This window comes from Beta vulgaris, chromosome 7 (assembly GCF_026745355.1).
Source record: "Beta vulgaris subsp. vulgaris cultivar EL10 chromosome 7, EL10.2, whole genome shotgun sequence".
NCBI lineage: Eukaryota > Viridiplantae > Streptophyta > Magnoliopsida > Caryophyllales > Amaranthaceae > Beta > Beta vulgaris.
In genome coordinates this window covers 39,627,562-39,699,650 of record NC_079208.1, presented here as the reverse complement: position 1 = coordinate 39,699,650, position 72,089 = coordinate 39,627,562, and the positions used below count along the sequence as shown (strand labels likewise).

The following is a 72,089-nucleotide window of genomic DNA, read 5'->3' as shown; positions in this document are numbered from 1 at the left end:
TGCTACATCCTTGATATTATTAACACATAACACCTGACTAACTATATCAACTTAATATTTTGGAGTATAAAAAGAACTAATCTTGTTGTTTATTAACTTTCTTTTCTTTCATAACTCTATTTAACTTAACGTATTTTAAGAACCAATAACAGTGAGCAAAGCTGATTTTAGTTAGTTTAATAACATAATACCTTTACCAACTCCATTTAAATCCTTATATCCAATACAACTAAAATCAGATTTGAATAACAAGGCTATTATAACATTCTAACTATAAATAATAATCTGATTTCTTAACTTTACACCTTACTTACCTACAAAACCCTAAATCAGATTTACAACTTAAATCAATTTTACAACTTAACCAATTAATAATTTACTCTGATTACAACTTAAATAAATTAAACTTAATTATAAGAAAACAGATTATACAATATTAAGTACTAAAATAAAATCATATTATATAAATATTTTTTTTTTTTCATACCACTTAGTATTGCCGGCGTCAAACACCGGCAATCGAACTCCGACGGCGACTAACCACGCACCACCACACTCGCGCACCGCACGCACGCATAACACACCACTCCCACACGCACCACGAGCCTCGACGTGCTTGCGCGACTCGCACACCACACTCGAGGTCTCGCCCTCACGCCTTCGAAGGCTTCGCACCCCTTCTCGCACCACCCCAATTTCACGAACTCGCCAGCACTCAAACCCTTTCCTTGGTTCGTACACACAACAGCAATCGCCACAGGTCTTGCTCGCTTACACAACACTCCTGTCGCACAACCCTCGGTTTCGTAGGCGCGACTTCGCACCCACAACCCTCGTCGCACGAATCGCTCGTACAACACGCACAACCTCGAACCGCGACCCTCGCACTCGACGCTCACACTCGCTCGCCTCGACCCTCACACTCGCTCGCACGCCTTCGACGAGGTTCATAGAAAGGAAACGACAAGGGAGAAGGAGAGAGAGAAGAGAGGATTGGAGAGAAAAATGACTGAGAGAGAGAGAAATTGAGAGAGACGGCTGAGAGGGAGAGAGAGAGAAATTGAGAGAGACGGCTGAGAGGGAGAGAGAGATATTAGGATTTCAGATGTTTTTTATTCTTTTCTTTTTCTCCTTTCCTATTTATAGTGTGGCCTTACTAAGTCTAATAGGATTTATTTTATTTTATTTATTCGAAAATTAAAATAAACTAAACCATAATATGATTGTAAGCTTAATTCAGTTATAATCGTAAGCTTACCCCAAACTATATTATTTTTTTTGTAAGTAATATCAAAATACTTTTAGATTCTAGTCTTTATATTTTCTTATTTATACAAAATAATCTCCAAAAATACGGAGTATTACAATTTATGTCCTTCCATGTAGATGCTACCTAACAGTTCTCCAATATATCTTTGAATCTTTCCTCTTAGAAGATGGTGAGAACAGAGAGAAGGGGTAAAGAGAAAAACCTAGGGTTTCGTCACCAATTTGCCATAGTGCTTAATGAAGATGGTGATTTGAAAGAGAAACCTACGGATAGAATGAAAAAAATTACATGAATCAGTGGCGGATCTTGACCAACGAACTATTTCACAAGGTCCGATTCCACAAATTAAAAGTTAAACGGCAAAATTTAAATGAGGAATAAAAACACTGATAGATATACATCAAAGTTTAAATATATTATTACTAGTTGCATATGCACGCGATGCGTGCGTCGACAACCTTATGTAGTTATATATAAATGGACATGTTTTTTTATTTAAAATTATTTTGGTAGTGATATAACTTATTGAGGTTCTTTTAAATTAAAGGTGAATGATTTGTAACTGTTCAATACCGTCACTGTAAAATTTGGTCAATAAATTAATAAAAAAATTTCAACGACTTTAGTAAAGTTCTTTAACAATTATAAATGTTAATAAATCATATTGTTTGAACTTTTTAAATATGAAATATATGTTATCACGGTATATTGCTAACTTTTTTTGGTTGAAGATTCTAATTGATTTCGTGAATTGATTGTGTCAATCTAGTTTGTCAAGTTATTAATGTTATTGCATATTCCATTTTTGGCGTACTCATATGGCAAGTTTCATTGATTCTTATTTTTCAATTTTTTATAAAAAGAAAAACATTGTTTCAAATTATTAGAGGGTATTTTAGTTACTTCAAAAAAGGACACCACACCTCATCTATTGGCTTATATAATAGAGATCAACGGCTACAAAGAAGTTATAGCTAATTTAGTTGTTCTAAATCACAATTTTTTTAGAAACTAAAGTTATAGTTAATTCATTAGTATTATTAATAACTAACTAAGATCAATTAACAAATTGCTTTCTTAAGTCAAGGCAAAAGAAGATACTTCTATCATTTATCATTGTTAACAACGATTTGAGGAAAAAAATTGATTACATATAAAAACTAAAAGAAGATACTAACAATAATAAAAAATATTTTACAAAATTAGGAACATAATAAGCCAAAGAGGCAAGATATAAGGAAAAAAAAAAGATACTAACAATGAACAGAAAATATTTTTCAAAATTAGGAACATGGTAACCCAAAGATAAAGGCAAAAAAGAAATAGACAAAGGCAAAAAGACATAAGCATGTTATGAGTCATGGATCGAACATCAGACCTTTACTTTACAAACATAAGAGGGGCCAGGCCCCTGACTGTCCGTCTTATAATCCGCCACTGACATGAATAATCGCAACTTTCAATTGTATTTTCAAAATAATCCCAATTGGGTTATTCCATAATAACCCTAACTTTGATGAATTATTCTCATATAAACCAAAGTATCACTTTTCTTGCATACACTAATCCGTTTTAGATCTATAGTATATAGAAAAATAATTGTTCAGATTATTTTGAAAAGGTACTCCTTGAAGTTGGGATTATTCTAAAATAATCCAAAATTGTGATTATTTGTTTAAAAAATGTGAAAGTTATAATTATTCATGTCAATTATTCATAGTAAGTATCACACAAGGAACAAAAAGGAAGAGCTCGACGGCCACCAGGTATAAGCTCCAAGGCACTTTTACCTCTTTTGCCCCAGTTGACGACCGTTTTCATGATCTATGATACACTAATAGGTGGCAACGAAACTATTGAGGGATAACGTAATTAAGAATGGCGTGGGCAGGATTGCTATAAATGGCCTAAAATGTTGGTATATAGAAATGCCAAATTGATTATGAATTGTGATCAAGAAAATTCAACAACTATTTCTTCAGGAACAGTATTCGTACTATAAAAAATGTGCAAGAATAGGCTTTTCATCGATGCTCATCTCTACCTAAACATCTAGACAAGCATTCATAATTTTGAAAACTTGAGATAAAAGAAAGGTCATTTGCTCGAGACTGAAATACTTGTGAATTATGATGTTTCTACGATTGTTGTTTTAGTAAAATAAAAATCATGTCATACATGTTTACAACGTTAATCGCATGTGTATCAAAGTAAAATATAAAATTTTATCGTTCTTAAGTCGCGTTATGTTTCGGATTAAATACTGTATAGCTAGTTTATAAACATGATTAAGATAATACTTCATTTGTTCTTTAATATTTCTATTATATCTAAATGCATGAAATCGAAGAGTTGTTAATTAACAAGAGAGAAAAGTTGCATATGTGATACTTAATAGTCCGTCTTGTGTGGACCCGGTTCACATTAAAAATACGGTGGACCATGCCCAGGCACGTGTCCCACTACAAACTAGTCACTCCCACTTTCCAATCTTCAATAAGATTCTCTCTCTCTAAAATTTTAACAAAAACAGTCGTGTAGAAAAAACATACACTATGTCATGTCAAAACGTACTATATCATGTCAAAATACGTCATCATGTCAACACTATAACGATCGATTATGATAATTTTGTGTAATATACAAATAAACTACACTATATCATTTCAAAATACACTATATCATTTCAAAAATAATCATATGAGATCTTGTTAAATTCGTCTTAATGTATATTTTTTTAATATTAACTTTTTATCATTTTTACTCATTGATAATTGAAGATATTAATCTTCGAAACCATGCATCGACAAGTGCAACTATTTCTAAACGGAGGAAGTATATAAATAAAGGGTTGGTCAATAGGCGACTCGAGTTGAAATTGGTTAAAGAAAAGAGTACAATGTAGTTTCTTTTAGTTAAGTACGTGGATCCTACCGAGCTGATACCTCTCGAAAGTATAACTGGTAGGGGAATAATGGTAGTTTGTCTAAGGTGTTTTTTTTTATGATTTAATAAAATTATGTATTTTTTTTGTAAGTACTCCCTATGTCTCAAAATATAGTTCCCATTTCTTTTTTTTCACGGTAATTTATGGAAGTAGAATCTAAGAGGGATAGTAAAGAGTTTTTGTTTATTTAAATAAATGTTGTATGGGAAAATATGATTTTAGGAGAGAGAATGGAGAAAAATTGGTGAAAGGGCATTAATTGTAACATTTTGGTTGAATAAAAAATGGAAAAAACAAAATTCAAGAAGCAAATAAATGATGGGACACGGTTTTTCTAGACAAATTACGATAAAATATGAAACTAAATATGAAAATGATAACTATTTTGGGACACCTAGAATGAAAATGGGAACTATACTTTGGGACTGAGAGAGTAAAAAACAACCTAGGACGAACCTCTAAAATAGGACCAGCCTACATCATCCTTTCGGATGATAGAAGAAAAAACAATGTTAGAAGAAGAAAACCAATACATAAAAGCGAATCAGCCTCATGACCATGATGTGCCATAAAATCATTTATTAAACTAAAATTTACTAACTAAAGCAAATTTTTGCTAGTGCAAATTGATTTTTATCTAATATCATGTTTTTAAATTGAAGAGAACAAATGCCTTATGTATAAAGCATTTGTAGTACTTTATCCATGTTGATAACTTTCCATCCTTCAATAAACATCTTAACAAGTATGTTGATATATATACTTCCTTCATTTTTTTACTTTCAATGTTTTGACTTTCACACTTATCAATATATATCTTTAATTATATATTTGTGAAAATTATAAAAATTGTCTTGTAAATATTCCCTCTGTATCATCCTATTATTCATGTTTTAATTGTGCGTGTTTGCCAATGCACTTCTTTGACCTTAAATATCTTTTACTACATATTATTAAAAATGATAACGATTAAATATTAAAAAAGTATTTATTGAGACAAATCAATAAGAGTCCGTACATGACTAGCTATATTTTTCTTATTTATTAAGAATAACTTCGGATATTCTCTGTAATTGAGTAGTGTCAAGATTATAAGTGAGAGAGATGAAAAGATACCAAAAGGAGTATATATTATTGAAATAAATCCAACAACACATTGCATACTAAAATTTTAATTATACTATTCACAAATTTATGGACAAAATAAGTACATGACTAGTGCCAAAATCAAGACGTTGCAAGTAAAAAAAACAGGTGAAATCTATATGTTCATCCTTGTTGTACTATCCCTTTTTTAAAAAAAGTTGTTAAGATAAAAGACCCTACTGAACTGGCATGTCGCACAGGTACAACCAGTCAGATTTGCAGGTCAGACTCCTTGAGGGGGGGGGGGAGTAGTAAGGGAAACCTCACCCCTAAAAAGCCCATAGTGGAATTTGATCCCATATATTGGTAGAATATCCCGTTGTATTTCACAATGTACATCTATGTAGGTAAACTTCCTTCCTGTATTTTACATGTGTACACAATAAATTAATGTTAGCATATGTTTATCATAGAGTATGTGAGATACCCTTGTGACAAGAGTTCAATTCTTGCTCATTGCAGTGGGATCTTCAAATTCTCCTAACTTGTACAAGTTATTGAATCTTACTTTTTAGAAACAAAAAGTGAAATAGGAGATCAGAATAGTTGGCTAGCTCTCCGACATCCAAATAACGAATCAAGAGTCAAATTTCACCAAACTCATTTAAAGAATGATTTCTCTTACTCTCCTTTTGTAGAATGGGCCTTCTTATAAAAAAATGTTCTATCATATAGTAATATGATTCATATTGGTAAAATGTTTATCCTATATTTCCGTAGCTTAAACATATACTAATCTTGTAATCAACATAGTTGGCTTAAAAAAAAAAAAAAAAAACATACTTGGCTAAAAATTTGGAAGCCAAACTCATTTCTATTGCCTACATTTTTCGGCTATTTATGCTAGTCATCACACTTTTACAGCTACCAATGTTGTACATCCAACTCTTATTGTTAATAGATCGGGAGAAACATGGTCATATGTCATCGCTGGCCTTGCAAGGACAGTACTGTTCATCTCCATCTTTGATCTTGTGGTCTTATATAGACTTTATTTCATTTCAATTCGCTGTATCAACCAACTTCTTTGTGATGCTTGTCCTCATTCGGTTAAATATATCTTGCCAACGAATAAATTTTTGACATCTGTTATGTGTTATACTTATCCCCTAAAACAAGAAAAGGAAGAAAAACCACTATAAATGAGGTGTATCATACTTATTGGTGTCAAAAGAGGTTCTCAAACAGGTTTTGGGTATACCCACGATGAGCCAGGTCAGACCCGGACATGTCAGGATTTTGATTGTTAGTGCCCCAGGTCATGATTGGTCAGGTTTTGTTCAACTGGGTCGAACACATTTGAATCGTTGGATTCCTGGGTGCCAAATAGGTCTGAGCGTTTCATTTACAAATCGATCCATTCCCGGATATGATCACCTATTGACATATTTTTTGCCGGGTTTGCGCAGGTCGTATTTAAGTTTCATGTATGGTTGCGTTAAGTCAAATGTACTCGGGGTGAATTAGTAATGACCTTAATCCGATCATTGTGAAACATCGGGTCCATTCGATATTGAACGTCAGTTCAACTTCGGGTAACTCCCACTCGGGCCATCTTGATTTTGTTATGGATTTTGTAAACGAATCATATTAATAAAAGTATTAAGATCGACATATGTATACATATGTGTGTGTTCGATAAATATATGGATGACAACGAAAAACCAATAAAAACACTATATTGATTACCGTGATGTTCAATGTATTTTCTTAGTCAACTCTTATTTCGAATAATCAATTGCGTAAAATCACTCTAATGAGTAAAGGAGTAGAATGACTCTTCATATGTTTTAATATTATATATTATTACCAATGACAATAGTAACGAGTAGACGACCAATTCCAAACTTTATATAAATGATTTATTATTATAAGCATTATGATTGATATATATAAGTCTGTAAATAGCTATGATGGTAATGAGAATAATTGTACTAATAAACATAAATTGACAATAATAATAGGTAAAAATACAAATAATAACAGTAATATCAACAAGGCTAATAATAGCAATAGTAATACAAATAAGAGCAGGAATAACAATAACAATATAAATACTAATATGTTGAATCATTTTAATATAAGATTGATATCAAAATAATTGTAAAACTAATCTAATACTCTATTGATTATAAATTAGTATAACAACTCTTAATATGCTAATACTATAACAAATAACAATCATACATTCATATATTTACAACGACGGTTCATATGAGGCCTGAGTAGTGATTATAACGAGGGTTCATATGTTGCACAATAATAATAATAAATTATACCTCAAAATCATTATCCCAATAAAAGCTAACCATAACTTATTAAAATAAGTTAACTGTTGAAAAATAACAACCATAAGTTAAGTAAAATAGTTAACAAGTATATATTTGTGATTATAAAGAAACTATTTATCAGTATGCTTATATATATGTAACTATAAAGAAACTATTTTATCAGTAGGCTTATATATATGTAACTATAAAGAAACAATTTTATCAGTAGGCTTATATATGTTAGTACGATATAACAATAACAAACATATATAACACGGTAGACATGTATTATGTTATGACTATATATGATAAAGTATAAACAAACTATTTAATCAATATGTTTAATCATTTTAGTAGTACTATACATTGGTATTAAAATAATTGTAAAACCATTATAATATTGTATTGATTATAAATTAGTACAACGACTCTTGATATATTATAATATTATAACAAATGACAATCATATGTTTACAACAATGACTCATATGAGGCTTAAGTGATCATAACAAGAGTTCATATGTTATACGATAATAAGATTAATGAACGTATCAATATAGATTATAAGGTAATTCAAGAGAATAGTACACTATTTTATCTAATTCAAGATAATAGTACACTATTTTAGATAGTAGTCTTCATGTTAAATGCATTTTGAAACTAAAACATGTATTTGGATTAAAACAAATTGTTACCGTACGAGATCAACGAATGTATCAAGTCGATAATCAAATTCAATGTAACATTACATATAAGTTCACTTTAATAAATATAATTATACTATTACTTAATTGAGTAATAGACTGATGACAGTTGTATAAGTAACGCCATAAGCATGGAGTCTAATTAAAATTTAGAAACTCAATTCATAATTTAATTAAATAATAATAATAATAATAATAATAATAATAATAATATGCTAATTAATAAATGATAGTTATGGGCTAAATAGTAATAATAATAATAATTTCAATAAAAATAACCAAAATTTCAATTTAAAGTTGGTAAGTTACTAAACCAAGATAATAATTAGTAAGATTATAACTTATAAGAATATAAGATTATCAATCATGTGTGCTAGGTCACCAATCCATGTGTTAGCATTGCATCTCTTCCTATTCAAGAAATAATATAATGGATCATGAATTAAAACCCTTTGATTTAAGAGGGATCAAAATCTAACAATCAATCTCTCAAACCCATTTTCATATCCCTAGTCTCTCTTCCATCTATCCTCTCTAAAACCCTAATCGGCTAATCCCCACCCCTCCCAACATCTCATCTGCCCACCACCATTTCCTTCTCTCATTCTCTAAAACTCTTATCCTTCAATTAGGTATACGTCTTTTTTTCATCAATTCTTTTTCTACTCTTTACATTGGTTAAGACATACTTTCACTTATTTGAACTTGTGCGAACTTATTAGATCTTAGTGTTGATTTGTATCTTCTCCATGGGTTCATTTTTCCAAGAATTTCAGAGTAAGATAATTTCTTTCATGCCTTCACCTTACGCTAAACGAACTTAAATCTAGTTTTGAATGGAAAAAATTGATAAAGTTTATGAGAGAGTAGTGACTTCTTAGTTCTTAATTCTTATGACTAGTTTTGTCATCCCGGGGTTGGTAGTGACTTCATCTCAAATTTTGATTTGAACAAGCGAAGAACTCGATGAAGGTTTGCAGACCGAAGATCTCACCGAAGTCAGTGGTGGTTGCAGTCCACACGAGAGTTTTCCCTTTTTGATTTGTAATTTCATTTGTTGATTTTTATATACTTATGTTATGTTGAATTAGTTTTTTGTGTTGAATTAGTTTTTTGTGAGATCTAGGATAGGGTTTTTTTGCTCAATTTTGTATCAATTATTCTGGAAATTCTTTTTTTTCTTTTCAATTGTACCTTTGTCATTCTTTCTATTTTCTAATGAAAAAAATATTCAAGTTTGTATTACTCAATATATCACAATCAAGATCTTCATATCCTTTAAACTATGATTTCATATCCTTCAAATTTAATAATAAAGATACAATTATCTTTATAAAAAAATTGTATGATTTGCAGCAGTTTCTACTGGTGATTTACCAATGATATTACTCACTACTACTAGTGATATCATGTTATCAAAAAATATAATTCTAAATAATACCAACTTATAAATAGTGATATAAGGAAAGATATATTATATATTTAGTAAAAGATAAAAATAATATATTTAAATAATTTTGTAGATATAAAAAAATCATTGAATTTGAGTAAAATCTGGTTGAGTACGGTCGGGTTTAAGTTTGAATTCAGGTCTGTCTGGGTAATCCCATGTCAGGTTTCGGTCAGGTCTGAGGACTGACCCGCACAGGTCGAACCAGGTTGAAGTCAAGTCAGAATCAGGTTGACCCAGCGATCAGATATGTTTCTGACACCACCAATCATACTGTCATATGTCCAAGGTTATTTTTTTTTTGCTCATTCCTTATTTTGATTTATTTGGAGCTCTATAAATGAAAAATGAGCATAAAAAAAAACACTCAGTTGGTTGTATTATATAAATCACAAAAGGAACGAGTAGTGTAATCAAGGACCCTTACGACAACTTTTAAAAGGAGAAAAACAAAATTTAACTCTAAGATTTGGGTAATGTTAGAGAAGTCTAGCTTGTTGGAATCAAGTCTTGAAAAACCTCCTTTTTTAAAAGTCCCACATTGTTTATGAGAGGGAATACTCCCTTGTTTATATATTCTCTCACGTTTTATTATTATTGAGTTGGTACTTGAGATTTTTTTGTGATTGGTTATCATGTTTGGACTTAGGCTTGCTAAAACACACACGCGAGCACATCGTTCGCCACGGTCATGGGGCATGGGCCTTGACGAATAAACTTAACTTAACTATCTTTTCGGACGTGGACTGAGTGTGTGTGTAACAGTTTTAAATGTTACAATATTTATGTAACGGTTTTGAACATTACAGTTTTTATGACAATCCCTTAGTATCCTCCCCGGATTTTTCTCTTCCGTTTTTGGTTTGATTTCTTCCTATAAATTAGTGCCTCCCTTACCAATTGAAGACACAAAAAAGAACATTATCTTCTCTTCCTTTTCTTCATAGGCACGTGCTAATCTCCATAACCTACTCTGTTAGTGGTGACAAATGGGAAGCATCCCGACCACTACCGATTACAACCGTTGTCGGGCCGTAATTGCTTTCAAATCAGTGGTCTCCTACCACGACACAACCTTGAAATCATTTCTTCCTCGCCATTGCAATTGTCAGTTTCTAACAATTTGAAAGCAATTATCTTATTTGCAATGGTTGACGTTCCAAACAAATCCATAGCTCACCTTTCTAAACTTAACTTAACTATCTTTTTGGACCAAGGCTGAGTGTGTATGTGTAACAGTTTTAAACGTTACAAATATATAACGGTTTTGAACGTTACCGTTTTAATGGCAAACCCTTGTATTCTACCCGGATTTCTCTCTTCCTTTTTTGGTCTGTTCTCTTCTTAAAAAATCAGTCCCTCCCTTGTCAGTGAAGACACAAAAAAGAATATTCTCTTCTCTTCACTTTCTTCTTGGGTACGTGTTAATAGCCTACTCTATTAGTGGTGATAGTTTAGGTTGTTGTGTTAAACATGCGAAGCTTTCCGGCCAGTGTCGATTACCACCGTTGTCGGGCCGTAATTGCTTTCAAGTCAGTGGTCTCTTACCACGGCACAACCTTGAAATCAGTTTCTTCCCCGCCATTGCAATTGTCAGTTTCTAACAATTTGAAAGAAATCATCTTATTTGCAATGGCTGACGTTCCAAACAAATCCATAGCTCACCTTTCTAGGCTTGATTTTCTTGACGGAACTAACTACAAACGCTACGCTCAAAAGATGTTGATGTTTTTTGAACAATTAGACATCGACTACGTCCTTCAAGGACTGTCCTGCTACTATTACTGGTTTAGGTGATTTCTCTTCTTCTCCTTTTGCTTCTGTTATTAAGAAGACTGAGGACGAAATTCAAAAATATTAAAAGGATAATAAAACTTTTCGATTCCACATCTTAATATGATGACAAACAATCTGTTCGATTTATTTATGGTGCATAAGAATCGTCTAAACTGATTTGGGAGGCCCTTGAGAAAAAACATGGGGCTGATGATGCTAGGAAACAAAAGTATGTTGTCGGAAAGTGGTTGGCTTTCCATATGGTTGATGACAAACCTATCATGGACCAAGTTCATGTCTACAAAAATCTGTGTGCGGATGTTTTAAATGAAGACATGAAAATTTGCCGAGTTTTTTTCAAGCTAATGTATTGTTGGAAAAATCTCCCCCTTCTTGGAGAGAGTTCCATAATAATCTGAAGCACATGAAAAAGTTTATGTCTCTTCAGAAACTCACTAGTCACAAGAGGATTGAAGAGGCAAACCACATCAAGGATAATCAGGATTCTATTGTTGTCAATGTTACCAAAGCTAACTTGGTGGAATCTGCTGCTGCTTCATCAAAATGTGATAAGTTTAAGGGTAAAGGTAAGAAGGTCAACAGTAAAGGTAAGAAGCAAGGAAACTTTAACAAACCTGATGGTAAGATTCAGAAGAAGTTTATCCTTTGTTATGTATGTGGCAAGCCTGATCATAAGGCTTACCAGTGTCCTCAACGCCAAGGCTCTGTTCAAAAACCAGCACCTCGGGCTAACTTTGCTGAATATGATGACAGTGTTGCTACTGTGGTTGTTGAAGCATATCTGGCCGAGAATAGTTCTTATTGGATTTTGGACGCTAGGGCTTCGAGGCATTTCTGTGTATACAAGGAGCTTCTCCATGAATTCCAGGATGCTATTGAAGGCAAGTGTGTCTACTTGGGCAACTCGTCAACTACTAGAGTGCTTGGACAAGGAAAGGTCAGTCCAAAACTTACGTCTGGAAAAACCCTCTCCCTTTCAAATGTATTGTATGTTCCTACTATGCGTCGCAACCTAGTGTCTGGTGCCTTGTTAAACAAAGCTGGTTTGAAAATTGTTTTTGAGGCTGACAAGGTTGTAATGAATCGTGGTGGGAGTTTGTGGTGAAAGGATATTTAAGTGTGGGTTTATTTGTTTTGAATTTTGCTTCTTTTGTTTGTCTTGCTATTAATGAAAATATTTTTGGTTTTGCTTATATTGCCGAGTCTTAAATTTTTTGGCATGGTAGGTTAGGGAATGTGAATGTTGCTTTCATTAAGAGACTAAGGACCTTAGAATTCCAAATATGTCCACAATAGAGTTTTCTAAGTGTCTAGTTTAGAAACCTTGCAAAATCGTGACTTAAAGGACCTCACAACTTCTAGAATTGGTTCATATGAACTTAGCTGACTTCCAGAACATTAGAAGTAGAGGAGGAAAATTTTAGTACATTTTCTTTATTGATGATTACTCGAGATACACTAAGTTATACCTTCTTAAAGCCAAAAGTGATCATGCAGAGGAAGCTTTTATAAAGTATAAGGCTGAAGTAGAAAACCAACTTGATAGACTAATCAAGAGGGTTAGGGCTGATAGGGGTAGACAGTATGAGAATAACTCTTTGAATTACCATTGTAAGAAATTGGGTATCGTTCATGAACTTAGTGCCCCCCTATGTACCTCAACAAAATGGTATAGCTGAACGGAAAAACAGGTCTTTGAAAAATATGATGAATGATATGCTTGTAATTTCTGGGTTGCCTGATGATATGGGTGGGGGGGGGGGAAGTAGTCCTTTCAGCTTGCCATGTTCTTAACCTAGTACCTCACAAAATGTTAGATTATACTCCTTATGAACTATGGAAGAAGTATCCCCCAAACTTGAGTTTTCTTAGAGTGTGGGGGTGTCTAGCTAAAGTTAGGCTGCCTGATTATAAGAAGTCAAACATTGGACCCAAGACTTTTGATGTTGTTTTCATTGGTTATGCTCATGCAGCTTATAGATTCATGACTTTGAGCAATAGGTCTATTTGTGAATACATAGATGCTGAGTTTTTTGAGCACGTTTTCCCTTTAAAAAAAAGGGTGATATTGCATCGATGCCTTCTTGTTCTTCTTCTGCTGTTGATTTATCTACTTGTTTTATGCATGATGTTGTTTTACCTACTAGTGATATTCTTGTGATTTGACTTTAAGTAGTGCTTCAGTTGACATGCATGCTAGTAGTTCTTTTGCTGTAGATGAGCCTAGGAGAAGTAAAAGACCTAGAGTAGTGAAAGACTTTGGTTTTGATTTTGTCACTGCTTTTCTGTCTGAGAGTTCTTGTGTTGACTTGTTAAGTGATGAACTAGTCTATGCTTTCATGATAGAAGAGGACCCAAAGACTTTTGAAGAGGCAATGAGATTTGTGGATGCTAGTTTTTGGAAAGAGGCCATTAAGAACGAGTTAGCTTCCATAGCGTCTAACTCTACTTGGGAGTTAACTGACTTACCTAAGGGGTCAAGACCATAGATAATAAATGATGTTTAAAAAGAAGTTGAGACCTGATGGGACTACTGAGAAGTTTAAAGCCAGACTTGTCATTAGGGGCTTTACTTCACTAGTAGAATAAATGCTTATTGCTGCTGTCAAAAAGTGGCATATTGCTGCGGTTTTGGGCGCGCAGCAATTAAGGGGGCAGCAATAGGTATTTAATATATTGCCGCGGTTTTAAACTGCAGCAATATTTGAACATATTGCTGTGGTTTTTGGGAAAAACCGCAGCAATATTAGTATTTAATATCATAATAGTACACCATATTGCTGCGGTTTCTGAGAAAAACCGCAGCAATATACTGTATTTAATAATAAAAAATACACAAATTACTGCAGTTTCTACCTAAAACTGCAGCAATACACCGGTAAATTTTTTTTTTTTTTTTTTTTGCATTTCATAATTAAATTTGAAAGAGTTAAACCATACTCAACCCCCAAATATATTGCAAATGAGCCTGATATTGATAAATATAACTAAATGATTAGTTACAAAAAAATATCATTACAAATCTAACAAAAAGTAATAAAAAGTAACAGTTATACAGATCTAAAAATGAATCAAAAAAATAACAAACGAAAAATAAAAAAAATCCTAAAAGATAAAATTTACAGATCTAAAAAAAATCCTAAAATAAAAACTGAAAATAAAAAGAATCCTAAAACATAAATTTTACAGATCTACAAAACGTAAAAACGAAAAGAACGAAAAAAAAAGGAAACACTAAAGAATCTGGTCGGAAGGGTCACACGCCTCTTCGCTCTCGTCAAGTGAACGCCGCCTCCGATTTCGATGAAAGAACGAATGGCCGACGTAGTGGGTCGGGATTAAACCGCCTCTGATTTCGACGAGATAGACGATGACCGATGAAACTTGCGATGAACGAAAGGATTATGGGTTTCGAGTTTCAGGATAAAAGAATTGGTTCAGATTAAGGGCCGACGAAAGTTGCGAGGAGCGAAGGGATTAAGAGCTGACCGACGAACGAACGGTTAGAAGGTTGGTGGAACAAACGGCCGATGAAGGCTGTTGGAACGAAAAGGAAGAGAGAGATAGGGAGATTTCCGGGAGTGAGAGAGAGGGATAACGACCGGAGTTCTTCACGCAGGCAGATTTCCACGAGAGATAGGGAGAAATGAGAGAGAGGGAAGAGAGAGAGGGGCTGGCAATATTTTTTTTAGGGTTTACACGTTTGAGAGGGAGATTTGAGAGGGAGAGAGGCTCCCCCCTAACTTATATATAGGGTTTTTTTTAGATATATTGCTGCGGTTTTCTGAAAAGAGCCGCAGCAATATGTCTGGTCAAATGTCAACTTTTTTTTTAAACTTTTTTTCCGTTCAAACAATATTGCTGCGGTTTCTATCGAGAACCGCAACAATATGGTTATTTTATATTTTATCTTTTCTTTTAATGTGATGTATTGTTGCGTATGGGTAAAACCGCACCAATACTACCGCAGCAATAAGCAATAATTCTACTAGTGCTTAGAGGAAAGGACTAGACTACTTTGACCCTTATTCTCCTGTGATTACTAAGATAGCCGCCATTAGGACCCTGCTAGCTCTCGCTGCTATTCATGACTTAGTTATACATCAAATGAATGTTAAAACTGCTTTCCTAAATGGTGACTTAGAGGAGGACATTTACATGTCTCAACCTGAGGGTTTCGTGGTGCAAGGTCAAAAAGATAAAGTGTGTAGGTTGAGAAAGTCGTTATATGGTCTCAAACAAGCACCAAAAAAATGGTATGAAAAATTTGACAGCACTATTTTGTCAAATGGCTTCATTGTTAACAACTTTGATTCTTGTGTTCATTCTAAATTGATAGGATCAGTTTGTGTTATTATATGTCTTTAATTATATGGATGACATGCTGATTTTTGGCAGTGATTTAAAGGTTGTTAATGATACTAAACTTTTCTTGGCATCAAAATTTGAGATGAAGGATTTGGGAGAGGGCGATGTGATTTTGGGAGTAAAACTTAACAAAACATCCGGTCGCATTTCCCTTAGTCGGTCTCATTATGTGGAAAGGGTGCTTAAAAAGTTCAACTCCTTTGATGTTGCTCCAGTGAGCACGCCCTATGACCCTATTCATTTGACTAAGAACTTAAGTGAAAGTGTCTCTGAAATTGAATACGCGAAAGTCATAGGTAGTTTGATGTACCTCATGAATTGTACTAAACCTCACATAGCTTATGCAATGAGTAGACTGAGGCGATATACTCATAATCCTAGTGATGAGAATTGGAATGCTCTCAATCGTCTTCTCAATTACCTAAAAGGAACTGCTGATTTTTGTTTGCATTACTGTAAATTTTCTGTTGTACTTGAAGGATTTTGTGATGCAAACTAAATTGGGTTTCACGTAATAATGAGATTAGTTCTACTACAGGTTATGTGTTTACCCTTGGTGGTGGTGCTATATCATGGAAGTCTTTGAAGCAGACTTGTATAGCACGTTCCACCATGGAGTCAGAGTTTATTGCCCTCGAGTTGGCAGGGCAAGAAGCTGAATGGTTGAGAAATCTGTTGTCTGATGTTCCATTATGGGGAGGACAGGGTGCACCTGTCTCTCTTTATTGTGATTCTCAAGCAACGATTGGTGTTGCTAAGAACAATGTCTACAATAGTAAGAAGAGACGCATACGGATCAGATATGAAGTCGTCAAACAACTCCTAAAAAATGGGGTGATTTTTTTGGACTATGTGAGGTCGGAAAGAAATCTTGTTGATTCCTTTACTAAGGGATTATCTAGGAGAGTTGTCCTAAACTCATCGAGGGGGATGGGGCTAAATCCCATTAGTTGAAATTTTATTGTGGATACCCGTTTGTGGTCAAACGAAGCCATATAATCTTGATTTGCACTACATTTCTCATCCCTATGGCCAATGGAAGTGCCTTTAAATCCATAGCATATTGGTCGTGCTATTGAGATGCACTTGATGGATTTATATTGTGAGGTTGAGTTTTTGCTCTTAATGGTTCCATATCCCTTCGGGGTGGTGTTGTTTAGAAACACTTGATGGACTACATATGTAAGTGTAGAGGTTAAGTCGCCTTCTATGAAAGACTGGGTTGTCTTTCTAGAGCACTTATGAGACTCAAGGTATGCGCATGCCTATAAAGCGCTTGTGATGTATCGCGGAGACTGCACGATCTGAAGGTAGATATATGTTGTGGGGTCTCAACGGAACTCTGGTGAGTTCAAGAGAAATTCACTCACTAGAAAGTAAGTTGTTGCCTCATTTCACTATGTATCAATACAAATCGAAAGATTTTGATGCTTAAGTACTTTTCTTTCCTTACCCAGGAATTTATTTTTGCTTTCTAGAGCCTTTGTGGGGGATTGTTTGAATCAAGACTTGAAAAGTCTCCTTTCTTGAAAGTCCCACATTGCTTGTGAGCGGGTATACTCCCTTGTTTATATGTTCCCTCCTTTCTTATTTTTACTGAGTTGGTACTTGAGATGCTTTTGTGGTTGGTTATCATGTTTGGACTTGGGCTTGCTAACACACATACACACACATGCGCCGTCCGGCACGGCCATGGGTCATGGACCTTGGGGAATAAACTTAACTATCTTTTTGGACCCGAGCTGAGTGTGTGTCTAATAATTTTAAACGTTACAGTATTTATGTAACGGTTTTGAAAGTTATAGTTTTTATGGCAATCCCTTGATATCCTCCCCAAATTTCTCTCTTTCGTTTTTAGTCTGATTTCTTCCTATAAAATCAGTGCCTCCCTTATCAGTTGAAGACCCACAAAAAATCATTCTCTTCTCTTCTTCTCTTCCCTTTCTTAGGTACGTGCTAACCTCCATAGCCTACTTTGTTAGTAGGGACAATTTAGGTTGATGTGTTAACCTTGGGGTGACAGTTTAGGTTGATTTATTAACCTTGGGGAGCTTTCCGGGCAGTGTCGAGTACCACCGTTGTCAGGTCGTAATTGCTTTCAAGTTAGTGGTCTCTTACCACAGCATAAACTTGAAATCAGTTTCTTTCTCGCCAATACAATTCTCAGTTTCTAACATAGATAATAACTTATAAGTATTTATTCATCGATTTACATATCTTTTGCATTGTGCACGTAGTAATTCTAGTTTATTTTGATGTATTAAGTTCATCTTACACGTCTCTCTTTTTTTGTTTCTAATCTAAAAACTTGTCTTGAATTAATTTCATAGGTTTTATTTGGAGAAATAATAACTCTTGATATATTGGATCGGAAAAATTGACGATAGAGGTCTCAACTTTGGGTGATAATTTTTAAAAGGTATGAACTATTGATTAACTTGTGTAGGTCCCAACTTTATTTAAGGGGTATTAACCTTTAGCGGGCCTTAGTGACTTGAAACTAGCTTAATAGGTCATAACTTGTAAAACTTGGGTCACACCAGAAGGGTTAATTGAGGGAGGAAAGTAGGAATAACTAGGTGAGATTTTAAAAAACATCGTCAGTTTTAAGTCATCGAGGCTCGCTAAAAGTTAAGACCCCCTAAAGTTAGGACCTACACAAGTTAATCAATAGTTCAAACCTTTTAAAAATTATTGCCCAAAGTTCAGACCTCTATTGTCAATTTTTCCTATTGGAATATGTAGTAGGAACTTCATATTTTCAATAATGTCATACGGGGGTTGTTTAAGTTCTATACCAGTCCAATTAGACCGCTTAAGATTGTCATGGACAAACCACCAAGGTGTCCTTACAGATCCAGAAAGATAATCTTCATGAGGCCAAGTTAACATGCTTACGAGTGCCCATTAGACACCTTAATATCGGCCACAATAAATACTCCACGATTAGAGTCATTAAAGTACATTGACAATTATTATTATACAATACGTGAGAGCTACCAGCTCCTACTTCATTGAATTAGACATTGGAGGGGACTTCCTTGGATCAAATCACAAGGTTACTTTATGTGTTCTATGTTGCAAGTTTCCAAATTAGCTTAACTGATGTGGAGATACCAGGTCACCCCATAGCAATTATTCCATACAGGATTAATTGTTGTTAGAAGGAGGGGAGAACTATAGATTAACTAAAAATGTCTAAGCCACATACTTGCTCCCCATTTGTGTCCCATACACCCTAAGTAGTCTACAGCAGCCGGCAAGCAACCTCTCGATATGCCGACGATTGATGAAAACAATAACATCATCACTAGTGCTCCACCAGGCTTTAACACCCCACAACCGGTAGTTAGCTTCTCCAACCCAGCTGCGAAGAAGGGCAAGGACGCCGTTGCGAGCCTGTGACCTCCCAACTCAGCATATTTGACTCTATCCAACACATGTTCTCACTTCAAATACTCCAGGGAGCGACTGACTTACTTTAAGTGATCGCGGCTCAAACACCTCAGACCGATAATACTTGTAAATGTCACTCAACTAGGCCACAAATCCTTGTTAGAAAAATAAGATCTTTCGTGGGTGGCCGGCGAGCGAAGCACAACCAGTATAACGATCCGGATCATGCGAGAAGCTCCTTCACAATGACCACTACCGAGCCGATGGATGATGGAACCTTTTATCCAGACAACACCAAAACTCATGAGTCATTTTAGTCTAGAAGGAATGATAAGTCGTGGTAAGAAGTCAAGCTAATGCTAGCCGACATCGCACCTTAGTGGTAACCCAACTATCTCACTTTGTCACTGTTATTCTCCAAGAACCCATGGAGAAGATCAAGATGTCTAGATGCAAAAATGACGACAAGACATACCTCGGAGATCACATCTTTGCTTATGACGGGCATATGTTGTTATACACCGATATATATTGACTCGCTTCAGTAGAAAGTGTTCTTTTCAACCTTTATCATGCTTGATGTAGACCTAGTTTAGGAGCATAAATTTGGCAATAGCTTATGATTTCAGGCAACTTTCAGCTATGTTCATTACCCACTTCACGAGCAATAACAAGAAGGAATGAATGTCTAGAAAGTTGAGGTTCATCAAGCAGGGGGAGAAAAAACAGTCCAAGGGATTATATTGGTTGTTTGAACTATGAGGGCGTTACCATCCCCAACCTACCGCGGGAGGTGACCATCTTAGTGATGACGGGCCTGAAACAAGGATCTATCTTCTGAAGTTACTTAGGTCGTAAGAAGTTGACTAGCGTGACAAAAGTCCTCGGTAAAGCCAATGATTTCATTAGAGGCGAGGAATTTGATAAAGCTGCATCTTCCAAACGGTCTGAGGGGGATGGCAAAGAGAAGGACAAGGAGAAGCATAAGAGTAAGAAAGACAAGAGGCATGACGGCTCCGATAGAAGAGAAGAGAGCAACACTATGAAGAAAAGTCGGGAGAGAAAATTTGATTGGTACCATAATTACACTCCTTTTACCATCCTGAGGTCGGGGATATATGAAATGCATAAAAGAGATGATAAATGGCAGCGACCTAAGAAGATGTTCTACAAAAGCCGGGATAAGACGAAGTGGTGTGAATTTTTACCAAGATTATGACCTAGTCATAGATGACTGCAAAGATTTGGAGGGTTGTATTGAAGATCTAATTTGAAGGGGATACCTCAAGCAATATCAAGTTCAATCAGAACAAGAGAGTCCATCTAAAGACAAAGATTAGAGGTGGGCATAGACCGGATAGCCCGCGGGTCGGCCCGGCCCGTTGTTCGCTGCGTGGACCGTGGGCCTACCACGGTTAAGAAATTTTATTTTAGGCCCATCTCGACATGAGCCCGCCTATCTGGCTCGCGGGCCGAATACCCCTTTTCTTTGTTTTTTAGTCTAAAATCTCAAAAAAAAAAATTACATAGAACACGAGTCAGGCCTGTGGGAGAACGAGCCCGGCCCGTGGGCCCGTAGATATATGAATGACCTTCCGCGCCTTGGTAATGTGGCGAAGCTTGGGTATCATGTCTTGTAATAATTGTTGCCGGTAGATCTTATTACTCAAGAAAGACGTCCTCAACTCCATAACCTAGGAGGGGCACTTCCAGGGAATCCACCTAGGTAGCCTTGATGACCTATTTCTGCTTGGCAAGAGTATAGATAGGGTTCTTCTCCCCAACTCCCTTCTCTTCTTCTCGACCCTTTTTCTAGGAAGCAGTAGAAGTCTTCTTGGTGGTGGCCGTTTGGCAGGTCTTCCCACGAATCCTGGACCCTTTGCCACCATCATATATCGTGGCCACCATCAATGCGGCCCCCAATACCGCAGCCAGGGTTTTTGCCGCCTCTTCCTCTTGAAGAAGGCGAGATGGAGGTAAACTTTTTGACCGACTTAGGCGGCATATTGGATATTGGTAGCCAACAATGATTTAAGTGCAACACCTCCCAGATCACATGCTCTCTGCCTGTAAAAACAGGAATAATAAGTTAGTCCTACCAATAAATATGGTAAGAGCAAAGATAAAAGGCAAAAAACAGTAACAAACTTGGCGAAAATAACTCAAAGTGCTTACCATGGAGGTTGATCTGATAAAAAATCCTAGTTCTAACAAAGTCGAGTCAGTAAAGATGTAGGGGGCATGGGGCAACTAAGTCGCTGGAAACAATACAAGTTTTCCCCTTTTTCGCTGCATGGTGAACCTCTCAAAATAATTAAAAGCATTACGCTCCCGGGTAGTCAAATCCCTATCCTAGATGTGCTAGACTTGGTAAGATGCCGGGGAATGGGAGAAGTTGTCTTGTACCCTCAAACAGAAGAACCCCAAACTGCCAATCCTCTAAACAAGTTAACTTTGGGTTAACAATGATTTTCTTAGGACAAGTGTACAAAGAAAACTACTCACCTCCTTGGCCATCTTTCCTGTCAGCCTTCGATCTCTTACCCTTCCTCTTCCCTTTGGCTGAGCCATCCCCCTTTAACCAGTGTAACTTTCAAAACAGGTTTAGATTCTTCGAAAATCTCTTGAAGCGTACCGTCCGGACATACTCCATTAAACTACACCACGCGAACGACGTCAACTGAGCATTGCATATGTTGAAGGCGATAAAAAATTTGATGATGAAGGGATACAGGGGAAACTGATAAGTGCGTTTCTAACGCACTTTATGACTTTCTTTTGGCTTGTTTTAGCTCCCTTTTCCTCCTTTTCTTCCTTCTTTCTCCTCACTTTTCCCTTCTATTTCATTCACTTGATCATACTTGATCATAGTGACATTTTGCTAGATTTTCGATCTATTTTGATCGAATTTCTAGCACATATGCTTTCACCATGTTTGTTCGTGTTTCTATTGCAGGTATTGCCCTTTTCTGGGCCGAGAAATGCGAGACAGGACACAAGGGAACGAGCTAGAGGCTGAGAGGTAGCCTGAGGTGCGCTTGGTATGCCCCGCACACGATGGTGCGCCCGCACAAGATACTGGTGCGCCCGCACCATCGACCAATTCTGGAGCACAAAACAGACTACATTGGTGCGCCCGCACAAAGCATAAGGTGCGCCCGCACCTATGTCTGGTGCGCCCGCACCAAACCGTGGTGCGCCCGCACATTCTGACGAAGTAATTCAGGCTGAGGCAGGAGACTTAGGTGCGCCCGCACCTTACATGTGGTGCGCCCGCACCATTTGACGAGAGATTTCCACCTTGAGGCAGAAGACTCAGGTGCGCCCGCACCTGAGGTCTGGTGCGCCCGCACCTGAGGTCTGGTGCGCCCGCACCTGAGCAAGGTGCGCCCGCACCTCCTTTTGGTGCGCCCGCACCTCACGATCCGGAAAAAAAAAATCGATCATTAAACCCTCTTTTCGAGAGGAGTTTTGGACTTACGCTTTATTCTATCTTTCACATATATTTTAGGGTTTTGATTAGAGAGAAAACACTTAGTTCCATTGATAATTGAGATTAGTGATCATAGTTTGTGATTCGATTTACATTCAAGGTACTTTTCATTCACTTTAATTCAAAGTTTCAGTTTTTAATTCATTCTCTTGGTGTTTGTTTATGTTCTTATATTATTTAAGATCTTCATTCTCTTAGTTTATGAATTGCGATTTTCATTAGTTTAATCATTACTTAATCATGTTTAGCCTTAGATTAGTCATAGATTCATTGTTTAATTGCTTTAACTCCATGATTAGTGAGTAGTTTCATAATCTAGGGTTAGGGTGAAAGTATGAATTAGGGTTTTAAATATGATGTTGATGTGATTGTGATGTATGGAGAAGGTTATGCATTGATCTTGGTGTTTTGAGACCTTAGGATAGATATTGATCACATTTATACTTTGGTATTTTGATTTCAAATGTTCTTAAATCGGATTTTGAACTCTTTTATCATCCCCAAGAATCAACTTAATTTCTATACCAAGATATTGGATGGAAATTAAGGGGATCCTTCATTAGGGGTTTTCCAAACTTATTGAATCTCTTAATCAATTAACTAAGACCATTCGAGAGAGGATTTATGTTGTATTAAGGATTACTCTTGAGGACCATTCGAGAGAGGACTCGAGTATTTAGAGGAGAACTAAACCTTGCATAATCTCTTTGTTGCTTCACAATCGCATTAACAATCATCATCCGTTCTTATTCATACTAGTAACCTTAACTCTAGTGTCTTTTATTTATATTTAAACTCGTGATATTTGCTTGTTCTAGTTGTTAGTTAGTCTTAATTGTTACCAAACATCTTTCAAACCCCCAAATACCTTTCAATTAGGAAGTCTGGACATGATAGACTTTAATCAATCCCATTTTCCCTGTGGATCGACCCTTGACTTGCCCTTACTATTTCTTAGTAATTGATTGTTAGGATAATAAATATTGTTTGGAAAGCGGTTCTTAGTGCCCTAACGACACACTAAAAACCTCTTATCAAAATGGCGCCGTTGCCGGGGAAGATTGTGCTATTGATTGAAGTATATTTTAGTTTAGTTTGCTTAGTTGATTTTTCTTTTATTTTCTTTTTACTGTGGTTGTTATTTGCTAATCCTCTGCTTAGCTTTGTTGTGTTACATGAGAAGAAGAACTCACGGTTCACCCACATTGCCTCTAGATCTGAAATCGACCGTACTTGCGAAAGCTTCGGAAGAATTTGGAAATTTGACTTTGGGTTCCGAGCCTTCTTCACCAATCTCAAGTACATCAAGTGAAGTTGAATCAGAAATGGGTGAAGCAAATCCACAACTGTTTAGGGATTTCGGAAATCCGGGTTCCTATGTTCTTCAAGGTGGAATTCACTCCCACCACCACTACAAATTTCAGCATTCACCCTCAGTATACTCGGATGGTGAAAGCAGAGCAGTTTTGTGGGGGGTCAGATGAAGATCCTCTAGACCATCTCGACAGGTTTCTTGAGATCTGTGCCATGATAACACACAAGATGTCTCTCCTGACTACATCAAGATGCACTTGTTCCGGTCCTCTCTTACCGGAAAAGCAAAGTCATGGCTCAAGAGCTTGCCTGCTAATTCCCTCACTACATGGGAAGAAGTCACAATGGCTTCTTGAAGAAATACTTCCCGGAGTGGAAGACTGCGGACATAAGGAGGAAGATCTCCTCATTTGAGCAAGAGAACGATGAGACACTTGCCGAAGCTTGGGAGCGGTTCAAGGAGATGATCCGTTCATGCCCACACCATGAGTTCAACAAGAATCTACTCATGCGATTTTTCTATGATGGTCTTGATCCGATTTCACGGGCCAACTTGATGCTGGAGCGGGAGGTCAACTATCTAAGATCCCGCAAGAACAACTTGAGTCCACAATTGAGGAAGTGATCAAGAACTACTCATGGGGTGGAAGACGAAGAGGTGCTCAACCTAAGAAGAGCGGAAAGTTTGAAATTGACCCCATGGATCAAATTCAAGCAAGATGGACCAACTCGACAAGAAGCTCTCCAAATCAATCTTGCATCGTCTACTCCTTCACAGGTAAACTCTTTTTCTTGTGATATTTGTGGTGGTACTAACCATGATACTTCTTATTGTGGAGGTACCCATTCGGAGCATGTGGCGGCAATAATTCAAGAGGAGATGGATATCAAGGAAACCAAGGGTATAGGAACAATCAACAAGGAGGTTGGAGACAACCTCAACAAAACTACACCCAAGGATTCAACCAACCTCAACAAGGATGGAATCAACCTCAACAAGGGTACAACCAAGCTCACAACCAAGGGTTTGCGCAAGGGTATAACCAAAACCAAAACTATAACCAAGGTGGTTCCTCCTCACAAGGGTCCAACACATACCAAGCTCCACATCAAAGGACCAACAACCCAAAACCTCCCTCCAATCTTCCATTTCCCACAAACAAAATCCCAACCTACACCATCTTCCGATCCAACCTCTCTCCAAATTCTCCAACAACTCCAATCCATGAACCAAATTCTCCAAAACCATGAGCAAAGGTTTCAAGAGCTACAAGCCCACAACAAAATGCTTGAAACCCAAATTGCCCAAGTAGCTGAGAAGAATCCCTCCACCCCCACAAATCAACTTCCAGGCCAACCCATCCTAACCCCAACCTCCATCAAGCCAAAGCCATTCATTTGAGGTCGGGAACAAGTTATGCGGGTCCTAAGATGCCGAATGGGGAGTTAGAGAAGGATGAAGAAGCTGAGGTTGTTGAGAAGGAGGATGGAGCTGAGGAAACTGAGAAAGAGGAAGTTGAGGAGAAGATGAGTCACATGTTCAAGTTGGTGACAAAAACCCATTGCCATCACCTCCACCAACCAAATCCTATGTGCCTCCGGTTCCCTATCCTCATAGGTTGGTAGAGAGAAAGTTGAGTGACAAGTTCACTAAATTTCTAATGTGATGAAGAGCCTGCAAATCAACATCCATTCCTTGAGGCTATGTCTCAAATGCCAGCTTATGCTAAATTCTTGAAAGAGATCCTCTCCAATAAGCGAAAACTTGAAGATGAGCTTATCTCCCTACCTTACCAAGTGAGTGCTCTTGTGCAACGAACTATGCCCAAGAAGCAAAGAGATCCCGGGAGTTTCACCTTGCCGGTGAAGATAGGTGACTTAGAGCCTAAGGGTGCACTGGCCGATCTGGGAGCCAGTGTCAATTTGATGCCCTTTCTATTGCAAAGCACCTAAATTTCCTCTTCATCCTACGCGCAAAACGATTCAATTGGCGGACCGCACTGTGAGAGTCCCTTGTGGTGAGTTGGAGGATATACCGATTCAAGTTGGGCATGTGTTTGTACCATGCGACTTTGTGGTGATGGATATGGAGGAAGATCCTGAGACTCCTCTTATTCTGGGAAGAGAAGCTCTAAAGACTTTGGGTGCCGTGATAAACTGCAAAAACGACACAATCACGGTTGAGGTAGCTAATGAGCGGGTGGTGTTTGAGTTCTCTAAGACACTGAAGAGACCTATGATGGAGAAAATTTGCCGGTAAGCCTAATGGAAGATGAGGTAGAGGACACCATGAGTGTGGATAATTCTAAGGGCGAGTTGTGTGCTGCTTTTACCGACGCCCTTAGCTTGGACATGGAAGAGGAACCACAAGATGAGGCGTTTGAGGTTCTAGCTGCATCATCCACTGATAAAGAGGAGTGTTCTAAGCCTCCTCCCAAGGTAGAGTTCAAACCCCTTCCCTCCTCTCTTAGATATGTTTTTCTTGATGATGCATGTACTTATCCTGTTATTGTCAATTCGAGTCTTGATGACATTTCTATATCAAAACTGATTGGAATTTTGCAAAAATATAAAGATGTCATGACCTTAAGGGGATAAGCCCTTCTCTTGCTATGCATCGTATCCATCTCATCGATAGTAATGCCTCCTCCATCGAGCATCAGAGAAGGCTCAATCCCAACCTCAAAGAGGTTGTGAAAAAGGAGATCTTGAAACTACGTGACGCGGGAATCATTATGCTATCTCAGATAGCAAGTGGGTGAGCCCGATTCACGTGGTTCCAAAAAAGGAGGCATGACTATAGTTGAGAATGAGAAAGGAGAAACAATCTCAACTAGGACTGTCACTGGGTGGAGAGTCTGTATTGATTACAGAAAACTGAACAAATCCACCCGGAAAGATCATTTCCCCCTTCCCTTCATTGACCAAATGTTGGAGAGGCTTGCTCGTCATTCACACTTCTGTTTTCTCGATGGTTATTCCGGATTCTTTCAAATCCCCATTCATCCGGATGACCAAGAGAAAACCACCTTTACTTGTCCGTATGGGACATTTGCATATCGAAGGATGCCCTTTGGTTTGTGTAATGCCCCATCCACTTTTCAAGGTGTATGACAGCAATCTTCTCTGACATGCTAGAAGATTCCATTGAAGTCTTCATGGACGACTTTAGTGTGTGTGGTTCGTCTTTTGACACATGTCTGGTTAATCTTGAATGTGTGTTAAAAAGGTGTCAAGAGACGAACCTTGTACTGAATTGGGAGAAGTGTCACTTTATGGTCGAGGAAGGCATTGTACTTGGGCATAAAGTGTCGAAAAAGGGTATTGAAGTAGATCCGGCAAAGGTTTCGGTTATTGAGAAGCTTCCGCCACCGAACTCGGTGACGGGAGTTCGCGCTTTCCTTGGACATGCTGGTTTTTACCGACGTTTCATCAAGGATTTCTCTCAAATAGCCAAACCATTGACGAATCTACTTCAGAAAGATGTTGATTTTGGTTTGATGAGTCTTGTACTAAGGCTTTTGAAACTCTTAAGAAAGCCCTTACTTCTGCCCCCATTGTGCAAGCTCCGGATTGGAGCTTGCCTTTTGAACTAATGTGCGATGCTAGTGACTTTTCAGTGGGAGTTGTTCTTGGGCAACGCAAGGAAGGGAGGCTACATGTGATAGCCTATGCAAGTAGGACTCTGGATGATGCTCAACGGAACTATGCAACTACGGAAAAGGAAATGTTGGCCGTGGTATTTGCTTTTGACAAGTTCTGTTCCTACTTGACATGTAATAAGGCGGTGGTGTATACGGATCATTCTGCGGTCCGGTATTTGATGAGTAAGAAGGATGCAAGCCTAGGCTCATTAGGTGGGTGTTGCTTCTTCAGGAGTTTGATTTTGAGATGAAAGAGAAGAAGGGGACGGAGAATGTGGTAGCTGACCATCTTTCCGCCTCCCTCTTGACAATCTGGAGGAGATTCCTATCGAGGATGATTTGAGAGAAGAAGCCTTGTTCGCCATTCTGAACAATGAGGTTCCATGGTTCGCTGATTATGCAAATTATTTGGCTTGTGGGATTGAACCTCATGGTTTTACTTCCCAACAAAGGAAGCGGTTCTTTAAAGAAGTTTCGAGGTTCTACTGGGATGACCCGCTCCTTTTTAAGAAGTGTGCTGATGGAGTGTTTAGGAGGTGTGTTCCTAATCATGAGATGGCCTCGGTTTTCATCATTGCCATACTTTGGCATGTGGAGGACAGGTGGAGCAAGCAAAACTGTTGCTAAGGTGCTCCAATGTGGTATGTTCTGGCCAACATTGCAAAGGATGCCCGAACATTTGTGGTGGCTTGTGATAGATGTCAACGGAGTGGTGGCATCACAAAGCGACACGAGATGCCTCAACAGAACATTCTTGAGGTTGAGCCGTTTGATGTCTGGGGGTCGACTTTATGGGCCCATTCATTCCTTCCTGTGGGAATGTATAATTCTTGTTGCGGTCGACTACGTGACCAAATGGGTGGAAGCCATTGCCTCTCCCACCAATGACCATAAGGTAGTCACCAAGCTTTTGAAGAAGATCATCTTCCCTCGATTTGGGGTGCCCCGCGTGTTGATCAGTGATGGCGGTTCACACTTCGCCAAAAAGCAATTAGAAGCTCTATTGAAGAAATACGGGGTGAATCACAAAGTCGGTCTTCCTTATCACCCCCAAACCCAAGGCCAAGTTGAAGTCTCGAATCGCGAAGTTAAAAATGTCCTTGAGAGAGTGGTGAATAGGACACGGAAAGATTGGTCTTTGAAGCTTGATGATGCCCTTTGGGCCCTTCGCACGGCTTTCAAGACGCCCATAGGCACCACTCCCTATCGCCTTGTGTATGGCAAAGCATGCCATCTGCCGGTTGAACTAGAGCACAAGGCTTGGTGGGCAATTAAGGAGCTCAACATGGATCTTCACTTGGCGGGAGAAGCTCGAAAGGAGAGGCTAGTCGAGCTGGAAGAACTTCGTTTCGACGCGTATGAGAATTCTAGACTATACAAAGAGCAAACGAAGAAATGGCACGATCACCGGATTCAACAACGAGAATTCCGGGTTGGGGATAAGGTCTTGTTGTTCAACTCAAGACTAAAGCTTTTCCCCGGAAAGTTAAATTCCAAGTGGTCGGGTCCTTTCTCTGTGTTGAAGACTACTCCATACGGAGCTTATGAAGTTATGGGTGAGAATGGTCTATTTTGGGTAAACGGTCAAAGGTTGAAGTTCTATCATGATTCACATGCCGTTGGTTCCATTGGTTGCTTGATTCTTCGCTCACCTGAGCGACTCTTATGATGGACGTATCCTTTTTAGTCAAGCTAATGACTTAAAACAAGCGCAACGGGAGGCAACCCGTTTCTTTTCTTTCATTCCTTTTATTTTTCCTTTGTTTGTTAGTTAAACTTTTGATTTATCAGTTAGCCATGAGAGGTACATTGGAACATCTGAATTTTTATGAGAAGTTGAGTGAATTGAGTGTTTTGGAAAAGAAATATGTACAAATCAGACGGATTAGGTGCTCCCGCACCTGTTCAATGTGCGCCCGCACATGAGGAAAATTTTCGAAAAAAAATTTTTGGTGCGCCCGCACCAGATTTTGAACACGATTTTCAGGAAAAACAAAAGACTTTGGTGCTCCCGCACCTTGTCCATGTGCGCCCGCACCTTATAAAAAAATTTCGAAAAATAAAGCAGGTGCGCCCGCACCCACACAAGGTGCGCCCGCACCACTTCTATCGACTGATTTTGAAAAAAAACAGACGACTTTGGTGCGCCCGCACCTCGACGTGGTGCGCCCGCACCAAAGCCTACGAATTTTTTTTGAGAAAAAAACAGAAGGGTTTGGTGCGCCCGCACCAAACGTTTTTTTTGAAAAAAATTTCGGTTGGTGCGCCCGCACCAGGGAGAGGTGCGCCCGCACCAAACCAGCTGGGTGGAAAATAAGGCACGCTTTATCAAATTTTTCGGGCCTCATCCTTCTTCCTCACATCATATTTTCGAACACACTCACTCTCACTCACTTTCTCTCTCTTCCTCCTCTCTAGATCCGACGACTTTACACCATTTTCCGGCGACTTTCAAGGGCAAATCTCACCAAAATCTTCATCACCATCTTCTCTACAACATTCAAAGCACAAAAGTTGGGGGTTTTGCAAGGATTTGATTTCTAGGGTTTCAAAATTGGGGATTTTCATCTCCATGTTGGTAAGTCCCTTCTAATCTTTGCTTTTTCATCAATAATCTACTAAATTGGACTTCTAGTGTGTTTTCTTTTAGATTGCATGCTTGTTTTCCTTAATTTCTTTTGATTGTTCATGAACTTCGGTCATATTTGTGTTTGGTGATGTGGCGAACATATGCAATTTTTGTGGTTTGTGATAAATTCATAATATTCTGACTTCTTGAGAACTACATTGCAAAAATTGTTAGGTGTTGTTGATTTTTGTGCATAATTGTGGTTGGTTTGGTGAAATTGGCTTGAAAGTCTCTTTGAGTGGTGATACTCTTGATTGCTAGCAACTTTGTTGCTACTAATTGTGGATGGCTAGCTGGTAGATCTTAGGATTAGTTTTTGATTTTTCTTTTTTGTGTGTTTTCCTTTTTGTGTGGTTTGACTTTTCTTTTTGTGTGTTTTCGTTTTTTTTCTTTTTGAGTGTTTGTTTGTGTAGAGAGTCCGCTTTGTTGTTGTGTCATTGCAGCAGATCATCACTTCTCCTTCCCCTTTTTGCCAAACAAAAATTCTTTATCACCATGGGAAGAAGTAGTGGTGAAGGCTCATCCAGGTCTAAGCAAGCAAAGACGGGGTCCTCTTCACAAGGACCTTCGTCTAGCTCGCATCCCCCTCCCCTTTATGCACTAAAGTTTCCCAACGCCGCTCATAAACAAATTTTCCAACAATTTTCTGAGCGCACGTTTCGTCCCACAAAGTTCTATGACCACACTACCTGTAACTACCTTAACATCGAGTCGATGATAAGGGAGATGGCAGATAATGTCGGGTTATCGGACTTCCTTGATATTCATGAACCTACTTACGATCAACTCACTCTCGAATTCTTGAGTACGTTGAACGTAAGATAAGTCTAATGCTCAACTATTCAATTTCGTATGTTTAATCAAGCTAGAGCACTGTCTTCTAATTCTGTGTGGCGTTTGGGATGGACCCTCGAGCTCCCTGATGCCCCTTTGGGCATCATCTGGCAGGGATACAATGAGCAAGAGTGGTGGGCAAAGATCACCAATGGTACGACTTCGTTTCGGACGAACTCGTCCAAAGCGTCGGAGATCATCCACCTTGCTCTCCGATACTTCCATAGGATGTTGGTTTACACCATCTTTCCTAAACAGGAAGTCGGGCAGTTGCGGAAGGACGAGCTGCTGGTTCTCTGGTTGGCCACTGACGGGGCCCACCATAGAGCCCGCATTAACTTTGCTGCTCTCCTGCTCAACCGACTGCAGGAAATTCGGGGGGGCACAACGGTGACTGGGGAGATCCTTTGTGGTGGCATGGTCACCCGGCTAGCATCCTACCTTGACTTGACCGAATGACCTGGCTCGCTTGGAAGCCAGCATGCCTACTGTTGGTCAGTCCAACAGATTGGATGGTGCCAGCCTGCAGCAGATGAAATTTCTGCGCAATTATAAAAAGGAAAACTGCATCTGGCTTGTGGGAGGCGACCTTACTGTTATATAGGGCCCGACTTCGTTTGGGACCTCCCAGCTAACGTTGAAAACCGTTGGCGGGTTCCCCCTGCCCATGACATCCCACGGGCTATCCCTGAGCCCAATCCTACGGAGCGCATTCCACGCGTTCCGAGAGGTCCGAGGCCCGACCACCGCATTCCTGAGATTGAGGTGGCCGAAGCTTCCTCCTCTCAATCCTTCGACATGGGCTCTGTCATGACAGCCATAGCCCAGATGCAGGCTTCTCAGGAGGCCAATCACCATGCGGTTACGGCTACTCTTGCCGGTATCCGCACCGACCTCGACCATGTGTCTAGGGTGGCTTCGCGCACTCACCTCGCCAATGTCCACTCCGGACATGAGCCTCCCTTCCCTAACCATCCCCACTATCCTCCTTCTTTCGACCCTCGAGAAGGGCCGTTTGAGGAGCCTTCTTTCCGTCCTTACCCCCACTACCCATCCTACTATCTCGATGGGTACTCTGGTGGGTATTTCCCTCCTTACCCCCCTCCCGATGGGGGTAATGGTGGGAACTATTAGGAGCTTTTCATAACCCCCCTCCCTCTCCCTCCTTTTGCAACTCCGAGCGCGGAGTTTTGATTGAGCTTGGGGGACTTGCTTGTATGTCTATATCTTAGGGAGTTTTGGGGTCATAGATGGTTAGAAGTTAGGGGTCTCATTAGTTTTCGGTTGGTATTGGTGATTATTCCTGTCTGTGGTTTTGACATCCCCCACCCCTGCTGACTTCTCTTCACCTGTACAGCTTTGCTTTGGTAGTTTTGTTTTGCTCTTGCTTTGCATATTTTTATATAAAAACAAAAAACGAAAAACATTTTCCTCTTTTATTCTTTTTCTTCTTTTTTTCTGCATTTAGGATAGCTTGGTCGCATGCATGATTTGTGGCTAAAGAGTTCATGACTTGATTGGAAGACCTTCCTTGTATTAGACTTGATGATTTTGGAAGCCCTGTTGTGACTTTAGGCGTCCCTTGAAACCGATAACTTTTGGTAGAGTCTCTTTGAAATTAGGCGAGTTGGATGAATGGATTGCCTTGCCCCTTGTGCGATGAATCCCGAAGGAGGGCCAAGAACCTCGTAAGACTCACTTACAACCCTCACCATTGATCGCCTAACTTGTGACTTGCATTTTAGCTCCCCAAGATTACATAAGACGAGCCTCTAGGAGAATGATTTAGGGCGTTTCCTTTGCTAGTAATAGGAGCTACAAAGCCAAAAGCTTGAATACCTGCATAATATTCGCTTCTCAACCCATCGGAGCCTTTCTATCCTATTTTTGCTTAACCCACATAATGAGTCATGGCCAAACTTTCCCCAAAGTGGAGTACATGTGTAGTTTTTGTTGAGTTAAGTGGTTTTGATATTAAGTCTTGGTTGAAAGAGAGTTAATGTGCTTGTATGATAGCAAAAGTTGAAAAATTTTGTGAAAAAGAAAGACAAAAGAAATAAAAAAGAAAGTTCTTATTGTTTGATTTGGTTTATTATTGAACATGAAAAGAAAGAATGATCAAATTGATGAGAAAAATGAAAAAGTTCACAAAGTGAAAAAGAAACAAGTGAAATTCAAGGTTATGTGTGAGATTTCTTTAATTGAGAATAGTGCTAGGACTAGCTTGGGGGAGTATTTACCCCTAGTTTGTACTCCACTAACCCTTTTTGCACCACATTTCTAGAATATAATCCACACCCCTAACATAGCCCCATTATAACCCTAACAAAGTCCCTTTTGACTTCTAGATTGGTCTTGATCTATTTAGTAGTGGCGGGTGAGATTTTGTGCAAGTCATGATGAGGGTCATCAAAACATGGTAGAGGCGAGCAATTATGGTTGAGCATCCCTAGGGAGGAGTCAAACTTGGGTCTTGGAAGTGGAGAAGAGTGAAAATCATTCTTGGAAAGCTTTCTTTCAAAAAGACTCGGTTGATCGGTGGATTGAGACCTTAGAGTCACTCTTGTGCTTCCTAATCATCTTCCCTCTTGTGTTTGTTGGTCTCCTAAATCTTGATATGAACTCATTTAGCTTGCATGTCATGCTTGTAACCTTGATTTAGAGCATATAGGTTAGTTTGTTGCATGTTTCCCTTTTCTTTTTATTCTCCTTTTCTTTTTCTTTCCTTCACTCTCATTCTTGGTTTACTTGAAGACAAGCAAAACGCTACGCTTGGAGGAGTTTGATAAGTGCATTTCTAACGCACTTTATGACTTTCTTTTGGCTTGTTTTAGCTCCCTTTTCCTCCTTTTCTTCCTTCTTTCTCCTCACTTTTCCCTTCTATTTCATTCACTTGATCATACTTGATCATAGTGACATTTTGCTAGATTTTCGATCTATTTTGATCGAATTTCTAGCACATATGCTTTCACCATGTTTGTTCGTGTTTCTATTGCAGGTATTGCCCTTTTCAGGGCCGACAAATGCGAGACATGGCACAAGGGAACGAGCTAGAGGCTGAGAGGTAGCCTGAGGTGCGCTTGGTATGCCCTGCACACGATGGTGCGCCCGCACAAGCTACTGGTGCGCCCGCACCATCGACCAATTCTGGAGCACAAAACAGACTACATTGGTGCGCCCGCGCAAAGCATAAGGTGCGCCCGCACCTATGTCTGGTGCGCCCACACATTCTGACGAAGTAATTCAGGCTGAGGCAGGAGACTTAGGTGCGCCCGCACCTTACATGTGGTGCGCCTGCACCTTCATCTGGTGCGCCCGCACCTTCATCTGGTGCGCCCGCACCTTCATCTGGTGCGCCCGCACCTTCATCTGGTGCGCCCGCACCATTTGACGAGAGATTTCCACCTTGAGGCAGAAGACTCAGGTGCGCCCGCACCTAAGGTCTGGTGCCCCCGCACCTCCTTTTGGTGCGCCCGCACCTCACGATCCGGAAAAAAAAATCGATCATTAAACCCTCTTTTCGAGAGGAGTTTTGGACTTACGCTTTATTCTATCTTTCACATAATATTTTAGGGTTTTGGATTAGAGAGAAAACACTCTGGTTTCCATTGATAATTGAGATTAGTGATCATAGTTTGTGATTCGATTTACATTCAAGGTACTTTTCATTCACTTCAATTCAAAGTTTCAGTTTTTATTTCATTCTCTTGGTGTTTGTTTATGTTCTTATATTATTTAAGATCTTCATTCTCTTAGTTTATGAATTGCGATTTTCATTAGTTTAATCATTATTTAATCATGTTTAGCCTTAGATTAGTCATAGATTCATTGTTTAATTGCTTTAACTCCATGATTAGTGAGTAGTTTCATAATCTAGGGTTAGGGTGAAAGTATGAATTAGGGTTTAAATATGATGTTGATGTGATTGTGATGTATGGAGAAGCTTATGCATTGATCTTGGTGTTTTGAGACCTTAGGATAGATATTGATCACATTTATACTTTGGTATTTTGATTTCAAATGTTCTTAAATCGGATTTTGAACTCTTTTATCATCCCCAAGAATAACTTAATTTCTATACCAAGATATTGGATGGAAATTAAGGGGATCCTTCATTAGGGGTTTTCCAAACTTATTGAATCTCTTAATCAATTAACTAAAGACCATTCGAGAGAGGATTTAGTTGATAGATTAAGCGATTACTCTTGAGGACCATTCGAGAGAGGACTCGAGTATTTTAGAGGAGAACTAAACCTTGCATGATCATCTTTGTTGCTTCACAATCGCATTAACAATCATCATCCGTTCTTATTCATACTAGTAACCTTAACTCTAGTGTCTTTTATTTATATTTAAACTCGTGATATTTGCTTGTTCTAGTTGTTAGTTAGTCTTAATTGTTACCAAACATCTTTCAAACCCCCAAAATACCTTTCAATTAGGTAGTCTGGACTTGATAGACTTTAATCAATCCCATTTTCCCTGTGGATCGACCCTTGACTTGCCCTTACTATTCTCTTAGTAATTGCTTGTTAGGATTATAAATATTGTTTGGAAAGCGGTTCTTAGTGCCCTAACGACACACTAAAAACCTCTTATCAGAAACCTCAACTTAAAGCCTACCCGGTAGACATACCCCGCTACATGACCGGGAGGAAAACTAGTCACTCAAAATCCTGAATAAGGAAGAACCATTCTGCAACCTTCAGGAAAAAGATAAAGGCTTCGGTCCTTTGCGACATAGTTTATGTTTGATACACGTTACCCTCCATTCATCATAAACTTGCATGAAAGAAGGACTCCCTTCATCACACACCAACTTAAGGGGGTCGGTAAGGTTTTCATCGTAATCCTCCTCGACAATGTCTGAAAGGTCCTTAGCTTCATCATCCACCTCGATGTCGGTAGCTTCATCTTCTTCCATCATTGCCAATTCAACATTGACAATATCGTCCTCATTAAGGTTATCCTCACCGACATCATCTTCATCCTCGTCCAAGATACCATCAGTTATTGATGCCACTTTGTTAGTGACTACTATCAATCTTGAGGACGAGGCCTTAAAGGAGGCAAAGTACTACACACGCTGGCATTAAGAGGAAAAAGTTCAGACGACTTCTCAGGCAAGCCTAGCATACTCCCATACTAACCGTCATTATTATCTAGTTAGAGGAGTTGTGGATGGCGGCTAAGGGAGAAGCATCTATTGGGGAAGACCCAGAACGGGGGGGTTTACTAGATTTGGAGCCAAGTTTCATGGCGATGTTCGGACTAGTTGGAAACAGTTCCCTACCCCAAGTACTGCAATCCATACCGTATTTTGACCGATGCTCTCTAGGTATACCTACTACCGATGAGGGATGACTTAAACTAGCAGTTGAAGACCTGCAAGAGCTAAAGTCGTTATCGATCATGGAGGGAAGGGTCTCAGAGTTATTTTTTTGGGAGTCAGATGCTGAACACATATCTACACTAGTGAAATTAAGCATACTCAAAAAGTGAGATATTGGTGTTACCTAGTAAGTAGCGAGAGAACTGTGAAATCTTCAGACTGTCAAAAAGTTGGTGGAGAACTCCTAAATTGTCAGGAAAGCTTGTGAGATTGCAAAATAATGAGACGAAGCTGATGAAGCAAACACGACAAATTTCGAGTGACTTGAACAAGTATTTAGGAAGATATGAGCAAATGAAATACAGAGGTCTTTGAGAGCTCTTAGAGAAAAGGCTAAGTTTTTTATTTCTAAGTTGAGGAAAATGTGAAATGGGTTAAAAAAATCCATATATATCGACAAGGCAATGGTTGCGGTCGAAAGATGTGTTTACTACCCTCTTCATATGTCACCACTTGTCACCCCATAAATGCTTGTCAATCAAACGGTTCCCTAGGGGCTATCCACGCGTGGCACGAGAATCGAGCTGATGTTTCCTATTTAGCACACCCACCTTGTTGTCTCACCCAAAATACAGGCTCATAGGAGTTCCCAGAGATTGAATACAAGAAAGTACAACCCCCATGACAACTCTACTATTAACAAAGCATGACATGATTGTGCCAGTCATAACGACCTGGGGACTAGCTGTATGGAGGTTGTCTAAGTCCCATACCGGTCTCATTATACCACCTAAAGACCGTCGTGTTGAAACCGCTAAGTTGTCCGTGCAAATCCAGAAAGAGAATCTTCATGAAGTCGGATTAATAGGCTTATCGATATCCATTAGATACCTTACCGTTATTTTGTGCCTAGGCTAGCCGTAATGAGCCTGGACCTGGTCCACTATTATCTTTTAAGGCTTATGGGCCTAAAGATAAGTAATTATTCATCCATCTAATAGTAGAAGTGTACTATATTACTAAGGATACTCCCTATAAATACCCCATGATTTGAGTCATTAAACAGTACTTGAGAGCTACTAGCTTTACTGACTTAGGCATCGGAACACGGTTCCTCGAATCAACCCTTGAGGTTAATTTGTGTGTTATGTGCTGCAGGTTTCCAAACCAGCTTGACTAGCATGGAGATACGGGTTCACCCAATAGCAATAATTCGATACACGAACATATGCAAGTTTACGAGCTCAAATAATATTACAGACAAATTTTGTAACATACCCTTAATTAGGATTGATCCAATCATCATCATATGTGCATAAAGGACCAACAATTATACCCACAGACTAACATGATTAGTCCCTCGGGAGCGTTTTATTTTCATTCATGCACGCAATATGAAACTCTGAAGAAGGTCATTCATCTCAAGGCTATTATGGGAGTGTCTTATCATACTCCTAAAAGAAAGTTATAACTTAATGATATGAGTTGTAAACAAAATTCCTTTGAAAGCAATCATAGAAAGTATTAAAATTTTATTTTTTGACGTATGGGGATGCCTTGAGATGGGTGTCTTTGCATGAGAAAGGATCGTCGATCAATTATATGGTAGATGATATACATGTCATGTCACAAATGATGTGGAGAAGAGGGCACGTGGCAGGTTGCATGCATGCATTATTATCACGCATTTGATAATAGCTAGCGAATGGCTTGGGCGATGCATCGACTTATCGTCGCTCGGACGATGCTTTGAGTTGTTGTCGCTCGGGAGATGCATTGAGTTCTCGTATGTGCATACATTATGCTTGTTGAAGAAAGTGAATACCGTAAAATTCAGAGAAAAGAATATTGAAAGTTTTGAAATGTAGAAATAGCTAATAATTATACAATATCTACAAACTAAGGTAAAGTAGTGATCTTACAATACACTATTGCTATAATTATAAAAGACATAAGGTATAAAGAGTTTTTCGAGGGTTGTAATGGCGACAAGGATTGTATGTTATTTTATTTCAAAATGTAAAAGTTTAAGGGTGGGTTAGATTGGTGGGTGAAATTTTAATTTTCAAAGTAGATGTCACAAGTTTGAAACTCGTTGAGGCTAAAGGGTTATTAATTGACATTGAAAATGGAGCCCTAGAATAAGATTAGAGTGCTATGTGTAAAACTAAAATTGTGTGACAACACCTTATAGTATATATTAACTAATTGTTGATCCATGGACAAAGCTCTTTGTTATCTATTAAGAAACAACTATCATGTTAGCAATGTTGTAAAAAAAATCGTAAGTTGGTGCCTAGATAATGCCTTGGAAAGTACAAAGTCAATATATTTTTTTGAAAGGAACGAAGTCAATATTTTGATCCTTTTACAAATATTCTTTTAAAATCAATTCTGAGTAACAAAAGAATCTTTAAACAGTTATCATGTCACCTATTATATGGCACCATGTCGCATTCAAGAGCCTAAAGTGGAGCAATACGTGTCCCGGGATGCATATCGTGCCAAAACATTTTTAGTAATTGTTACTCACATATGTAAAACAACTCCTACAAACCCTAAAGTTATAGGGTTAGGTTCAACGTGAACTTAGCACAAGGGACGACAATCAAGGAGTCAACTTAAACAAACAGTCAAATTTTGACAATCTTGGTCACAAAATATAATTCAAAGGAACAAATATCTCTCAAACATGGAGGCAGCGATTTATTAAAGTAAATAAAGTAATTTCCAGGAAAGTTGAAGAGGAAAGTCAGTTCTTTAATGTAATTTAAAAGTATCGCATGAAAAAAGAAGTTAAGTAATTTGTACAAAAATGTGGCCAGAAAAGCAAGAAAATTGTAGTCACAATGAGATTTTAACTTCTTTTTTCGTGCCATGCTTTTGAATTACATCAAAGAAGTTTTTTTTTTCCTTTTGAGGGGACATCAATGAAGAAGTTGATAGTCTAGTTTATCTAATTTCCTTAGTTTTAGTCGAGTTTATCCTAGATAGTTTTATCCAATTATATATATATATATATATATATATATGAGTTACGATGAATCATTCCTAACCATGTTAGGAAGCCTAATTAGAGAAGGATTATCTTTCCAAACATAACCGAAATTACTATATACAAAAATCATATCCCAATACCATGAAGAAAATATATCCATAATATCTCTATTATATAAGTCAAGGGGGAGCTATGGTGTCCCCCTTTGAAAAGATTTTTTAACCTTCATTCAGTGAAAAAGATTACCTATTAAGATTTTGAAATTTTTCTCAATCATAGCCCTTCCTAATTTAGAATATGTATATCAGAGGAAGTTCAAATTAGCTAAATTAAACTTTCATAAAAATATGTGTACTAAAAGAAAAAAATTTATGATTGAAGAACAAATTAACATAACTAAAGAAGTTTTCAAATTAATTCGAAAACCAAAGACATAAAATTTTGATTTTACCTAAACATTGAATACAATAACAATATAGCAACATCCATTAACAAGTAATAAAATTACCAAGAAAACAACTTCTTCATCAAGAAGTTTTTATATTTTGTATTTACACCACATGATATTTAATTAGAACTAATGATTATTGTAAATTACATCATTCAAAATAACATTTAGATGAAATCTAATAATAATCGCTAAAATAATTCACGCACCCATTGTGTGCAAAAAAGGCTAGTATTATCTATCATAAGGTAGTAGATCTCTTCTTTGCAATGAAAAATTATCCTTGGCTTTTCATTATTGTCATTCTTCACTTATAGTATGTGCATTCACTTTTATATGTTAATATTTAGCCCTTGATAAATATATCCAATGTCATTGGTTAATTCTGATAATCTTGTAAATTCTAGATCTGTCTATCAATATAGAAATCAATCTCAAACAATAATAATAAAATAACAAATTAAAGAAAAGTAATTAAAACAAAATAAAGAACTTTATTTAACGTAGAAAGTAGGAACCTCATAAGAAGGAAAAAACCCACGAATTATGCACTGATTACAAGCTATCAAAATTTCTGTAAATCTTTCTCTCTATTAGAATAATGAGGTAAAACAACCTCTAGTTGTATTTATAAGACTATGTATATTAACTAGGAAACCTAATCAAATAAAATACTAAAACTAAGTCACAACTTATATATGTGACTCGCTGACAGCATTGCGACGAGCTCTTCCTGGCACAGGGAAAGAAAGTTGTCGGCCGTTGAAGGATCCTGCTAGTGTGGGCCTTGCCTGTGGGTAGCAGTGAAGCAAAGCAATCTGCCACACTAGGTTGTGGATGTAGGATATCATGCACCACAACCTGTAGGCTGCTGCAGCGAGTGATGCTCGTACCTTACATCATTGCCATTCTACTCGTTGCTAGTTAATGCTACGTTAGTCGCAAACACATGCACACATTCCCACACACAACACTCCATCGTATATGCTTTTCCGACAACCATATCCACACCATTACCAAACAAATCTTTCTATATTTGGATTACTCGTATATTGGTTAAATCCTTAAATCTAAGAACTAATAATTCCAAGGAGGAGAGACGGGAAAGGAGAGGAGGGTAAGTAGGGGAAAAGAAAATGAGAAATAGGGTGACGATTGGTTAAATCAGGACAATATTTTATAAAAGATACAAATCACATCTCGTCGAGTTACATAATGGCTAGCATTCTATATTATTGGGAAGATATATATTATTGAGAAAGCTATATGATAAAAAAAGCTCTTATTTAGTAATGGAACGAACTTGTTAGATCAATATGGCATATGGCCTATGGGGTCCGATGGGTGGTCACATTCGTCGGATCGGATCACTATTCTGTAGGTGCTGACTGCTAAACGCCTGAACCAAAATTTGAAAAACAGTTGCTTTTGTAAACAAACAGGCAACATAACTATAGTAACGGAAAAATAAAACTGCAAAATAAGCATAATTCCACAGCATTTTCTCACTCAAGGTTCTTTTTCTCGCGCTCTTTTTCTCTCTCTTGCCCTCTTTCTCCTCCCTTTTCTTCGCAAATCTTAATTTTAGGGTTAGGGTTCTTTTGCAAAACCTCGATTTTTCTCCTGAATTTCTCTTTCAATAGCCGTAGAAATTCCAGTTCTCAAACAATGAGAACCAATTGTTGCCATAAATTCTTGGCATTCAATATCAAATTCCTCAACTTCCTGCAATTTTTCCTCGGTTTTTCTACCGTCATTTACTCAGCTTACTTGCTAAACCAATGGCAAAATCAAACCCCACCTGTTCCTTCGCCTCCGCCTTCACCTGTTCCATCGCCTCCGCCTTCACCTGTTCCTTCGTCTCCGCCTTCACCTTCGCCTTTGCCTTCGTCTCTAGCTCCTCTTCCCAGCTATTTTCTCTCTCTTTACTCCGTTGGAGAATCCCTCAAAGTAGCTGATCTCGCGGCCGGATTAGTCTCTGGGGCAGAGATGGATTCGTTTGCTCATCTGCATTTCATTCAGTTTCCCGCTCCATGGTACTCGTTCTTCAACTATCTCAGCATTTTTAGTATTTGTTTTCATTTTTGCTTAATTTACAATTACTTTTCTAAAGATTTTGAGTTTTTAGTTTGTGATTGTAAACTGCGATTGAATCAACCTTTTTCATCTAATGTTACATTTAGGTTATATGGGAGAGATATCGAACCGCTGGGATTCGTTTTCATTTGTTTGATGTTTTGGGTTTAGTGTGTCAAGTGCAAGCATTGTTGTTATAATGTAGTGATGTACAACAATTTTAGGTAATGTATTAAATGTAGCAGCTCGAAAAAAAAATGCAGAGAGTAGTTTTGTGGTGGTAAAAAACAGTAACAGCTTTGACAAACACGAAATGTTCCGAAAAAGAGATTGAAGTATCTACATTGAGAATGAGCAGATTTAACTCCCAATATTAAGAAATAGCTTGTGGACTTCTGGCAAGTACAGAAATAATGGCAACGACTTAACGGAGATATCCTTCTATTTCCAGATGGGATGTGGGAAGCGAGACATATCATCAAGTGATGCCTTTAATGCCTAATTAGGTTCACGAACACTTCTGTATATCGAGGCATAGAGCAATCCTACCAGGGGGTATCTAATTTACATAGACTCAGAACTTTATAATCTTATGTCATATATCTCACTTCAGCTTAATTGGTACTGGCAAGGGGTTGAAAATTTCTCAAGGCCGATATAGGGTTTCACTTCTTAACTTCATAAGGGATGTTAAATGTAGTCAGAACGTAATATGATGTTTAATTCTGACTACATTTGTTAATTTTTATCTTGTTTGAATACTCTACCTATTTCTAATTTCCGTTTCATGCATTCTTCCTTATTACTTACACGTGTTTCATGAATTGTTCTTGGGTTGCCCCCCTTCGTATTGTATTGATGGATTCTTTTCATTGTTTGATGACCAAAAAAAAAGCAGCGGCCAAGACCACTTTAATGTACAAGTTATGGATTTTTCTTATTTTATATGTTAGTCAGGTGTGCCATTTTGTTTAGCAGTGCATCTTGCAGTTAATTTTCATCTTTCTTTATCATTTTTATTTTATGCTGGAGTTTCATGTCTTTCATAAAAAGCAAAATTCTACTCAATTGTAGCTCAATTGCATTAAAATTTTATTAATGGAACTTGATTCCCTGTAGTGATGGAATTGCTACAGTAATTTGAAAGGCATATAAGTTTCATTGGAGTTTGGACTGTTTCTTCCATCAGGTTCATATACTTTCTGATGGTGGTTGGTGTTTTCCTCTGCTGTATGTCTTGCATTGGTCACATTGCAGCTGAAGGATTTAATGGTTGTTGCCTCTGCTTTGTATCCTTTGTTGAGTAAACAATCTTCTGCCTAATTTCTGCAATATTTAGCTGTACAGCACTACAGCAGGTATAAGATTTGTCGATTTGATATGTTTCTTGGTTCTATAATACTTCTTGCACTCTTGAAAAGTTTAACTGAATTGGCCAACATTTTAAAGAGAACTCTGTGATGAGAAGAGAAATAAGTGAGTTGGGAAATTAGGATAAGGTGTCCATGTCATGAAAAGAAAGATAAAGAGAAACCACAAACCTGATAAGGTATGTTGCACTTCTCTAAAGTCACCAAAAAGAGAAAGTATAAATTATTTTATGAAGAACGGAGGAAGTATGGTTTTATCTTATAACACTTGTAAATTTCAATGCACTCATGTTCTGGCATGTCAATCTCCCTATCGCCTTGAGCATTTCTTTGATGTTATCTAGATGATGTCATTAACAGGAACATTTTAGATTAGGTCTGTCTGGAACTATGTGGCTTTTCCTTTAACATCAAATTCCGTTAGTACATTCTTCTTGCCATTCTACTCATTGTGGTTGAAGCAGCTTTGGTGGCTTATATTGCAATTGATCAACATTGGGACAAGGTTAGTTCATGTGAGCTAAAAAATCGGTGGTGCCTGTATGATCCATTCATAAGAGTCCTTTGTTGTTTAATATTTATATTCATTGCATATCTTACTTGTCTTTTTCTATACTATGCAGGATCTTCCATATGACCCAACTGGGGAGCTTGAGAAGCTCAGATCTTTTGTAGAAGAGAATGTTGATATATGCAAGTGGCTAGGCCTTACTTTACTTACTGTCCAGGTATTGTATTCTATTTTGGCAATTGGATCATAGTTCGTTCTAGATAGTTTCAGCACAGAATTTCTCTTCCTTCAACTCCCTGGGTCTTAAGTTCAATTGTTGCAGAGTAGGTTTGGGGTCTGTTTGAAGAATTATTGAGTACTAGGAAGTCTTAGCTACTTTTAATATGTTTGTTTTGAGATGAGAAGAATCAGCTCCCTAGCTTTGAAGGAGAGATTGAAAGTAGGATGTTTCTCCATGAAAGGCATTGGGGCGTGCATGTATGTATTCTTTGAATCTATCTTCAAACCAGAGCGTAGGGAACTAGGGCATACGCCATTTGCAGGAAAAGCTTTCCAATTATATCATGGATCTAAAGTATCTAATATATCGAATATTAGGATAGTTGACTAAATTCATGTTCAAGCTTAACTTTAATAATGTTGCGGACAATCATTAGTGTATTTGCATCTCTTTCCTATTTTTTTTTAGTTTGTTGTTGAAGTGAAGATTTTCAAAACCCATGATGGACTTAATTCATTAGAAGCAAAATTCTCATATTATAATAGCTCCATCCCTAACTATTGCGACACTAGGATTCCACGCCTTCCAGTGCACAATTTAACCATTGATATCTTCTATTATTTATAATTAAAAATTAATTAAAGTTGATATTATCCTACATTACTATGTTTAGCCTTACATAATAATCATATTAGATGGTGAAAAGGGTGTGCGAATAGTGTAAAGTCTATTTATTGTAAGTGAATGGAAGTACTGCCTAAAATCAAGAAATCCAAAGAAGAACAAAGTGAACTGTCATTTTACGCAGGACAAAAGGGGCCATGCGAAGGGACAAGCTAACTCCCACATATAAAGAAACTACTGTAAAATAAATCCATAAAGTAAAGAAAGAAAATAAAGGGGGTTATGTTGAACTAGAACAATTGATGAATGTCTCAACAAGAATGAGTGTACACCTTTTATATGACAGAGAAGGAAAGAGCAAAGAAAGAGATTATAGAGACTAACATTTTCTCAGTTTTTCTTGGAGGCAACTGCTGGAGATCCTGGAATACTGGTACGTTATATACTTATATTCATACAACATCAACCCTACTCACAGCCCTCCTAGGATATAATGACTAACTCAAGGATAAACCTGCAATACCTTTAAGATTAAATAATCTCCATAGTTCATCTTGGTTTAGTAAGTATTGGTGTATATCCTCTTATGTCCTATCCTAAGGTGAATGTAGCTTCACAAGCTTTAATTTTAGTCATTGTGTACAACTTTACATATAATCAATCATAAGACTGTGTTCCTGCACTACAACAAAATCACATTAGCCCTTTAGCTGTTGTTCATGAAGCTGAAACAAAAGGGCTGGTGATAGTATATCTGATTATCCATAAAAAGTGTTACATATTATGGCTTTGATGACGAACAATGCAGCTATAAATAGGTTATTGGAGCTCCTAACATGTACAATATGTTTGTTAATATACATATATTCTCCATTGGAATGAGGTAGTTCAGCAATCAATATATAAAGGTATAGTATTTTAAGGTTGGAATTGTGTTACGAAAAGAGGTTTGAGTAGGTAATATAACTAGCTCTACAAACATGAAGCTTTGAGGGCTTTTGGAAATGGAACAGCTTTCCTAGTAACAGATAATTGAATGGAAGCTTCTGTTAGTTGGTTACGAGGCATTTGAGCTGTAATGTCACAATCCAGGGTCCTTAACCACATGTTAGTGAGTACACAAGCTTACAAGTTAAGGCTCTTAAATATGGTTTAGTCAATGTTACACATTAATGTGTTTCAGGCACAGATATTCGAATGCTTAAGATGTGCTATGAGGGCAAAATTGACCCTAAAGCAATCTGTTTTTACTTAAATACTATTTTATTGTACTGTATGTTACAGCAAGATAATTACACAAAATATTTTCCCTGGCAACATCCAATGGTAATGGATTCCTTTTTCTTTCAACTTCCTCCCATTGATGGGGTAGTAGTGGTAGGACTGCTGTACATGCCTGAGGTTAACAAGCTCATAAAGTCTTGTAATTATGGCATATTTACACAATAGTATTCTGGTACTGGTCTTAACTCATACAGTTATGGTAGTCCCCAAGTTGAATCTACGGGAATTTCCCAAAGTTGAATTTATGGTGATTTTTGCTGTCCATCTCTTCTTCATTTGTACCAAGCTAACAATTGAAAATAATCCACTGATTAAATGATGGCAATCATGTAATAACTTTGCAAGCTTGCGTACAGATTTCATCGAGCTATGCTATCAATAATTATGAAAGATATTTTATTTTCGAGAAAGAATATCAACTGTGCTTTCATGTTCTTACTCTCAGTTCATGCATCGTATCATTTCATCATTTACTCTGTCGCAAAAAGAATTTCCTGGTTGAGACTCTCAGGGTTTAGGAGTAGTTGGTAAATAGATTAAATTAACCCAAAAGTGGGTGGATAGAAAAACGAAGTAATAGAGTGATATTATAAAGAAAAGAAAGGGTATATGGATGGAGGGAGAAATTGGAAAACTAATAGTCCAACCATTAACGTTAACTTAAGTGGGTAACAAACAACAAGGTAATACCTTTTGGGACTTAACTGCATAATCATCATTTATCTTTTCAATTTTGTAACTGCATTCAATTTACTATATTCTTTTAGGCTTTGTCACTCCTGTTATCTTTAGTCCTACGAGCTATGATTTCCAGTCAAAGAAAAGATTCTGATGCTGAGGACAATGATATTGTCGCCGGAGATAGAATAAGGGAACCGCTGCTTAATTCTCAATCAAACCAGTCTGTGACAACAAAGAGCGAAGGAAGAGGAACATTTTCTGACATTTGGACGACACGGATCAGACAGAAGGTACTTGCATTAAAGGAAGCTATTAATTCTCTGCAATAATGCTTTTTCTTCTTCTCATGAATCTCATGTTGATATAAGTTGTTAGGAGCACATAACCATTGTCGTGCTGAGATTCTGAGGTAATAATGTATAAGAGTTTGGGAATGTTTGGTAATTGCATGTTGGCTGTTTATAAACGTGTGTCAAAATCAGCGGTTAGTTTTAGTGTAAAATTAAATCAATACCCAAAAGCTAAATACAAAAGGCTAGTAAACCCAGCAAAAACTTTTGGCTGAAAAGCATGGCGTTTTAGCTACCCAAAATTCTATTTACCAAACACTTTTTTTTTGGCTGTTTGACCATATGAAAAAGCCAAAAGCCAATGAAAGCCGCCGAAAATCCATTAACCAAGCCCCATTTTTGGCTCTTCTCTACAACTAGTATCTGTTGTGTTTAGAATTAAAAATTTTCTTCATGGAATTACTTTTCCTGGTTTCAGTTCCATTCTTCATGTTTCACTTCTATTTGACTGAGAGTCTCTCAACTAAAGCATGCTGTTGTAATTTTTTAGCTACTGCTCTTATGCATTTGCTTAACTTTGTCAACAGTATTCTCCTTCAATTATATTTCAATCTGCACTGTTGAGGGAAGTATACTAAGATGCAATTATATATATTGTGCTGCAGTATGGACTGAACAATGAGTCATCCAGAAACCAGTCTCTGAATGCATCATCTGGTACAAATTCCTAGTTCTCAGTAACACAGGTATCATCCTGAAGAAACCACAGAAGTGGTAAATATCATTTTTGGAGCTAATTGAGTATCTTAATGTACAGTAACCCTATTCTTCATTCTTTCTTGTATTTGCTGGTGTTAATCGTCTGTTTACTGTACGATATTGGATGAATTTCATCAAGTTGTAAACTGTCACTTGTTTTTGAAGTTATCAAACATCATATATGTGAAGATCTCGAAATCGGTCTAAACCGGGACAACAATCTCATTGTTTAAGGAACTGCAGATTTTGTAAACGGGAAAGAGAGTCGTTTTACGTTGGGGAGAAAGACTTTCCATTTTATTGCTATATGTTTGTTATGACCCATTTACATTAGGAAGGTCATAAATTCATAGGCCTTTCACTGTTAACTCTTTTTCATGTCCTTGGTCAATCAACCTCAAAGCAGTTGCTTGATTAAACACTTTGTAGTAAATTTTGTTAAACCTACTGTCCTACAAAACAAGCTGTCTCTTTCTGGACATCTGGATTTGCTCAAATACACATTGTTTACAATTTACAGTTACACTGACTTCTCCGATTACAAACTGATTAAGTGAGGCGAATCGACCATTATCTTGCTCTCATATAGTCATTTGACTTTTGAGCTATGGATTTACTTGCTTCCGTTATTTCAAATGTTACTAGTCTTACATGCACGCAATGCGTGCGATAACGTGTGATCACAAATGAAGTAGAAAATAAAATTAATTGGATAGAAAAATTGTCTTTACATTTTATTTTCTCAAAAAATTGATGTTCAGTTTAAATGTCCTACTTCCCCCCTTTTCTTTCAAATGAAACCGTTAGTTATCCTCTATTTGTTTTTTTTTTTTTTCCTTTTTCTATTTTTTGGTGTCTTTTATGTGTTGCCTTATATAATAGAGATATGAGAATGCAAGCACGCGAGAAAGGGAATCGTTTCCCAATCTAGTGTTAGAAATTAAACAAATTCCCAATTTGGTGTTTGCTCAAAACTTATTCCATAATCTAGTGTCCATGTAGGCTTGGAATTACAAACCTAATATTTTTAGTTTAACACTCCAACCCTCTTTTTTTTTATGAAACTCCAACCCTCCTTATTATCTTGTAAATTTTTTTTTATCCTCCTCCCTTCATCCCCACGCCAGTTTGAATTTATTTTTTTTGTTTTGTAAAAAAATTCCTCTAAAAAAAAAATGAATACTACTATTCATTTAGGACCAAATTACAAACAATCTTCACATTACTAATTTAATCAAGTTGGTTGTCAAAATTGAGACAAATACATAGTGCCACCAAAATAATTAATTCTTCATCCTTCTCTATCTACTCCATCAGCATCAACATTATTACGACTCAAAGACACAAACTCAAGCTCATCTAATCCTATTGGTTCATTTTGTAGTTGGTCGGCCATCATGGATGTAGAAGTCCTTAACTGACTATTATGTTGAGTTTCATATTCAATATTCATTTGATCGATAAAAAATTGGTCATCGTTGAGCATCCATGTGAATGACCCAAAATAATCTGAATTTTCCATTTCTGCAAATGATAAAGGAAATGGGTGTATGAATACTAGTGGCACACAAAGATAAATCAAATTCACATGGACTTTTTTTTTATATTTGTAATATGAGTTTTTCAACTACATTCAAAAGCAGAGACTATCCATATCTGCAAATGATAAAGGAATTGACTTTTTCTTTTTGTCCTCTAAAAATTAAAATAAGATCAGGAAGTGCAACACATTGCAAGGAAACCATGGAAAAGGAAAACCATCACTTCGATGTTCAATTTGACAAAAATCCAATTGACTTTGCAAGATAAATAAAATAAGTAATTCAAGATTCCTAAACTTAATTCAAGAAACCATTCAAAGATTATTAATTTGGTCCTAAATGAACAGTAGTATTCTTTTTTTTTTTAGAGGAATTTTTTAAAAAAACAAAAAAAAAATTCAAACTGGCGTGGGGATGAAGGGAGGAGGACAAAAAAAAATTACAAGATAATAAGGAGGGTTGGAGTTTCACCAAAAAAAAAAGAGGGTTGGAGTGTTATTAAACTAAAAATATTAGGTTTGTAATTCCAAGCCTACATGGACACTAGATTATGGAATAAGTTTTGAGCAAACACCAAATTGGGAATTTGTTTAATTTGTAACACTAGATTGGGAAACGATTCCGAGAAAGGATTAAGTTGGACCTTCATTTTTTGAGAGCTAGTGCAGAACTAATTTACAGTAAAAAAGATAGATATTTGCAAAATAAGGCATATGTCCTGATAAATTAACCATGTCTAAGTATGTTTTTTCTCACATTCTATATAGAGTGATGTACATGAAGAAAAAAACACTGGATCAACATAATATAGCTTATAAATGTATAATGTATTTCAGTGTACCTCTTTAAATTTAAATATTTTTCATTATATATTAGTAAAAATTATAAAAAATTTATATTAATAAAGTACTGATTAAGACAAATCAAATGAGACCCAAACAACTTTATTTTTCTTATACATTAAGAAAAATTGAGAAAAATCTCTATAAGTATAAATAGTGTTAGGACTACAAGGGACAAAGATAAAGAAACAGAGGGACTATACTATACAAAATTGCTTATAAATGTACAAAATAGCTTTAAAATGAACAAAAATAGTTTTTGGCGTTGTCTAGGATGTAATGTTGGATTTGCACAGACAAATTATGGATGTATATGATATATAAAAATATTGTTAATTCCTTGCAATTATAATAAATTAATAAGCTTAGTAAGGATAGCTATGTTTCTACATATTGATGTTTGTTGACAAACTATTTTCCCACTAGTCGGACTCTAAATAGAAACATGAAAACTATATAATTTCTCCTTTTCTTTAACTCGATTGGGTTTTTTTGGGACCATACATTGCAATCTTGAAACAATATGTTAGTTTGATGTTTAGGCTTTAGGGGATGGACCATAAGTCTTAAACAGAGATTTTACTTTACAATAATAAGAATCAGAATAATAATAACCACAATAATAACAACAAAAATTACAATAATATAGCAATAACAACAACAACAACAACAACAACAACAACAACAATAATAATAATAATAGTAACAATAATAATAATATAATATAATATAATAATAGTGATAATAATAATAGTGATAATAACAATAATAATAGTGATAATAATAATAATAGTAATAATAATAGTAATAGTAATAATAATGATGATCATAATAATAATAATAATTAATAATAATAATAATAATAATAATAATAATAAAAGTTTGATCCACGCATTAATTTAGGTAACTCTTTCCCATTTTGTCGGTGTGTATAATTATATCTAGACTTATTAGGAGGGAGAGTTGGTAGTTCAGTGAAGTACCACCCCGAATTACAGTGCATTACCCACTGTTCAAATCCTCATCCCAACAATATGTTGGCGCATTTACCTTGTGGTTGCAATAAGCCTTTAAGCATGCTGTCTTATTGGTTGTTTAGCCTTGCACCCAACCTATGATTGTTGTCCCCTGCAGGCTAATAGCCTAATAATGGTTGGTATTCGTACCAATTATGTAACACCGTGATAATTCTCTCTTTTCATAAATACATTTTTAATGTAAAACATAGAGAATTACCCAAGCATTATCGCCCGTGTGATAACGTATTGGCTTATTCAGAATTTTGCAACGAAAATCATATAACTAAACTTCATACTTTAATATAATAAATAAATAAGTAAATAAATACTTAAAACCAACACTCTATAAATGTATACTCAAACCAGACTTATTATACTATGTTCCAAGTAAAGTAGTAAATATAATGATATGTTACACAAGCTCTCCATTCCCAGGTCCCAATGATGTACCATCTGCGAACCTATAAACGTCATGCTCTAAAGAATCTGCTCACCAAAATGAGTCATCACAGGATCAATAAGGCAAAGCCATGATCAACAATCACAAACAAAGCACGTAATCAGCAAAGCTGAGTACTACATAGTATTATGTAAACATTTCTAACATGATACTAATAAATAACATGCAGGGATAAATAATAATATAACAATATAACATTCTGCAGATAATTTCTACTGAACTAAACTTTAAACTTCCTTTTATTACTTTAATGGAATAGTTATTGGACTTGAGTTGTCTTATCTAAACTTGCCTTCACCTAGGAAGACGAAATATGGGTGCGAATTCGTATTCCATAATGACCTGCGATATCGAGGAACCTTTGAAAATAATAGGGATGGTGATCAATCCATCTCCCTGAAAAAGCCATGGGCTACCACCATGTACTCCAACTCCTGATTGTCCAACTCTAAACGTGCACCAGTATAAAGTTTATTACTATCCACGTTACACTTTATGTGATCTACAATTTATTACTTGTTATGCCACATACACAAGTAATACAAAAATATCAAATCAACCATTCACAACTGAACTTCTTTTTATCTTAGGATTTAATAAGTGATCACACAACTTACAATCCAAGATTACTTTCTTTAATTTCAATTTTTCTTATTTGTTGAACCTAGCCAACAATCAATCTTACATTTTAAAGGCATAACTTATCAAACATGATTAATCTCAATAATATTATTAATTTCCCCGTGTGAATTAGTAAATAAAGTTCACATCCACATGCTTGCATCAATAATTCTATACAAACATGACAATCTTTAACTCATAATCAATCTCATAATTAACATGTAAAACAGGTACGTACGTTCCTTAAAAATCACCTACTGAATATTACCCGCCTAAAATAATCAATATAAACTAAAATCAATACTACATTCAAAATCAACTACTAGTATATTCGTCTTAAAGTAGACTTGTCCTCCTCATTCATAGTAATTTAAAAACTTTACATTTCTGTAATTGGTCATCAATATTGCACAATTTCTTCAAAAAAAAAAAAAAAGTTGCATCATACTCCTTTTTTTTCATATATGTATCGGCCCAAAGAATTCTCACTCTTTACTCTTGTACTCAGCCCAAGATTCTTAAGGAATGTGAAATACTCAGAAAAGGTGTCTGATACAAGGTTGTAAATGGTAAAGGATCATCAATAAACTTTTAGTTAAATAATATTTTTTTTATTAGGAACAATATATAAATGATTCGGAGATCATCCTCTGCTAGGCTACTAGCATGCAGGGCACAGCAGTTCAGAGGCTGGGTACACGACTAAACAACCCAGAAATAAATGTCCAACATATTGTTGGGATGAGGATTCAGACCCTGAACATTGTCCTGCAATTCGGGGTGCTACTCCATAGAGCTACCACCTCTCCTTCCCTTTAGTTGAATAATTGAGCTAGACAAAATCCTTTTAATTATATATTTTATCTAATATTCTTCTAGTTCATACACAAGTTGGATTATTCATAATTATCAAAAACGTATTTTGTGTATTCATATTTATAATATTAGTGAATTAGGATGTCCATCTTGTGACTGAGACTTTGAAAGTTCGTATTCGATCATATTATTAGAGTATTTGAATTTTCCTTATCTTTTTCTCCACTTTCATAGATCTGATCGACCTGCATAGGTGGATTAGAATTAAATGTTTAACCTATGCAACTTTTTTATTTAGTATGGTCTTTTTTTTTACCAACTAATTAAAAAAGTTTCATACTTTCTCCATTTTAAAACAAGTGAAACACTTCTCTTATTTATGTAAGAATTTTTTTAAAAAATGTTTTACTTATTTTAGAATGGAAGAAGTACTAGATAATATATTATTGATCAAAGAAGTTGCAACTTGCAATTATATCATACATGCTATGTTTACTTTGTAATTGTATAAGAAACAATAATATTGAATCTTTATTATAAATCGTTCTGCTATTTTAATGATGTTTCCATTTTCCAACACTCTCATGTCTTCTGGACAGTGGGTTAAATCTTATGTAATTAGGTAGTAGGGAAATACAACCACAGACAGTATAACACCTACCGAATAATTTAATTTGCTCATTATTATCATGTGCATGGCTTCAATTTTTTAGTAAAGATATTCTGATTTGAAGAAATGCCAAAGTTTTAATCATATACTACTGATTGGTTTAGCTTTTAAGATGTTGACTCATGCCGGTGGCTACATCAGCAAAGTTGTACTTAATTTTCAATTCCAGTTTTGACTTTTGCTCATGCTCATTAGTGATTTGAACTAATACTTCAATCTTCAAGTTAAAGATAAGAAGACTTTTTTGCCTAGTTATCTTGGAAAAAGTTGACACGAAAGATAGTCAACTTAGCATTAAAACATGGATAATGTAAAATGAACTGTGATTTGATTTAATTAAATATAACAAGTCATATTATCTTAAGAAATTATTAGTCTATGTGTAGTTGTGTTTTCTACAAAGTGGTAATTTGTTTCATTGATTATAGGAAGTAAAACCTCCTATTAGTTGTTTCACTCACCTAGATTAGGGCCTAGCAACTCCAAATGATTTAAAGCAGGAAATAGATTCAAGGGAATAGATACATACTAAATGATGTGTACCACACTAGCCCATAAATTACCTCTAGGGTTTACCTTTAAAGTCCATTCAAAATCACAACCAAAATTAATACTGCTTACAAAAAAAAAAATATTCTAAATTGTCAAATTGTTCTTAGCTACATTAATTTAAGATGCCTAATTATAATTGTACCATTTGTTCAAAGAATTAATCTCAATTAGGGATCAAATAACCATTTATTTTTTCAAAATTAAGTGATGGTTTCAAGGTACGAATTTGAACAATTAATATTGTATCTTATAATTCATATAAGAAGGGGAATGAAAATTTTAGCCCCGTGAAATATATCATTGTTGTCCTTGAATATCATCTTTTGCACGCTCTTATAATTGTAATGGAAATATATATAGTAACCTTTAAACAATATGAATAATGTGGGAGAATATTGAGAAACAAAGTATTGCAAATTTAGAGGTTGTAGGGAGCTACGTCCTCGTGGAACCGTTCCTACATCCTTGAAAGACATTGGATAAGGCTTGGAGTCTTGGAGAGTAACTAGAAAATATAAAACTATTTTTCACAATATATGGATGATTAGGATCGGAGTTGCCAATTCTTTTTTTTTGGGACATTTGCGGATACAGAAAATTAACTATTAAAACTAGAACAATTAAGAACACATTGTTGAGCTATGTTGTGGGCAGTGGAGACTTGTTAGCGGCTAACATTGAGGACACCACACCAAGGGAAGATGGCAGCAACAGAGTGGATACATTGGATTGTCCATTGTAGATTAATGTGTGTTGTATTTTTGTGTTGTAGAGCATGGACCAGGTTAACACAATCAGTTAACACTTTGACACAAGTGATATTTCGAGCATTAACCCATTGTAGTGCCTTAAGGCATGCCAAGGCTTAAGCATGTAGGGCTGAAGTAGCCAAGCCATAATCTCCTCTACGTTGCATGTATGAACCACATCCACCATCTGAAGCGCCCAACCCATACCCATTCTACCAGAATCTTTCTTCCAAGCTCCATCAATAACTACGATTTGTCGATTGGAAGAGGTAGTTGTTTGTCCCAAGTTGGCCATAAGAAATCCCGACAACAAATCTTTAGGTGGGTGAAGAAACCCCAAAGTGTTGCAAACTCAGCCACTCAAGGTACCTTTGTTGTTGATGCTGCAATGGTCAAGAAGTTGTTGGATTCTAGAGAAATCAGGATTTGTATTCTTAAAAACACGTTCATTTTGGTGTAACCACATACTCCATATGATGATAATGAACTTGATGATATGTGCATTATCATGATTATCCTCACTGTTGAACTGTAGGATGTGTGTGATAATCCAATCTTGGAATGAAGTTGGATCATGGTGAATGAGATTAATAAAGGAAGGATTAGTTTGCCATGCAATAAAGGCCATAGTGCACTCATGAAATAAATGTTTGGACGCTTCCATGGTGGTAGGACATAGATCACAGTTTGTGATTGATAAAATAGCACGCTTGTGTAATTGCTCTTACGTAGCAATCCTATCATAGAGCAATTTCCAAATAAAAAACTTCCACTTAGGCAAAATAGGGAGATGCCATAAAATTATGCAAACAACTGGAGTTTAGTGCATGTAAGGTGAGGAGTTTCATTGAGAGCTATGAATGCATAGGCAGACTTGGAACTGAAATAACCAGAAGCAAGCCCTTTCCAATACATGAAATTAGGGTGAACATAATGAGGTTCAGACTTAATAGTAAATTGCGCATCCTTAAGTGAGAAGAACTTTCTAAATTGAGCCACTTTCCAAAGTGGTTGACAAGGATCAATGAAGTCACTCACCCTGGAGTTGCTAATTAAGGCCAGAGCGAGGTTTTTGCTTGCAATAGGAATACCACCTTTGAGCCAAGATTGTGCAATGTTCTGATTGAACATCCATTTCCCACTTTCCACGCATAATTTTAAAACAACTTGTTTTCAACTACTTGTAAGCTTTTGAAACCCCACAATCTACCAGCAGTTCTGTTCGGGCACCATGAGCCAGTTGTTAAGCTTAAAGTTCTATATGCAGTGTAAGCTTCAGTCAACAAGGAGGAAGCGTGTTGATAAATTCTCGACACTTAAGACATAAGGCAAACTTAATTTACATGTTGAATTGAGCAGATTCCTAAGCCTCCCAAGCCATTAGGAAGAGTAGTTATCTCCTTTTTACCCAACTAATGCCTTTCTTACCATTTGACGCCCATAGAAAAGCACAGATAAAGGTATCTAGTTTGTTGCAAATTGTCACATGCAAAAGGAAGGTAGAAAACACATGACGAATCATTGCAGTAAGAACAATATATATCAAAATTAGTTTTAAAGGTTGGAAGGATATAATACACTCCAAGCTAAGCTAAGATTTTCTTTGCAATTTTATCAACAAGAGGCATAAAGTGCCTAGTTTTGGAAGCTTGCAGCTCCATTGGAATACCTAGATGATGCCCAATTGACAAGGCAATATTCATTCTCAAACTTTTTGTGAGGTATGTTTTAACAAAATAGGTGTATTAGGACTAAACTTTATAAGCGATTTTTGAAAATTAATTTGTTGGCTTGAAATGTAACAAAACCTAGCTGTAAGAGAGTTTGAATTTTCACAAGCCTGATGAGAAGCATTGAAAAATAGCAGACCATCATCAGCCAAAAACAAGTGTGAAATCTTTGGACCTCTTCTAGCAACACTAATACCTTTAAACAACTTTAAATTCTCACCAAACAAAAGCATTCGAGAAAAGATGTCCAAAGATAAATAGATAGGGAGAGAGAGGGTCACCTTGTCGGAGGCCACATTTTGAATAAATTACCTCAGATATAGTCTCATTAACAAGTACCTTGTACGAAGCTATGGAAATGCATTGATTATCCATTGTAGCCAGCTAGCGGGAAATCCGTAAGCACGGAGCACCTAGATAATCAAATTCCAATGCACACGATCATACGCCTTGCTCATACCAATATTAGTAACAACCATCAAGGTAGGACCAGTTTTCTTGGAATTAATGACATGTAAAAGTTCATGGGACAGCATGGTATTATCCAACATACTACGCTCTGGAATAAAAGCATGTTGATAGGGAGTGATAATATTAGGGAGCACTTGTTTCATCCTTAGAACCATGCACTTTGTAGTACACTTGTACAATGTATTACAAAAACTTATTGGTCTTAGATGCGAAGCTTTAGTTGGACAATCAATCTTGTGAAGCATGATAAGGATTGTGTTATTCCATTCTTTGAGAATGAACCCAGAAGTGAAAAAATCTTGTATGCTCTTGACAACATGTTCTTTCACTAGATCCTAATATTTCTTAAATAATTCATAAGAGAACCCATCTGGTCCTGAGGACTTAGACCCATCTATGGAGAACATTGCCTTCATAATTTCATCCTAAAAAACGGTTGAGCTAATAAATTTTGGGCTTTCATGCTCGTGGGGGTAATATCCAGCTCTCAAAGGACCGCCATTGTCGTTTCTTCACTTAAGTCATCAGAAGGCTGATTTTGCAAAATACCTTGCATATGTTCTTTTACATTTTCTGTAATTTAACTTGGTTGAATGAGCCATTCTCCAGAATTATTTTTTAGCAAGAGAATAGTATTTCTTCGCTTGACTCTCTAAACCTTATAATACATAAGATGGGAGGGACTATCCCCCAGACACATCCAAGCATGTTTCATGCGTTGTTTCGAGTACACATATCTAAGCTCCATAGGGGTAGACATTTGTTGGATAGATTGGATGTATGTATTTGTTGTGTTCTCATCAGTAACCTGGCGTCCAAACTGAGATAAATCCACACATATAGATTTCCAATACAAGCCCTTGTATTTTTTATGACCAATACACCATGATTGTAACTCATCTCTTGAACTTCTAAGCTTACATGACAAGAAAAATATTAAGGATCTATTATAGGTTGGTGTCCAATAATTGTGAATGAAAGTTACTACGTCATGCATTGCTAAACATCAATTCTCGATTTGGTAAGGCCGCCTATTTTTAACTTGAATATTGATACTGGTATATATTATGGATGTATGGTCCGACACCACAATTGGTTCATGATGTACATAATGATTAGGGTATTGATCCATCCAACTTACAGTAACATACGCATTATCTAAACGTTCCATAATCAAATTGTCAGCAAGTTTTTTATTGGACCAAGTAAAACGAGGGTCATAGAGCGGCAAATCTAGTAGGTTGGTGTCTAATCTCCAATCCATAAACACTTCCCAACCCCTAATTATAGGTGCCCCTCCTAGTTTATCCTCAAACCACTCTAATTGGTTAAAATCACCACACATAGGAAAATCATGAAGATAATGAGCCAAAACCAAACTTGAGGCCTAACCTCCACTCTAGGATCCCCATACACAAAACACACACTCCACATATTTCCATTAAGTTCAACTACATTAAAAAAGATAAAGTTACTAGATGAGACAACACCATTAATTTGAAAATTAGTCCAACCTAACACTAATAACCCACCCCCTAGAACCAACTGCATCCTCCCTACACACAAAATTAGGACGCAACCCATTTAGGACATTCATACTATGACTAACAGTAGTTTTAATTTCAGAAAGAAACATAAACATAGGATTATGGCAACGGTGTAACCAAAAAATATAAGGTTATGCAAGAGAGTTGTGATCCGAAAGACCTCTTACATTCCAAACAACCACTTTCATGATGCCGTGGGAAGTTGTGCAAGGCCAACTTCTAAACCAGATGGAGGAGAGATTGAGAGTACCACATAAAATTTCATTTCTATATCCTAAGTTGTATGCAGATGTGCTAGTTGACACTACAAGAAAATGTCACATTTACGACCAACTATAACGACCATACGCATTTCTGGTCGTAAAAAATAAGCAATTGCGACCAGATTCTTATAACGGTTGTAAATAGTTGAAATTATTTACGACCGGACGCAAATCTCATTGTGAAAGACAAAATCTGGTCGTAAAATGATTTTTTTGGCCGAAAAAAAGAGCGGAATAATTCGCGGTGTAGAATGAAGTTAAAATTGAAATCTAAAATCACTCAACCTATTCGTTTACCCAATACTCTCTCTTATCTACCCTTGCATTTTCTCCTTCACCCTCCACCATCAATTTCAACCCTAATTTTTTTCCTCAAAAAAAAAATGTATCCGATTCTTCACTTCAATTACATATCAATTGCCCTAAACTCAATCTCATATACACAAAATTCTAACTTATTCTTCTCACGACAAAAACAATTAGGGTTAGCTTTTCTCAAATCCAGTGAAACAACAAGTATTGAAGAAAATCGGTGGATTTGAAGATGAATTTTCCGAAAGTCGACTATCTGCAACAGATTTTAGAGAGAGAATAATATGGGATGAAATAGGACTTGAAATACGCCTGCGAAAGAAAGTAGATGGTGGATCTGGTAAAATTAATGTTCTCTGACTTCTCTCTGAAATCTTCTCTGTCTTCTTCAATCCATCCCTTCATATTCAAGTAATTTTCTTCTCCTTCCTTTCTTATCTTTTGATTTTAGTCATATATTATTAATTTGTTCACACTCTTTTTTATTGGTTGAAATATGTGGTGAAAGATATATTTTTTTGCTTGTGTTTCATTGTTTTCCACTTCTGATTTGGTGTGAGTTTGTGTTTCAAACTTCAAAGTGAAATTTGCTAGTTGATAAATCACTGTAATTTTAATTTGTTAATTATCATTTTCTTTTTGGCTGAATTACACAATGTATAATTAAATCTGGGCATTTGGGTAGGTAATTGTTGCCCTTATGTGTTCCGGTTGATCTACATTTCTTCTCTGTACTTGCAATGATAATTACGAAATTATGTCTTCTTCTATCTGAAAATTTTGTCTTCTGAAAATCTGGACAGAAGAAGATTCGAAGTCTAAGTTTTTATTAGGCAAAAAACGAGACTTTTATGGGTTGATGCAATTATAAACATCTAACATCGACGGGAATTCTTAATGAATGGAAGTAGATTATTATCAAGCTATATAGTTTCAAGGTGAAATTATTTAGTTGATAAGAAATACTTATCATTATTTTTTATATTATTTTTGTTTATACTTGTAGGTCCATGATAGTAGCAGACTAGCAGCAACAAGTTCGTGGATGAATGTGCAAGTCCAAGCAGCAAGGGAGTGAAGGGAAGAAGGGGCTAGGTGGGGATGCTACCAATATTTTTTAGTCATTGTATACCTTAAGCTAGAATTTTCATCGATGTTATTGTTCCTTGTAAAGACATATATATCTGTATACATTATAAATTATTACTTTTATGATAATTGGTACATTTCACAAACATATATTTTCGTTGGCAAACAAAAGTAAGTTCACAACAAGAATATGATCTCTAATGGGATTTGAGTAAATTTTTGATATAATTTCAACAAGAAATATCGTCACAATATAATAACAAAAAAATAAGTAATAAATAAGTAATTAATTACAACGAGTTTGTATAGTAGCAAGAAGAAATATGGTTGCAAATGCACGGAATATGGTTGTAAAAACATGGTTTCAATTTTTAGTGTTAAACATTTACGATGAGAAACTGGTCGTAAAAACATGTGAATTGCGATGAGAATGGAATCTGGTCGCAAAATTATGTTTACGAAGAGTCAGACAAACTGGTCGTAAAATTATTTACGACGAAGCCTTTTGCGACGAGTGACGACCACACGCGAATCTCGTCGTAAAAGGCTTTTTACGATGAGATTTTGCTTTTTTACGACTGAAAATCTGGTTGTAGATGACACTATTTTCTTGTAGTGTGAGTCATGAAAGCCATGCTTAAGTTTCTTCATGCCTTAGAATAAGCGACCCTTTTACCCCTGAACTTGGATGAGATTTCCTCTCCTGCCTCAACCCCTAAATCATCCGCCATTTGAAGATAGGTAAGTGACTTAGGTTGAAAACACAAATCCACCTCCATGCGCATCCACATGCTCAAACCCCCTTTTTGCTCCCATCCTTCCCGCTTCATTTTTTGACTCTTTGTAGTCCAATTCAGTCTCAATGTAACCTAGGTGCACATTAGGAATCAATAAATCCCCTACAGAACTGCTCCTAGCAAGGCCATGTTTTCTGAGGCGTTTCCTAGTCCATGTTGAAATTGAGTTGAGAAAGAGCTAATGCACCTAACTTGAAGGTGGTGACTGTGGAGAATTCGGAGGATAATTCTTTCTCATTTCTCCAGAAAGCGGTTGAATTACTGAAGTGAAATTGGAATCAGGTCCGTGACTAAAGGGGTGGACTCTTGATGCTTGGGATATACCATCATTGTAGCGTGTTTTTATTTCTTCTATGCAGTGTGACCGCGTATTATATTTGAGTACCCCATTGTTAAGGTTTTATTGAAAATTGTTTTGAAAAAAGTCGCCAACAATTCTTTTCAGGAAGAATCATAAACCTAATTGGATATGAGAAAACCGTAGGCACAAATTATACAATGTAGATTTCCCTGTCATGACTCCATAGATTGTCAAAGTGAACCAAAAAATGAGTTTGGGGGTGAGGGTACATATACGGTAATAATGAACCACATTGCCCATTGCTGGCCTGATGCCAAATTATAATCATATAATATTTTTATACACCCTAAAAATATTTAGTCTAAATTGGTTCACGAAACGCATAAAAAGACTATTTTTAGTGACATATTATTTAGGCAACCAATACTACAGGGAACCTAACAGGTTGTCCAAATTAATCTAAGTAATGTTAGAACAATTCTTTAGGTCTTGATTAGCAAAAATAATATATGGGTGATATAAATCATGCAGGACAATCATATAATATGCATATAACGATCAGGCATGCATATAATAATATATAAATACAAATAAAAAAGAAGGAAGGATTAAAATATACAGTAGGACAATTTTATATTAAAAATCTACATCATGAAAGAAATAGTTAGTAACTTCAATATAAAAAAAAAAGGAAAAATTGACAATAGAGGTCTGAATTTTGGGTGATAATTTTTAAAAGGTCTGAACTATTGATTAACTTATGTAGGTCCCAACTTTAGGGGGTCTTAACTTTTAGCGGGCCTTAGTGACTTAAATCTGGCTTAATAGGTCATCACTTGTAAAACTTGGATCACATCAGAAGGGTTAATTGAGGGAGGGATGTAGGAACTAGGTGAGATTTAAAAAAAAATCATCAGTTTTAAGTCGTCGAGGCCCGCTAAAAGTTAAGACCCCCTAAAGTTGGGACCTACACAGGTTAATCAATAGTTCAGACCTTTTAAAAATTATCACCCAAAGTTCAGACATCTATTGTCAATTTTTCCTTAAACAAAATAGAGAATTTATTCAAGGATCATCAGGATTATACCTAAGCGGTTTAGATTGAAGAACACAACGATATTTAGGAGGAACGATCGTGGAACTAGGAACGTAGTATGATTAGGAATTGGTTGATGGTATTGAACGTATTTGAGTGTTTGAGTGTTTTGAGAGTCAAAGTGTATTCGTAAGGATTTTTGTATTCGTAAAATAATAATGAAAAGTCGTGTTTGATTCGAGAAATCAGGAGTATTTATAGGCGAAGAGAGGCAAGCGCCTTACGTAAGCCCTGCGCCAGGTGCAGTCCTATGTTGTAACACCCTCCAAATTTAAATAAGTGTAATGTCAAATAAATATAGTTTTAAGAAAATCCTTTATTCAAACTTGGAGGATATTACCGCCCATTCACTCTCTAAGAGTAAACGAAAGGCAAACAAAAGATAAGTTAACCCAATTATCTTAAAATAGAAATATCATTACAACCAAAGTTAGATAAAATCTAAAATAGTAACTCCAAGATAGAAAAACTAAATAAGGTCGTCTAGGTGAATTATCTAAGCCTCCTCACACGAGATCCCATCACCAAGTCCAACCTGCAAAGTAATAGAAAGAAGACAACAAGAGAGAAAAATCAGAAAAAACTGAGTAATTCGACTCCATCCCGTAAAAATAATAATTTTAAAATAAATTTTGATTTTAGAAATGGAATAAAGTGCTCCAACAAATTCAATATTCATGTTTGGATTTTCAAACGTTTGTATTACTAACTCCAGATACAAGTCACATAATCATAACATTCATTCACACAACTAAAAACAACAATTTTAAATTAAGAGAGGGAAATGTGAACGCCAGTGGGCCGGGACTAATCCCTATTATCCGCCTACTTCAACAAGAGGTCGTCACCCTAATATAACCATGGCCAAATCATAGAGTCCCTAATGTGCACACCTATTCTACTTGGATCACAACAATAAGAAGGAAGACAACAGTTTCGTATCATATATAATAATCAACCTATAGATAGTTATACCATCATATAGGGCAACCTGTTCAACACCCTTTCGGGCTTCCTTACCCTCCTTAGTTTTTATTAAAAGGTCATAATAAACACAAGTTCTCAAGTTGATAACCATACAATTCCACACGTTCTTTTAACATAAAACATACTCTAGTCATAAAGGTTTTCTACAAGAATATTCGGATACTAATACTTTAGTTTCAAAAGAAATCACATGATTATAACAGATTTACACTATTACCAAATTATGATAACATACTCCAATTCATAATATTATGAGAATCATACTTTTATAATAGTGATTACTAACTAAGAAATTCATAATATTAGTCTATAATAAATTATTTGTTACATACATAACCACATAATCATATAATCACACAGATAGCCGTTTTGCAACGGGAAATAGGGTACGATGAACATTGAAATTACCTCGAGTAGCGCAGATACGAATAATAAAGTCACCCCTAGAAAGCTCCTTCTACAAAATCTCCGTCTACAATAGTAAGTAAATGGACTAAATTAGTTCCCTATATATAATACCCGACGTAATTAAAATTTGTTAAATTAAAGGGAGTAGCTACTATACGCTAAAATTTTAGAAGGATCAAGTACTAAAAGTAGTATAAGAGTTTAGTTTAAAAAAAACTATAGAAGAAAATGATAAATAATAATAAATAAATAAAATAAAAAGAAAGTCTGCAAAAGAGACAAAAGAAACTTATCAACTTCTTAGGCCTTGTTTGGTTGACAAAACAAATCATGGGAAGTGCAAATTCCTAGGAAGTAGAAGTATATGAAGTTGTTTGGTTGGCAAAATCATGGGAATTTGCACTTCCTAGGAAGTTCTACTTCCTCCAAAATGGAGGAAGTTACTTACCTAGGTCCCCCTAGGTAAGTAGAACTTCCCATGGAAAGTTCTACTTCCCATTATCAACCAAACACAATTTTACACTTCCTAGGAATTTCAAATACATGGAAAAAATAACTTCCTAGGAAGTATGACTTCCTATATCCAATCAAACAAGGCCTTAGTTGTCAAGTTTCACGTGATAAAACAAGAAATGGGTTTGAAAAAGAAAAGCAAAACAATTAAGAAATGTTACAAATAGTAAAAGGAGAATAAAAATGAAAGAAAAAAAAAGAAAAAGAAAAAAAAATACAATTACAACTCATGAAACGTGGGAGATTTTAAAAAGTAAAACAAGGAAGTTGCAAAGAGAAAAAAAAAATAAAGAAAACCTCTCTGGTTCTACAAAACTAGTTTCATTTTGAAGAAACCAAAACAAAGACCAGAGGAGAGAGAAAGAGGAAAGAAGGTAAAGTTGAAGAAAGAGAGAAGACAGGAGGTGGTCGGCCGGCCAGTCAACCGCGGCGGTACGACAACCCTTTTTTTTTTTCTTCTTCTCTGATTTTGTTTAACAGAACATGGTGTTTCATAAATGGGTTTCTCACCTACTAAATTTTGAAGCGAAGATTGTGCTTGAAAGAGGTGTAGAAGTTCGGTATTTATAGTCTTAGAAGAGGGAGAGAGGAATATTTCAAGAAGGAAGGAAAGATTTGATTGAAACAAAGGAGGAAGGTTAGAAATTGATTGAGAGAAAATTTTGGGTGATAATTGATTGAGAAATCCATTTGACAGATTTGCTTGATAAAACTGACGAAATTTTGGAAACAATTTCTCCGTGAGATATTTGCTTCAAAATAGAATTTTTTTTTTTATATAAATATTATTATTATTTTCGAAATTTAGATTTCCAAAAATAAAATAATTCAAGTATATATATATACACACACACACACACAGTATACTAAGTAATAAATATCAAAATAATAATTATAATTTGGTATGGATAAAATCATGAATTTTGTAATTTGGAGAAAATAATTATTTAGGAGTTTTAAGAATTTCGGGATATTACATTCACTCCTCCTAAAAAGCAAAGTTCGTCCTCGAACTTAAATCGCTAAGACTCTCTAAGCTAGAAAACGAAAAGTTAGTATCACATCTTCCCTTCATTGAAGAAGTTTCGTCCTTGAAACTCTATTATACCTGAGGAAAAAGTTCGGATATCGGTTTCTCATGGCATCCTCAGCTTCCCAAGTGGCTTCCTCGGTTTTCTGATTCGACCATAATACCTTAACTAACCTCACAACTTTGCGTCGAGTATTTCGCGTTTTGGTATCTAAGATCTTAATGGGTCGATTCTCAAAGGTAAGGTTTTGATCTAATTCGACAGTTTTTGGTTGAAGGATATGGTTTGGGTCATGAACATATCTGCGAAGTTGAGACACATGGAAAACATTATGGACATTGGCTAATTCCGTAGGTAATGCTAACCTATAGGCCACCTCTCCGATTCGCTCCAAAATTCATAAGGGCCAATATATCGAGGGCTTAGCTTCCCTTTTCTCCCAAATCGCATTACACCTTTAGTTGGGGAGACCTTGAGTAAGGCTTTTTCTCCAATTTCGAACTCTAAGTCTTGCCTTTTTTATCTGCGTACGATTTTTGGCGATCTTGAGCTGCTTTCATGTGTTCTTGAATGAGTTTCACCTTTTTGGTAGTCTCTTCAATCATGTCGGGCCCCAAATTCAATGATTCATTCACATCACTCCAGCATATAGGGCTTCTGCATTTTTGTCCATACAAAGCTTCATAAGGTGCCATCTTTATACTTGAGTGATAACTATTATTATATGAGAATTCTATATACATCAAATGTTCATCCCATGATCCTCCAAAGTCCATCACACACGCCCGTAACATGTCTTCGAGTGTCTGAATAGTTCTTTCCATTTGTCCATCAGTAGCTGGATGAAATTTGTACTAAACTTGAGTATGGTTCCCACAGCTTCTTGAAGCTTCTGCCAGAATTTGGATAAGAATCGAGAATCCCTATCAGAAACAATATCCTTGGGTACACCATGCAATCTTACTACCTCCTTGAAATAAGCATCTGCTAGTTGTTGCATTGACCATGTGTCCTTCATTGCCACAAATCGCTGTTTTTGTCAAACGATCTACTATAACCCAAATGGCATTCTTTCCTGACTTAGTGTTTGGCAATCCCATAACAAAGTCCATAGAGATCGATTCCCATTTCCATCCTGGAACCGAAAAAGGTTGTAGCTTTCCACAAGGTTGCATGTGCTGAATCTTCACCTTTTGGCAAGTTAAGCATTTGGCTAAGAATCAATCACTTCTCGCTTCATTCTGGGCCACCAAAAGTGTTGTTTGAGGTCTTTATAAAGTTTGTCTCCGCCAGGGTGTATAGAGTAATGGGAATTATGAGCCTCTTTCAAGATCTTGTCCTTTAGGGTTTCATCATTAGGAACACACCATCTTCCCTTGTACTTTGCTATTCCTTTAGCATCCACCTCAAATTCAGGTGCTTGACCCTCCTCTTTCATCTTCCTCAACTTAATCAACCAATCATCGGTGCTCTGCTTTGCTTGAATTTCTTCGAAGAGATTAGGCTCAACAGTGACTGCATTTAATCTAGCTTCTACATAACCATGTTCAACCACTCTAAGTTTAACTTATGGAAGTCCTTGCATAACTCGTCGGCTAAGATCAATACATTCAATGTATGACTACTCTTCCTGCTTAGAGCATCTGCGACTTTGTTGCTTTGCCTTCGTGGTAGACAATGTCGAGATCATAATCATTGATGAGTTCAAGCCAACGCCTTTGTCTCATGTTAACTCCTTCTGAGTGTAGAGATATTTTAAACTCTTATGGTCTGTGTACATTGTGCACTTGACTCCATACAAATAATGTCTCCATATTTTGAGTGCAAACACAATTGCTCCTAACTCAAATCATGAGTAGGGTAATTTTGTTCATAAGGTTTCAGTTGCCTTGATGCGTACGCTACGACTTTTCCATGTTGCATTAGCACACACCCTAACCCATGCTTTGAGGCGTCACTGTACACCTCGAAGCCTTCTGTTCCACAGGGTAAGGTCAACACTGGTGCTGTTGTAAGTCGTTTCTTCAATTCTTGGAATGCTGACTCACATTGGTCGTCCCAATGAAATTTAGTGGTTTTCTTCATCAGGTTGGTTAGAGGTTGAGCAACCTTAGAGAAATCTCTAACGAATCTCCTATAGTACCCTGCAAGACCCAAGAAACTTCTAATTTCCGTAACACTTGTGGGTCTAGCCCAATCGGTCACTGCTTGTATCTTTGAGGGGTCAACAGCAACTCCGTCCTTTGAAATCACATGGCCTAAAAATGCGACCTTCTCTAACCAAAATTCACACTTTGAGAATTTGGCATACAATTTCTCTTGGCGAAGGATCTCCAAAATTATCCTCAAATGGGCCTCATGTTCTTCCTTATCTCTTGAGAAGACCAGAATGTCATCGATGAATATGACCACGCACTTATCTAAGTACTGCTTGAAGGTCCATTCATAAGGTCCATGAATGCAGCAGGCGCATTAGTGAGTCCAAATGGCATAACTGTGAACTCATAATGGCCATACCTTGTTCGGAAGGCTGTTTTGGGTATATCCTCATTCGCGATTCTTACTGATGATATCCAGAACGCAAGTCGATTTTTGAGAATACTGCAGCACCTTTTAACTGATCGAATAAATCCTCGATTCTAGGAAGTGGGTATCTTTCTTGACAGTGACGTTGTTAACTCCCTATAATCAATGCATAATCTTAGAGACCCATCCTTCTTCCTAACGAACAACACTGGGCTCCCAGGGTGAGACACTTGGTCTTATATATCCTTTCTCAAGAGTTCTTCTAATTGCACTTTCAATTCTCTTGTTTCTGCTGGGGCCATTCGATATGGTGCTTTAGAAATAGGGCCTGTTCCAGGAACTACGTCGATTTTGAAATCAACTTCTCTCTCTGGTGGCATCCCTGGAATCTCTTCTGGGAATACATCCGGGAATTCACAAACAACAGGAATTTGGGTATCTCCTCATCCTCCTTACTTATATCTTTCATGTGACATAGGTACACTGTGTAGCCTTTCCTAATGTAAGTTTGAAGGTTCAAAGCTGAGATAATCTTGATTCCAGGTGTAAAGACAACCCCTTGGTAAGATATCCTATTCCCTTTTGGTCCTTTAAGAGACACTTTTTGCTTATGACACTCAATCTTGGCCTTATATCTACTCAACCAGTCCATTCCTAAGATAACATCAAAGTCTTTCAGGGAAAACAAGATCAGATCAGCAGGTAGATCAGTTCCGCCTATGGTAATAGGAATGTCTTGAAAAAGGGTATTACATGCGACTGTGGTCCCGGTGGATATGACAATGTTAGCTAGACACGACGATGAAGGTTCTAAGGAAAACTTTTCCACAAAGGACTGAGAAATAAAAGAATGAAACGCTCCTGAGTCAAAGAGTAGGAAAGTAGGATTAGAGTTTACGAGAAAAGTACCCGTCACGACGTTACTATTGGTGTCTGCTTCAGTTCTGCTCATGACGTGAATTCTGCCATAAGTTGGACGTACACCATTTCCATTGATCTGGTTGTTGCTCTGGGTAGCATTTGGAGTGGCTTGATTACCATTGGTGTTTGGAACTTGAGGATTGGCAGTGCAATTATTGGTCTAGTATTGATTTCGATTGGTATTTCCATTGTTGGTGTTTCCCTTATTTTGTCCATTTTGGTCATTTGGCCTATTTGGACACTGATTGGCCTTATGTCCTGGTTCGCCGCACTGGAAACACTTAATTCGTTCACCCTGACATGTGAACCCTGGATGACTCTTATTGCACTTCTTACAGACAAACACCTTCTTATTATTGTCTCCGTGTCTCCTTTGACCTTGATTGTTGTTGTGAGAACTGTTATTGTTGTATAACGACCTCCCTGATGGTTACCCCCGCTATTATTTCCTCCATAGCGAGCCTTTTTCTCATAACCTTGAGTTGAGAGTTCCCACTTTGGTCCTTCCTCTTGATTCGTCCCAACACTTCCTCTTCTCGTTTCAAAATTCTCTCCATGTTGCAAGCTTTACCATAAGACTCCATAAAAGTGGGGGAGGTACTACCGCCTAGTCTCTTTTGAATTCTAAAACTAAGTCCATCCTCAAATTTCTGGGCTTTTGAGGCTTCATCAGGAACCATATTGGGGAAAACCTAGCATATTCATGAAATTTCTGAGCATACTCTTCTACACTCATAGTAGATCCTTGATTGAATCTAGTAACTCACTACATTTTTGCTCCTAATGTGCTCGGGAAAGAATCGGGCCCTCATAGCAGTCTTAAAAGTAGACCAATCAAAATTAGGTTGCATACGAATGGTAGGTCCTTGAGTCTCCCACCAAAGATCAGCATCCTCTCGAAGGTAAAAGGTAGCATGGTCAACCTTTTGGTTGTCAGGGGTTCCATTAGAGGTGAATATCTTCTCTATATCGCGCAAAATTTTCTAACACATGAGGATCTTCTCGACCAATGAAGGTTGGTGGTTTCAAATTGGCAATTTTCTTGGCCATGGTTGCTTGGGATTCCTCACCGACATGGTTGTTGAGTTGGTTTTGAAGAACAAGTCCAAAACTTTGGGATAATTGCTCAGAGTTCGCAAACGAGCAGCAATTTGTTCGGAAGTCTCAGGCATGTTTTTGTTATTGCGTGAACGTGAACGAGTATTGACGTTAAATGGCATAAGCTACCTAGAAAAGAGAAAACAATGGTGTGACCACCATTTATTATTTATGCAAAGTATAATAATGCGACATAAGCATTTAGTTTGAGCTAGGAACACATCTTAGAAAATATAAACATATTTATTCAATCATTCAATCAACATAACATCTTGTTCAACATAACATCTATTGGTTCTAAAAAAATCTTATTGCACGTAATAAAATAAAAGAAAGAACAACTTAAAGGTCATCATCCTCCATAGGCTCTTCATCTTCCATCTCGGACTGAGGGTGGGTAGGGGTAGGGCTTCTATTAGCTTCTCCTTCATCAGAATTAGAGCCATTTAAATTGAGATTGTAATAGTATTTTTCCATAACATCAATCATGACCCTTCGTAGATACTCAATAGTCAGAAACCATGATCCTTTATGCGTGTACCTCTAACATTAGGTGTATCATTAACATAAACATCATTGTATTTTCTTTTGATGCTCCTAATGGTCCTCGCTCGGGTAGGGTTGTCAATAAAACATATGCTTTCTTTTCAGGAGTGCAAAAGTCTGAATCTCCATATAATCATTAAAATGGTAGCTTTCAATAGCCAAGTTCAAACGATGGACATAATCACAAACATCCTCCTGTATCTCATGCGAATCAAGTAAGGTGAAGCAGAGAGAGGGCCAGTGAGTTTCCTCGTTGTCCTTTTTCTTGCGGTTTGGTGAAGTCTTGCCATCTAAAACATAAAGAAACATATATTAAGTACTTAAAAGTAGTACTTCAAAACATTAATATAACCCACTCTCTTAGTTCATTTAGTCCTAATTTTATTTATTTAATTTACTTAACCTATTTAGTTCATTTAACCCAATTATCCCTAGTTAATCTTAAACCTAAGCTCTTGATACCACTTTGTAACACCCTCCAAATTTAAATAAGTGTAATGTCAATAAATATAGTTTTAAGAAAATTTATTCAAACTTGGAGGATATTACCGCCCATTTACTCTCTAAGAGTAAACGAAAGGCAAACAAAAGATAAGTTAACCCAATATCTTAAAATAGAAATATCATTACAACCAAAGTTATAAAATCTAAAATAGTAACTCCAGATAGAAAAAACTAAATAAGGTCGTCTAGGTGAATTATCTAAGCCTCCTCACACGAGATCCCATCACCAAGTCCAACCTGCAAAGTAATAGAAAGAAGACAACAAGAGAGACAACTCCCAAAAATCAGAAAAACTGAGTAATTCGACTCCATCCCGTAAAAATAATAATTTTAAAAATAAATTTTGATTTTAGAAATAGAATAAAGTGCTCCAACAAATTCATATTAATGTTTGGATTTTCAAACGTTTGTATTACTAACTCCAATACAATCACATAATCATAACATTTATACACACAACTAAAACAATAATTTTAAATTAAGAGAGGGAAATGTGAACGCCAGTAGGCCGGGACTAATCCCTATTATCCGCCTACTTCAACAAGAGGTCGTCACCCCAATATAACCATGGCCAAAATCATAGAGTCCCTAGTGTGCACACCCCTTCTACTTGGATCACAAAATAGAAGGAAGACAACAGTTTCGTATCGTATATAATAATCAACCTATAGATAGTTATACCATCATATAGGGCAACCTGTTCAACACCTTTCGGGCTTCATTACCCTCCTTAGTTTTTATTAAAAGGTCATAATAAACACAATTCTCAAGTTGATAACCATACAATTCCACACGTTCTTTTAACATAAAACATACTCTAGTCA

The 72,089-nt window shown here is 36.7% G+C and overlaps 1 protein-coding gene and 1 non-coding gene across 2 annotated transcripts; one reads left to right on the top strand and one right to left on the bottom strand.

Moving 5' to 3' along the window:
* Positions 1–24,540: 24,540 nt before the first annotated feature.
* On the bottom strand, positions 24,541–24,647 carry LOC125492075 (small nucleolar RNA R71). The gene has a single exon (XR_007268525.2). It is a non-coding gene; the product is annotated as a small nucleolar RNA R71 (small nucleolar RNA).
* Positions 24,648–41,514: 16,867 nt separating this feature from the next.
* LOC104899347 (tetraspanin-20) lies at positions 41,515–48,075 on the top strand. Its single transcript, XM_010686523.4, has 6 exons — positions 41,515–42,076; positions 43,306–43,405; positions 43,911–43,991; positions 44,110–44,214; positions 46,893–47,096; positions 47,762–48,075. The coding sequence occupies exons 1-6, from the start codon at positions 41,709–41,711 to the stop codon at positions 47,825–47,827; spliced, it is 924 nt and encodes a 307-aa protein (XP_010684825.2). The 5' UTR covers positions 41,515–41,708; the 3' UTR covers positions 47,828–48,075.
* The last annotated feature ends 24,014 nt before the right edge of the window (positions 48,076–72,089 follow it).

Coding starts and splice junctions, on each gene's coding strand:
- LOC104899347 (XM_010686523.4), top strand. CDS start 41,709: ATGAGAACCAATTGTTGCCATAAATTCTTGGCATTCAATATCAAATTC. Junction 43,992..44,109: donor TTGATCAACATTGGGACAAG/GTTAGTTCATGT, acceptor TATACTATGCAG/GATCTTCCATATGACCCAAC. Junction 47,097..47,761: donor CGACACGGATCAGACAGAAG/GTACTTGCATTA, acceptor ATTGTGCTGCAG/TATGGACTGAACAATGAGTC.